Source organism: Styela clava, chromosome 4 (assembly GCF_964204865.1).
Source record: "Styela clava chromosome 4, kaStyClav1.hap1.2, whole genome shotgun sequence".
NCBI lineage: Eukaryota > Metazoa > Chordata > Ascidiacea > Stolidobranchia > Styelidae > Styela > Styela clava.
Genome location: NC_135253.1, coordinates 1,510,227 through 1,564,470, shown reverse-complemented (window position 1 = coordinate 1,564,470; position 54,244 = coordinate 1,510,227). Strand labels below are relative to the sequence as shown.

The following is a 54,244-nucleotide window of genomic DNA, read 5'->3' as shown; positions in this document are numbered from 1 at the left end:
TAAAATAAGACCTAAGACACTTTTCTCACTCAGACAGATTTTCAAGCGTGGTCGTGAACTTTATCTCGTTTTCGCGTTCTTGAACTCTATTTTTCAGTTGTGTTTCGGAAACTTGAATCAGATATTTCAATGATCACTCTGTCTTCCTAGGAGTTGTAATTTAATTGCAGTAATAAAAATGGCGCACAACCTGATAACCCTGACTAGGTACACATACTATGTCAGGTTGTGCGCCATCTTGGTGCACATTCTACCCAAGCGCCTCTTTTAACGTAAAATTAGGTGTATTTCTATATGCATTTTAGCTAGGGTTACCATATTTTTGTGAAGCGGGACGCCTCCAAAGACAACGACCCCTTTACTGTGATTTTGTAACTTTACATTTTCCGATTTTACTACATAGGGTTACTTTTTAAATCATCCCGGCTGTCTTCATTAGCCATATTATCATCGAGAGTTCATGCGCAAATTCTCTGTCCAAATATCGGGTTCATTTCAAAAAATAGAAAGAAATTGACGTTAACGATACAAATAATCCGAATTTAAATTTTTTATGTACAGCAAAAAAAGAAAGAATAGTAACATAGCCTGGCGTTTTCAAGCATTGAGAATTTACTTCGCCAATCATGCTTTTCTGTAGAGTAGATAATACCTTCTTTAAAAGGACGTTGTTCAATGTTACATGTGGTACGTTCGCTAAAAATGTTAGCGGGAAACAACGAAACAAACAAAATAACGCATTCACTTTCAGCAAGTAGCCTAGCGCTGCGCTACATAGCAACAGCAATAACGAGAACTTGTTAATTGGTAATGTTCGTGTATTATGCTGGATGGCTGAACGCCAAAGCGGGACTTTTGGATGGCTGGTCGGGACGGCGGGACAAGACGCTAAAAACGGAACTGTCCCGCCTAAAGCGGGACGCATGGTAAGCCTAATTTTAGCGTTATAATTACAAATATAGGTTTTATTGTGATGTATGCCAAACGATTATGACATCACACACCTCAAAAGTAAAAGCTTCGGTTGCAGTTTTTTGAGCAAAAATTAAGCATGGCTACGTCTTCTCTTAGGCGACATTGTTTAAACAATTTAAATTTATTTTGCCATATTTGCAGAGAATATACATTGCAATCCAAGAGAAAGGGATCAGTAAATTTGTGAAGTGTGCTTATCTTGCCTACTTCAATGTAATGCTGGGTGATCAAGATAATATGAGCACCCTATATTGTATGCAAGCAATGTGTTGAGCATCTTCCACAGTGGACAATAAAGGATAGAAAGTCACTCTACTTTGGTATTCTAATGGTCTCGAAAAAATATTTTGATGACTGCTACTTCTGTGCAGTAAACACGAAGCTAATCAATAGGAAGAACGTGAGATCGTTAGTTTATCCAAATGCCGAGTCTGCAATTAGGCCAATTTCACAATGCAATGAAATTCCTTTTCCGGTGTTTGAAGGCTTGCCCGAATTTAAATTGCCTGGCTCTGAAGAAGACCAAACCTCCGTTTTGTCCACTGATAGTAGTGGATGCGCTGTTTCAGACGTCGGTTTTTCTTCTTCTTCACTGCCATAGTCTTTTTTCTCGTGGATAACTTAATGATCTGACTAGAGATTTCAATTTTTCCAAAGAATCTCCTGAAATTCTAGCTCCAAGACTCTCATAACCTTCTATAGAAAACGCCTTATTGAATTCTTGTCATATTTCACTCAAGAAAAATACATAGTATATTGCAACGGCGTTGCCGGTTTGATGCGGCAGCTTGGTGTCCAACATTGGAGCCTTTTCATAAACAGTTCCAAAAAAGGTTGTGAAGTGTGTTTTCGTTACAATTCTGGCTCCTCCTTGGGTTGAGCGTTCCAAAATTGTGTTTCCCCCTCTTCACATAAAACTTGGCAGTTTGTGAATGCTTTTGAGAAAGATGTTGACTGTTTCAAATATATTTGCAGGAAATTTCCAGGTCTAACAGCAGAAAAATTCAAAGCTGGAATTTTTGATGGGCCCCAGATTCGAAAGTTAATGAATGACGCAACTTTCCGTAATTTTATGAATTCATGGACGGCGTTTACAAATGTAGCAAAAAAATCTGGGAAAATCAAAGGCGCCAAACTACAAAGAGCTTGTTGAAAAACTACTCACAAGTCTCCGTCAACTTGGTGCAAATATAAGCATCAAGCTACATATTTTGCACAGCCATCTTGCATGTTTTACAGAAAATCTAGATGATGTGAATGACCGGGCAAGGGGAGCCCTTCCATCAAGATATAAGCGGCATGGAAGTTCGCTATCAAGGTCGTTGTGATGCCACCATGCTTGCAGACAACTATTGGTCTATCAAGCGCGATGATGCCGGGGCCTCCCATTCTAGAAAATCAGTAAAACGTCAATTTATAGCTGAAGACATCTATTAGTTAGCATTTATTACAACTTCCAGCTTTAATTGTGACTATTTTGGTGAGATTCCAGGAATATGTTCAATAAAATTACAGAAAAATGTTGTTTCCTTAAATTTGCCTATCTTTATTGTATACCTGATAATTTCAGAATCGAATCGAATAATTTTTTCGAATCGAATCGAATCTCGAATACTTGAGAGATATAAAATTGTATGTAACTTTCTTATTGTATTTATATTAGGTCCCCCAGACACATAAATTACCGAAAACATAGAATACATCACTCAGGCAGATTGCTGAGCGTTCACACACAATAAAAAACACGTTTTCATTAATGCCTTACTACAGGAAAGAGTCATATTTCAGAATTGCGTTGACAAAGTATGGCTTCAATAAAAAAAATTGGGAAATTCACCTCGAACATTGGCGGAAAGTAAAAAAACAAGATGGCGGCGATTCGAAATTTTGCTCTGAACCCATTCGAATAATTTCATATTCGATTCGAATATTCGATTCGAAATGCCCAGCCCTAATTGTATAGCTATCGGCATCCTGCAGAGAGAGATATACCATAGAAGAAAAACAGTACATTTCTGGAATCAGCGCTCTCAAATTTGCTAAAAACGGTTAAAACATCTTAGGCACCACTAAAAAAAAAAATTTGTCGGCCAGTGTAATCAATTGCGATGTCTTATGGTATAACGACCCCATTTTGGGTAAGAATTCTCACGCCTACATCTATTTAATGCTACAGAAACATACAAATACCCTTGAATGATTTCACCGCGGTGACTCGCAACTCTCTTATTAAAAAAGTATTGAGTATTCCATTTTTCACCTTTTCGGGAGTAATAACAAGTTTGCGAAGAATTTAGAAGATATTGTAGATTGACTACGCTAGGTGTCGGAAATGAGCCGCATTAAGCTTTCAGTTTCATTATTGTATATACCGTGTTTCCCCGGAAATAAGACCTACCCTGAAAATAAGACCTAGCCCGAATTTTGAAAATTATTTTAATATAAGACACCCCCTTAAAATAAGACCTAGGCATTGGCGCGAATAATTTTTTTTTTTGACTTAGTCGATAGCAAGGAATCTTTCCCACACGTTTTAAATGATTAATCTAAAACGTGTCATTTTTAAGTAAATGGATATCGGTTTTCATATTTTGTATATTTGAAAATCTCCCAATTATCTATTTTGTAATTTTGATTTTGATATATGAATATAAATGACATCCTCCGAAAATAAGACCTATTGTTATTTTTCGAAAGAAAATTAAAATAAGACCCAGTCTTATTTCGGGGAAACACGGTTTAAATATATGTAAAGTTAGTTGTTGTATCTTGTCACGTACAATGGTTTGCAAATAAATGGTACGATTTTAAACACCACCAGCATCAAATGACTTCTCTGAGGTTATGGTGTAACTCGAACTCGGCGATTTAATAGTGTTGATAACGATGAAATGTTGCAAGATCGTTTTCGTGCAACACAATTTAATTAATGTATATATTTGAGACATTAGGACAGCGTTTCCCAACCTTTTTTGGTCGCGGACTATTTTCTCACTGGCGAAAACCTTTACGGGCTCAACGTGAGTTTTTTGCAACCGTACTCTGTGTGAAGAAGTAATAAAACCAAACACAATAGAATTTTTCCAAATTTCAAAATTGGTTAAAAGGGCCGACTTCTTTAGTGTATAAATGGCCTTTTCTGTCGCACAATATTCAATCCTTGATAACGCAAATATTCAAAATGTTTTCCTATTTTAATTTAATTGTGTTCATGGTCACTCGCGGTTGCGTTGACTTATGACAAGATGAAAGCATTACTTCTTTTAAATGCCACGGCAATCTGCGAACATAATAAAGTGAGAATATAATGCCCGGTTATATTTAGTTTTGATTTAAATTATTTGCGATCTTGCGAATTTGTTTTCGCCGTTAGAAAAATCCTATACTATCCGCTATAAATTTCTAGAAAGTACAACTTGATTTAGTACTTATTAAAAATATAATTAGTATATTATTAAATAAAAATTAATTTAATTGTGATCATTTTACTCTGGGATTAGTATTTTTGTGAATTCGACAAATATGAGCTGTTCCTACAACAATAAAGCCAGGAGTCGGCAACATATTGTCGCTCGCAGGCCAAAATTAAAGGTTGCAAGTCATTGGTGGGCCGCGCCGCATATTTTTAGAAATTTAATATGCGTATAGCCAATGAATCACATTTTTTCATACAGATCAGAAGTTGAATTTTAAGCAGCGCCCGAAGACTGACCATTTGAATATTGAACCAATTGAACTCAGCGTTCAACTTTTCTGCGTTTTGTTGCCGTTGAATGCCTAATTATAATTGAATTATAGGCTCATTCAACGTGTAATTGTGATTTACATACTTGTTAGGTTATGATATAATTTAGTCTAAACGTGCCACAAAGTAAATTCTGTCACGTAAAGTCGTAAAGAATATAATCGCAAAAAACAGCTGTTTTGTCACTATAATTCAGAGAAACGTCGCGGGCCTGATTATATTGCTCCGCTGGCCGTAGGTTGCAGACCCTGCAGTAAAGCAAAGAATTCTGAGGGAAATGCCCTGATACGAATACTACATTAGCACCCGAAATTTTTCAATTTGCAACATGTCTAAAAAGCGTTTTAAAAAACTTATGGTGTTTTCAGTTTTATTTTCAGTATTTTGTATTGCCGTTTTTCAATTTAGAAAATTTAGGTTGCCACCATTGCCACCTACCAGAAAAGTAATTTCTCGAACAACAACGACTAAATCCAATCGCTTGGTTAAACGACGCGCATGTGACTTGTCGCGTCACTTGTTACCAAATTTTCGAATATTAAATTGCTATTCCAATCTTTGAACATTCGAATATATGCCAAGCCCTACTCATTCAGTATCCAGAAATCATTGACTCGATTAATGTTATATGAATGAAATAGATTTTTATGTTTTATGTAAATTCTAACGTAAATCGTTTTGCGACCCGCAGTGAATTTCTGGCTCGTTGCGGACTCATTTGAGACCGCGGACTCGGGTTGGGAAACACTGCATTAGGAATATAAGTGATTACATGGTTTTGTACGGCATTCAACTTCGATTCAGACATTTCACTTTTAAAAAAAATGATGATTGTTTCGAGTGTCATAATTTGGATGAATATGTGCAGGAATTTTATCATTGTATGATGAGAAGGCTAGACAATAAAATTAAAATACCGCACTGAACTATATTTTATTTCAATCATTAATGGACTAGGTGCTAGGGTATACTCGGCTGTCCGTTCAGATTCTACAAATCATATCCGGGCAATATTGAAGCAGTGATGCTGAACGTCCAGACTTGTGATTCAGATTTGAATACGACGCTACACTGATCCGTTAAAATGAGAATAAAACATCCTAGGTGTTTCTCAAGACGAATAATTTTTTATTGTACCAAAATATTTTAAGTAGTGTATGATATTTATGGCAAAAACTATTGCTTGGACTAGTTCTAGTGCATAATTGCAGGATGTTTACATCACTGAACTGCTAATTGGCGTTTTAGTTGCGCTATAGAGAACTATTCTTTTTTTTTTGCAAATCATCAAACAGCTGCTTTAACAATGTCTAGCAATTACTTTGAACTGATCTATGCTTCTCAGGATCATTTTAAATTGGTATTTTCCAATGACCGTCCATAATTACGTATATTGATAACTAGCCTACCTTATTTATAGAAACGTAACGAAGTTAATAAAAAGAAATAGAAAGACTCCCAAATAAAAACTTAAAATTAAGCAAGTGGATAGATGATACATCCTGTGCAATAGTTTCATCTGAGTAGTTTTTTATTATATTTGTTGTTTTTCTAGTTCAATGCCCCTATTTATATTTGTGAATTATTGTTAAACCTGCGTGCAATGTTGTTGCTGTGTGGCCAATTATTTGAATACTCGGCTTGGTTTCGAAAATAAACAAAAAAACTAATAAAGAATTGTTTTCGAAGTTTTACACTGATTTAAAATCTTACCGTGTATGTTATGTTTGCATTTTCCCAAAAGTTCAATTCACAAAAAGTTCGAAAAATTACCAGATATTACACTAATTTTTCAATAAAAACCAATTCTTGAGTACAAATGAAATGCAAATTCCTCGGTGGATTAAATTCTTTTTATCAGTGCTTTTGCTCTTTTTTCCATCCGTCAATAACAGATCCTGGTTTTCATCCAGATTATGCGTCACGTGCTTTCTTTAAAGGTCAAGGTGTCGAAGGTTAATATGATATCCAATGCTCAGACTTTCTCTTGTGGAGTAAACCTTCAATCACTCCGCTAATTTATTGTCAATGTAACGATCAGTAAAGTTACTTCTCATTCAGTTCCATAATTGTAGGTTACTGCTACACCAGTGCTCAGTGTAAACAATAGGATTACTGATGATAGTATTCGTGGCGAGCGGTTTTCCTCGTTTATTACCGCTATGCCCAGCTAGTGCCGGCACAGCCTGGTACCTCCACCTAGTATTTAGTTAGTCTAATTACAATCCTCGAGACTTTGAAATCACTCTTTTGTGGCTAATTTATAGGTAACATGAGGCCTCGCGGTTCTGCATGCTACTAAAATCAAGGATACAATTAATCGGAAGTATATTATTTTAATTATGGGAAAACTGCGATTTATAGTACATTTCATTTGTGAAAAAAGGTGGAATCATAGTATTAACGAATATTTAGCCTACTAACAATGAACTAATAACTATATGTTCTAGTTGCCGGATACCTGATCTCCTAAATTGTCATATTATGTTTATCTTACAGATGTATAATAATTGTGAACGTTTAGAATTTTTTATTTCATGCGATAAATTACATTTGTTTTGTTAGACAATACGAAAACCGAAAAGCCCAGCCGACCATATCTTTACGCTTTGTCCATTTTTACTATTTCACCACCTTTTTTTCTTTGACTCGTTTAAAATAATGACTGCATTTTTGCTCGCGGATTTCTTACTTATGGACAAAAACTTTACAAAACAACTAAAGCAGTGGTCTCCCAAACTGTGGGTCGCGACCCCCGATGGGGTTGCGTGAAGATTTTCCGGGGTCGCCTTATTTCTTCCAAACATGCACACACAATGACTAGGATTTGAAAGTTGAAAAATCAAATTTGTACTGGTCGGCAGGTACCGTAAAAGTGCCTAACTTCGGATTTTTCTGCAATAACTCGAGCATTTATTGTCCAAACGGCGCCAAAATTGCTCGGTATAACTTTCATGCGGTACCTTTCCAGCTGGTCGGCAGGTATTATTCCGGTATTAGTAAATATAATTGAGTGACAATGGTACGAGCGCCAATAATATTTTCCTTTTTATACCTTTTTTGATCATGTTACATCCCAATTGTGTTTTGTCCACACCGCCTCCACACAAAGGTGAACTTTTTCGTATTGCAATATTACGAATTTAGACGTTTCATACAAAATTACGAAGCGTTTCGAGCAGTCAAACACAAAACCACAATTCCTAGCATAATAAAAGCTCTTAAAAGATGTGATTTCGTATACGCTTTTTCCTACTTTACATTCATGCTCTGTTTTATTTTCGAACAATCTGTAAGATGTTAATATAGAACTAACAATAATATAGACGCTGTTGGAATATACTAAATAAGATTTTGAATTAATTGACATTTAGAAACAATCTTACTATTTCCGAATAGCGTACGCGTCCTTACAATCTACTACGTTTTATCAAGCACATCTATGTTTCCTCAAAGAACCATTATAATTACAATCTAAGAGATTATTACACCGCGGTTTTCATACGATTCCATGTGTTACCAAATCTTCTGAGGTTTCCCCATTTTTCCGGCGCGTTGCCGGACTTGTTCATATATTTTTTGGGCCATTGTTCACCGTCAACGTCTACGTGCAGTCGATATACAGGTACATTGTGATTAAACTTGTATATTAATTTTTTGAAGTTGCTGAACGTTTCTAGTTGTGGAGTCGCGAGTATCTGTAGGCTTTGATTTTAGGAAAATTGGGTTCGCCAAAAAAAAGTTTGGGAACCACTGAACTAATGCATCATCCTAAAACTTACGTTGCCCGTCTCACAATTCTATAAACCGTACTCCCCAACGAAGAATATGCCAGTTGCAGGACATTCGAACCGTTTATAGCGCCTTTTTTGTGTGGTTTTTGTGCGTTGGCATCGAAGTCACACTCAAATATTATGCTTGGTGCTGTTGTGCGCTAAAATTTAAATTGATCTTAAACAATGTCAGTCTTTCAGAGTCAAATATCTCTATCTTTGACTGCTTGCTATTTTGGTCTGTCAATCCCACCAGCTCAATTACCGCAATTGAAAACTAACAACATAATACTTGAATGAGAAGTTCTGGGTTTTATATCTTTCGCCTGGTTACACGCAGTAACCAACGAAATGGTCGGAAATTTTACAATCAAATATCAACAAATTTATTTTGTATATTTATCGCGTGTTAATGAAATATGTTCAAAAAATGTTTGAAAATGTTTTGCTAATGGAATGTGTTATCTTGAAAACGGTCCTTGTGTGCGAGATCGTTAGAGCTGAGCTACTGTTTTGGCAGTTCTGTTTTTTTGCTGACCTCGAGACATGCTAGTAGAGTGAATCATTCGTGCAACGCGTAGCAAGAAATTTATTACACACTGTTTCGATGATTGGTGAATCAAATCCAAGCAAAGACAAAATTGGCCATATTTTAAAATCTGAATTTCATCATTAAATTAAAACTTGGCTTGTTTTGCGAACTCACAGACCTGGAATGGCTTGTTTTGCCAAGGAAACAAGTTAATGGAATGACTGCAGACAAGTAAATGGTGCTTTAGTTCTAGTTACGTTCATGCGACCGTACGGGGAGCGAATATTCTCCCGTCATAAATTGTATTCAAATCGTTACTTAGTTGGTCACTTAACAAGAGCATAAAAGTGTTTTCTGAATTTGACCGGTCGAGATCACTAAATTTTGCGATATTTTCTTATTTATTTCAATAGTAATTTTATGTCTTACTTCAAATGCTTAAATAAATATTTTTTTATTAGCTTGCCTGTGTTTCGAAATACCGGCATAAAAAATTTGGCGCTTGACGGTTTGTTTCAGAGACACATAAAATAAAAGACGTAATTTTGTAATTATATCCAGTTCTTGTATATTTTAACATTAAAGTCAATTATATGAGCGAAACTCGCGTCATAAATTCTCATAATGAGTGAAATTATTTTTCGAATAACATTCATATTCCCATCTTACTACCATCATTTATCAGGAGGCATTACAACGCTATCGTTCATAAATTTGTTTATCGCACGAATACTTACCCAAACAAACTTTACTATGGCAATCGCGTCACAGCCAACATGCAAATTCAATTATTATTATTATTGTGCAACACGCCATTACATTTGAAGTCCTGTGTTTCCCATGATAGAGGGACATTCAATTGGCATAGTAGAAGAACAGTGTGTATAGCCAAGTGTATATAGTGGGTTGGTCGTCCCACTCTAGCGACCTGTGGTTTGGGTATTTTGCTCACGCTTTATTGTGTTTATATAAGCAATCATAGCCTTAGTCCCAAAGACGCATCGGGAAGTTCTCAAGAGCCATATATTTTTCCGTTTCCGTTACTTAAAGGGAGAATGTAGCCGTACCCTCTGCATTGTTTGCATTAATTACTCATCAGCTCATGCTTCGCCAAAATAGCACATACTTGAATTACAGACCAGGTGAGCATGTTCCCTGGTTGCGATTCGCCCTTGGGGCACGAATCACCTTTGTCCTTATATAAACTTTCTTCTCTACTTGAAGTTATTATTTAGCTTACTAAGATAAACTTTAAGCTGTAATCTGGTTTTCATCACCCGTCGATTACCGCGGTGTTTGCGTAGTGGAAAAGTCGTTTATGATAAGCCTTTGGAATGTTACCAACTTCCGCGCGAGAAAAATTGATAAGGCTTACACCCCACGAAGCGCTGCGGGTATGAAAATGATGTAATGATTATTCCCCGTTGATATGTTAAAAGTTTTCTAATGTAATAAATATTTGTCAATTTATTGAATATTGGATTTCGGATTTTTCTGAATGACTACAGTTTAATGTCTCGATAAAAGTTCCTTTTTTTAGGTCGCGCCCTCACGTTTCTCAATCACCTATGCCTCAAGTACTAACAAATATAAGATTGGGATTTGTCTGATGATGTCGCGTTCAATAAAAATCCACATTTTCTCAACAGGAATAAGCAAATACTCAATTATTTGTATTTCACCTCGCGATGAATGCTTCAAATATTTTGAGCAGCAAAACTTACACTCAACTTGAGCATTAAATAAAGTTGAGAAAAGCACGCTCACACATATTATAGAGCATAGACATATTATATCATTTGATGTAAGTCGAATTATAACCGATGCTCTTGACCAATATATTTTTGCTCAAATGACTGTAATATACAGGGTCACAGTATTTTATTTTAAAAATAATTCGTAATATGAATAAATTTGAATATTTCTGATACAAGAATGAAATAATGTTAAAATGAAAATAATCATAAATGTAAAATAACGAAATGAATGAAACATTTAATGAACAATAAAACAAGCTTGAAACAATTGGAACCAATGAAATTATAATTATAACAAATATAATATATATGTCACACTACATTACTTCGAGATGATATCATATTTTAGTGAACTCGTATTAGCTAATAAAAAAATTATTGAAATTTGATAGGTCGACAAATTGATTCATTTTGCTTACATCGGTGGTACACCAAATACCATTATTCGACGTATATTCCAGTAATATGATTTGACGTGGAATTTTGCCAAGTTAACCAAAATTCAAATTGTGATTGGCCAATTATGTATGGTGCTTAATTGGTCCGGTAATCTATCGCCCACATTTGATATAACATGAATCAATGATTCACAACTTGATTAATCGAAGTCGAATAAAACATGATTTTGGTCAGCATCAATTAGGAATGAAAACGTGACACAATTTTAGTCTTGTTACGTCTACCTTCAGATGAATTGCAGACAATTACACTTTAATAATGTTTAATAGCAAGAGCATGAAAGATATTGGATATTTGGTCCGACCAATGATGATAGAAGTGGCGCGTATATCGGTGTCGTCTAATATACTGCAGTGATGAATCAGAAACTGCGGTTCAGATAGAATTGCATTTGAGAAAATGATGATATTTAACATCCAATCTGTGAAAATAAAATAAAAACTTTAGCTTACTTTTATTGAGTTATAAATGACACATAATCGAGCTATAAATCGCACAGAGGTTGCGGGGTTTCATGACATGTAATTACGAGATATAAAACGACATCAAGACGATCGGAGGTATTCAACTTAGTAAAAGTAGTCGTGATTTGTGAAATCTGTAATAGGCCGTGAAAGTGAGGCAATAAAACACGTATATATATTCATTATACCTTATAACGACGTCCGAACTGTGGTAGCTGTTTTCATATTGGCCGTTCATATTTCTTATCATGCGTTCATGTCATTTAATAGTGATGAATCATAATCTTGATATCTTGTTTGCTTGGATTATGTTTTCTTGATGCCTTATTTAGACATTTATAAATCATGTGATGTTATTTTCATTACTGAAGCAAATATCGTACGTTCTTCTGAATCATATGAGATTTTTGGGTCGTCTTTCCTCGATTGTCTTTTTGCTGAAACTTCTGAATTCCTGTAAATTAAAATTTAAAAATATTTATTTTTCATTGTTTCTGATAAAGCATTCAATTGGAATATGAATCAATTCTTAAAATAAAGAGGATTTAGCTCGCTTAATACATAAAAAAAACGGAAAAGTGCCTACCTCAATTTCAGCTAATACGCGGGGACTGATTTCAGCGGGTTTCTGTTTTTCTTCAGCTATGCTGCAAAGGCTGCCGCTGCTTGCAACGCTGACTGTGCTCATAGATCGAAATGATCTTGCGTTGGACGGAGAATTTTGTCTGCTGTTATTGGAATCGTCTAGGTCTGTGAAGTTGTCTTGCATAGATATATCAAGAGAAGAACAATATCCATGGTCTTCCGACTGCGTTGATGAAGAAACTGAAGGTGTTTTGCAGCGCACTTCATTAACCGTATTCGTGCTGACGGTAAACGATTCTCTTGAAATTGACAGTTTTTTAAGGGCAATTTGTTCCCTTAAAATACATTTTTGTTGAGCTAAAATGTCTCCCAACAATTTAGCTTTTGCTCTCGAGACCGTATCGGTGTCCGTTTTAGCCCTTTGATATTTGGGAACAATCTGTTTCAACGTTGATGGTTGTAAAAGAGATGTTGACCGTTTAAGTACAGCAGAGCTTCGTTTTCCAATCAAAATGTCCCCTTTCAGTGCCATAATCCATTCATTTTGCTCTTTCTGATTGTCGCCTTTAAATTCATAACTTTCATGTTCAGGTCGCTCCAAGGCAACGGTAGGTGAAGATTGCAAATTTAATCCTGAAAATCTTGACATGACGTAGTAACCGCCAAGTGCAATGACGTCATCGGCGAAATCGGAATTGGGAGTTGAATAGCAATAAAGACATGAGTCTTGAAGAATGCACCAATATCTGTTTGAAAAATTATAAAACAAAATCTAATTTCAAGTTTGACATACTGCAACAGGCTTAACTACAAATGCTCTGATTGAGTCTATAATTAAATACTTGATAAATACATGAGTGAGAAAACAACAAAAAATTCCGATGGGGATGATTCAAGTAGAAAATTTGTTTACCAAAAGCTAATTAAGTATCGGCATAGTGTGTAACTGTTATTTGTCACGACCCAGCTATGTCGTCCGATCACACAAATAACTGAATCATTGACGCGAAAAATGAACAACACGAATCGACCCCGTTCACACATACGTGTTTGCGTCTGTCGTAAACACTTGCGGTACATTTAACGTCATTACGCACGTTTTACGTATGCTATGGACATTGTAGTTTATATATTTTTGCTCCATAAAACTATTTTCAGCTTATTACCTTATCCACGAATTTCTTTTTTCGTCCTTTTTTGAAAGATATCCACGATGAGCGGCTGAGTTCATCTTGGACATAGGGGTTTCTGAGCCGTCTAGAACTGGACTCTTTCTTCCACCGCTAATAGGATTGAACGTGGAAAGTCTGTTGCCACATGCGGATTTTCCTATAATACAAAATATTGTTGAATATATTGAAATGAAAACATCATATAACACATTTTTTTTCGTATGCTTACCCAAAAATGATACGCTTTTACTCCTGTGAAGTGAGGCCTTTTTACGATCGGCTGAACCACCTTTACTGGCATCCCTTTTTCTGAGAGAAATTTTTCTGAATTTTCTGGACATTCTTTCAACTCTCGTTTCTATAAAAATAAAATTATTATTTAAAACACATCCACGTTTATTGAATATACTTGGACAAGCAAGGAATGATTATAAATCTAACATGAAAACCCCGGCCATATTTACTTCATACTTGATTTGAGTTAATATTAATATTATTTTCAAATTTCGATTTAGCATTCAATTATTTCTGGTATTTCCGATAATAAAATTGTATGGTTCGTCAATAATGGGAGTTAATATATAGAGCTATACAGGAAGTCTCACAACGGAATTTTTACGCTATGTGCTTCGTTTTCGAACAAATTTATGAAATTTCACACAAAATTATGCGTTACTGTATAATTATAAACAGCTAGTTTCATGTTAAGAATAGGAATAATACCAGGGTTTGTAAAAAGTTCGGAAGTGACGTTGCTGGTAAATTGTTCAAATCGTATTTTCTATCCATTTTTGTTTTAGAATAATATTTAATTAACTGTGTTTAGGCAATAAATATATTATAAGACTATAATTTTTGAATTTATATTAGGATTTTTATAGATTTCAAGGCAATTATGCTTTTGGCGATGTATATATATATACATGTACACATGTACCTTTATGGCTTGTTACAAATGCTTGATTATTTGATCCAACCATCCCTTCGCTGGTTACTGCGTTATTGTTTGTGTCAGATGCGGAATCATGTACTTGTTCTTGAGTCTGTTTAAATTTAAAATAGAATAGTTATTCATACAAAATCGCACGAAACTGCTGAAAATAACCTATTTCATTTTTAACGGAAACGCTGGAGATAATTTACAAGTCAGTAATGAGAAAATTGCACTATTTTCTTGTTTGTCTTCAATGAAGTCAGGTGCACAAAAGATATATATAACCAGTAATTAAAAGTTTGCATCCGATTTTCTCAAAGCAAGGGTGTAATTTTGGTGAACAAAATTATTAACGGGAAGTACAAAATTAGACCTTCGTGTTGTCGAAATAAATAGGAATTATGCACCTTCTTAATTTTATAATTCATCATTTACATGCAAAATTTAGAGAAAATAAAAGACTTCGATTGAACTTTGAGCGCTATTTTATGCCCAAAATAAGACACTCATATCGTGATATCAAAGCGTTAAAATTCAAAACATCGCATTTTCCCACCGGTCCATACCAAACATACTTGGATATTTTGCCAAGGGAATAGTTATCGTTATTTCGAAACGATTTTCTATCTAAATTCAAAGTGACTAGACTTACGTTGGTAGCAACCTTGGTCCCTTGGGTTTTCAATATAGACGCTACTTCCTTGGGACGAACGAACATGCTGCGTCTTTTGACTACGGGTTTGAAATCTGTAAATATATTATATTTTACAGTTTAGGAATCAGAAATGCTGAAATTGTCAATTTAATTACAATATTTTATTTCGTTATTGAAAGTTTGAAACCATAGGTATTTTTCATTTCAGTCAAAAAATAAGACTTCTGTTCCAATGTCAGAATGTCCAAAACTAAGTCCACGTACCTTTAGAACTATCAACCGGTACTTTTCCGAAGGTTTCGATGAAGCTTTCGTAGGATAATTGTCGAGCTGTTTCGTAAGATCGCATGTCTTAGCCAGTAAATAAATCCAGTTGTTGTCGGAGTTTTTTTATACGTCAACAAGCGTACTTTTTTTTTCAGTTAAATAATTGTGCTTTGCGTAAATGAAACTAACTAAATCACCTGTGAAAACAATAAAATTAGGTTAGAAACTGTCATCACTTTACTTCTGTCTGTGCGCCAATAATGTCCAACTCTACTTTAATAGCTAGCAGATCGAACGACTTCACATCGCGGCCTGACGCTTCAACTGATGAGTACGATTCAGCACCTCGTGCAAATATACGAGATGGCGCTTTTTTCGCGAACGAAAAAATGGAGGCGTAAGCGTCGTCCGATGTCGCTATCGAAAGTTTGTTTATCTCCCGCGTTTCGCGGTTGGGTCATTATCAATATAAAAATATTGTATCCTTGGTTCTCCCGCATAGATTGCAACTGTCTTCCCTTCTATTGTGTTTGCTTTGTGATAATTCACGCAGCGTTGTAGAGATTGAACATTTTAATAGCCGCTTTCCAATGGTGTTTGATAATGTATATCGCATAACATGATATCAAAGCAAAGTGCTTTGAAAAAACGGAAGAGAAACACAAAGCAACTAAACTGATATGATAATATTCTTTTGTTACATGACTTACAGTATTAAAAATATTCGCTATCGCATCAAACCACTTTGACTTCCAAGGCTACATATTTTTGTGTACCGTATTCACCATACAATTGTTAAATACAAACAATAATGAGAAAGTGAATAAAATGACAAAATAGCATTTTGTGTAAAACACTTTCAATGATACAACTAATTCAGTGAATATATGTATATTATAATAATATAACACAGACAGTTATTAACGCAACTCCAACCGTTCCTATTGCCAAGACGCAACGTAACAGAAAATTTGATTTCCTCAGTTTTGTAACGATTCTTTATAAAATCAAACACGAAAAAGAAAACAAATCTGTAACTGTAATAAATATCGAATAATCATGCAGTGTAACTTTTATGCAGAATCGCATACTCGCACTATACTAGGGAGTAAATCGAGAACAGTGTACATCTCGATAGTACGTCGCTCCTGGGTGTTATTTACACATTCACGTAAGAAGTAGATTGCAACCCCTAAATATTCTTTCACAGATAACCCCATTCTTATATTATTAATATTAGTTGACACAAAAGAATAAATAGAAATACCACTTAACAAGCTTCTGGCGCAACTAATTATAGAAAGACGTAGCAGGCTCACCAACTTAAGAAGAGATGATAAAAACATCTGGACAATGTCGAAATTTTGGATGAATCGCTTTCATGATTCCAGTCACTTGCATCTTAAGCGACAGCAAAATTCTGTTTGTGTGCACGCCAATATAATATGACTTTTTAAATGATCCAATGCGTAATTGTAAAATGACCATCCTTTGCTGATAATTAGATGTTCAGAGGAAGTAGTGAACCCGGTTATCCAAACCTAAATTAAAATAGCCTTTTCCCCCAAACACTTCATTTATGGTTTGTTGAAGAAGTTGTTGTTTGTAATTTATGTGGCACTATCGGATGCAAAGTGTTTTTGTTTGTTTGTTTTTTTGTTATAGAAATAGGGTTAGGCATTACGAAACGTTGCTTCGAATGATTCAAAATTTCTACTATCTCGATTCGATTACGAAACTCCAGTACTTCGAAAATACCCAGACCATCCATAATGGACCGATAGCATAGAAATGAATTTTAGACAGCGACAAAAGTTTGAGGGGTTAGATCTGTGGCAAAATTATTAATATTGATTCATAGAACAGTACAGTACATAGTACATAAATGCTAAACTTGACATATATTTTGATACATATATATACTAATTATTTACTCTATGTTACTGTCTCCAAACACTGAATCCTTTAATTCCAACGCGAATGACTATTACACGAACCGAGTTGAACCTGAAAGCGAAATTTCATAACAATATTAACTATAAATATATATTATTTAAGTTCAGTAAACACCTAATTTAATCATCAATCGTCGAATTAATGGAAGGTTACTCATATATCGCGTTTATTCAGATCGGTTGGCGTGGGTCTTATCTATCATAATTTGCAGGTATTGCATTGAGTATTTTTCTTGCAGATTGACTGTTCGTGGTATTATATGTACAATTTTCTTTAAAAATCATGTCCATGTCCTCCCAAATCATGGCCCATAATATATTAAGATATGTTGCAATTTAACAATGACTAGTCTTAGACGTTCTCAACGTACAACTTTTTCAAGTTCAACTTGTAACTATGAAAAAGTTTTTCGACCGTAAAATCTGTGCATACAGATAATTTTCATCCCAGACTTTATATTAATGAACGCCTACAGTGGAAGCATATTGTCACAAATTAATATTACTGGTTGCACTTTTCTGATAATGTCAGTCTTTATTATCCCAGTTCTCTGGAACGCGCTTATTATCATTGTATCATTAAACCTCATTATCAAATAATTGATACTTAAATATACTAATAACATCTGATGTTCGCTTTGCTAAGATTTAATATTGAATTCATTAACCATATACATTTAAAGAAATGCACATATATTGGGTTTCACATATATATACTATCTCTGCCATGGCCTTGCTCGGATTCGGAGAGAAAGTGTGGAATAAAACTCGCGCGAAAAGTTGAATAAACATTTGGATCACCGATTATTTTGGTTGTGCCGATGTAACTTTTTAGGAACTTCAATAATTTTCCCAATACCAGCAGGCGGAGTGTAGGGCTATATAATAACGAGAAGATTTCCTCTTTTGGCCACTAAACAAAGCATTTGAAAAACTACGACGCAGAATTTTGGCGGGACTACATTGAGTATAAACAGCCCACTGAGATGAATAATTAGCCGGTTTGCCAGTCATCAGGGTAGACTGTCGACTGCGGCCTAAATCAGACGGACACAGCAGCCATGTTGAGTTCTAATGGCGAAAAAAGTAAGTATAACTGCTTATATCAAACTGCTGCAATTTACGCTGAACGAAATCTGCACGAGAGTTTGTTGTCTACCAGGCTGGAGTTTTACTTAAAACAATAGTGCGCAAAACGCGACTATTATAATTCTATGTCCGGTTACTCTTACTGCATGTACAAAATTCTTTATAATGGAATCGAAACGTGTGAATATTACTTGAACACTCCATATTTAGAAAACAGCAACATTTTTCCAATTCGCCCAAATGTGTTTTTGCCAAATCATTTAAATTTTGTAGGATTCTGAACCAGATGAATACGGCCTCTATATAATATTTGAAAGTGTGCTCAGACCAAAGTTATAAGCTTCAGTGGGAACAGTCCCACAGCCAAAGCACCAGACTTGACTTGACTTTGTATTTTACACCCCTTTTTACAGACTTTGCTTCGGTAAAAATATTATTTATTTTAATGGATTATACTAGTGGAAATTCTCATAATTTAATATTGGCGTCTGGATATAACTGATATAAATATAATATATATACGATATGTTACAATCGAAGTAATTCGTAAAAGACAAATGGTTTAAATGAAATACGTTGAAATTTGACTATCTCCATACAGCTTGTTTTTTCTATGGAGCATTAGGAAAACGAACGCGCAATGATAATAGCACTGGGCCTAAATTATACTGGTCTGTCAGGTTTATAGAGCTATGAAATAAACGCCATGCTTACAATTTCATTTATAGTGTGATAAATTAAAAAGGTTGTGCCGAAATTGAAAGATGTCGTTGATGTAAGAAATTAAATATTAAACATTTAGATTTGCATCAATTTAAACGCAAACGCGATTATTGTATTTCGGTTTAATTACATTGTACTTTTCGAAAGCGCTCTCGCGATCTACCAAACAAGATACCGCTATCACAGACCAAAATTACATAATTCGATTTAGTGACATGATCCCCAGTGAATTCTATTTGAGTTTGAGTTTGTTTTCCATGGCCATTCCAAATAGACAAGAAACTACAACCTGTCGAGTTACGCGGAAAATTGTGACTAAACTCGATGAAGATTCCGGACTTTCAACACTGTGTACAGCGTGTATAGTCATAAAAAAAGAAAAAAAGTCAATAATTTGCCTGGCCTGGTTGTATGCAGTGGTGGGATTCAGCCGGTTCGCACCGGTTCTATAGAACCGTCTCACGAAATTTTATGAGATCAGCGAACCGGTAAGTATTACTGTCAATGTTCTGTTTGTAACTAGGGATGGCGGAATCGAGTCCGGATTCGATTACAGAATCGATTCTTCGCGGAATCGACTAGAATCGATTCCGATGCACCGGAATCGATTCTCGAGTTTGAAACTTGGATTGCAAACAATGTGTAACGTTTTGTGGCAATTTCTTCACATATATATATATATATATATATATATAAACTGCTTCACTGCCATGTTGAGTTGCTACGACACCGCAAACTTCACTTTATATAATATACATATTATAAATATCGCTAGTAGGCTTTAACGTTTATTTATTTTAAAAATCTCTGTGGGTTCTGAGGGATTCGTTTTTTTTGTGCTGTTTTGTCTCCTGTGGCAGATTGGATACCCATACTCAATGTTCCCTCTAATTTCTTGTAGTATGTGTGCGCAGAACTTTTAGTATGTGCGCACTTTTTTGGAAATGGCTAATATTTGTGCAAAAACCAATGAAGAAATTTTGGCGTTCTAACCGGGTAATGGGTGGGCCAACAACAAACTTTCTCAACCTGCCAACCGAGAAAATTGTTACATTACATCGAAATACGTCTGTGCGCAGTAAATCTATGCGTGTGCGCAGCCTCTGAAAGCTGTGTGCGCGCGCACACGCGCACACCTTAGAGGGAACACTGCCCATACTACTTAGTTTCGGCCTTCTTGTCCGTCCAGAATTTGAACATCGCTGTCTTGCTTGATTTCATATGGTATTGCTTGGGTGGGTATATTTTTTCGGTAATATGTCGAGGAATCGAGATTCGGAATCGAGATTCGGAATCGAGAATCGGAATCGAAAATTTAGGAATCGGATAAGAATCGAATACTTGTAAGTACTCATACTTGGCATCCTTATTTGTAACAGAACCGGCTGAAAAATATGACTTTTGTGAATCTCACCAAAATTTGAATCTCACCACTGATTGTATGTATCACTGTAAAAAGTGGTGTTTGTTTTCTGCAACATTAGAGCATGCATTGCAACGACATTGTCATTCCATTGGTAGGAAAACTCATACCATAATAGACTACAGTAATGTAAAGATAGTTTACACCTGATTTATGTATATATCAGTTTTTAAAATATGGGATTCCTTACAACGAGAGAGAAAAAATGATCTCAAAATCTATAATATTGTGTAAAACGACCACCGTAGTTCGTTTTGCCCATTTGTAAAGACTAGGAATGTGATGGTTACATCATGATTTCTCCAAATGCGAAAGTTTTTTATATTTATTTATGAAAAGAGGTAAATTAACTTAATTTTAAATATTTGTGTTTTCTATATGAAAAAGTTCATAATTTATCATCGTTTAAACGGTTTTCATACTGATGCTATTAGTCATAATTATTCAATTAAATTATATAAAAATTATCATAACTAATTAGGTATTTTCTCGAAACAAAATCGATTGGGTTATTTCTCGTTGAAATATTGGCCAATGCCCGAAGTGGTTACCTTATATTGAGATTCGAAGCGAGGCTAAGTATCACTTCGTATTAATTACCGTACTCAGTCAGTACTGGCTTCCGTGGTTCCCCAAGCTATTTTGTTCAGCAAACCAACGAACGAGACCTTGTTTTGTCAAAATGCGGGAACCTGAGTGATTGTCCAATTGGTTGCAAATGCATAGAGTAGCATATAAATTAATTTAATATTGGGTCAAAATAAGCTTAGTTGGAACATTTTGGTTTGCAAAGTCCTTGATAAAATATAAAATAGCATACAAAAGAAGTCAATCACACTATGTAACTAACCCATGGGGCATCACGTTTCTTCTATAATTTATACGCATATACGCTTAACAATAAGAACAATGAGCTAATATTTCAAAATGAGGTATATTTATTAGTAATAAGAATATAAAATGTAATAATATTTCATGCATTATAAATTAACTTATACCAATTAACTATCATCAAATTTCACGAAGCTAATTTGTTTTTTATAAACCACATAATCATCAGACTTAGTATAATTCTCTTTCCATCCAATTAAATTTGGGTATGAAATAGTGGTTTTATTGATGAGAATCAAATGAAATATCTAATACGTTGAAGTGGCCGAACATACGCATCTGAAGCACGTTAATTCAATAATATTCATACTTGCCAGTCGTCCTAAGGTTCCAATATATATGTAATTTACATTGAGTGAACGTAATACAAATAGCATAATATACGGAATTGCGAGCGTCAATTGCGTACTCATATACTTTTCACTCTCCAAGTGTTTGTTACCCTTAGTAGAATTCGTAAAATATGACCTAACGGGAAGATTTTGAATTCCCAATAACCAATAGCATAATACTGTTACTAAAAATTGCATATTGCATTTTAGTCTTAATAATCGTAACAATCTTCTCCTATCTACCGTCATTGGAATTCACAGCAAATTAACCCACTGACAATTTGATTGTCGATACTGTATAATATATGTTAATAATTATTATGCGGGTTAATATAATAATCTTTTTATTTTATAATATTCTTTACATACTTTATGAGTTTGCAAACAATATTTGTCGCCCCCTTTTCTGATATGCATAATCATTTGCGTCATTCTCGGGAAGTCAACAAAAGCAAACACATTCGTAATCTTATTACGCCCGTGCGACTCATCGTTTAGTTTCCTATTCTAATATTCTCATGTTATGCCAGATGAACGTATGACGTATCAGGAACCAAAATTGAGTTACCAATTATTCAGCTATAGATAAAAAAAATATATATATATTGTTGAAGCAAGTATTGTATTGAAAAATATGGGAACTTTTAAAAAAATGATACAATGCGACATATTCCAAATAGTATGACCGACATTAAAATTACGCATATACTTTTTTGACGTAAAATAAATACAGAAAAGTTCCGATGACTATTATAATTTCCTTTTAATTTTAAACAATTATTTCAAATCGAGTTTTTTTGCCTGTTTTGCTCAAAATGGCTGTATAAAATGACTTTATTGTATTAAATAGATTAATACTGAAACAAGAAAAATTGGATGTAATAAGTTTCCTTTTGCCTCTAATTTGCAATAATTCATTGTCCTCTCCGAAACACCATAAATATCGATGACTTGCCCAAACACGCCAACTCAAACTGTAGTGCAATGCGTCCACAAACGTGGTTGACGGAGAAAGAAGCAACAGATAATCCATTACGAAACCACACCGCGACGGCAAGGAGTTCAGAAATCCTCTTGTACATTGCCACATCACTTATGGGATTCGAATAAAGGCCGAATAGTGGTATCAAACATCGAGGGTCTTGACAATCAATTTGAACGGTGTTTCGAAAATGTCGTGGGACACGTGTGACAAGCGGGACAAGTGAACAACTTGGAACAAGTGGGATACGACATTTGAGACACCCAATTTTGAACTATTATTTTAAATCGTTTTTGAAATGTGTGAAGGCTTGTTCCAGAATAAGGTCAATTTAAAACTTCAAAAAATTCTCTTTTACCCACTCTCTTTAACCTCGAAAAATAAAGTAAAGTATAATAATTTAAATTAACTGAACAGTTCCTACCGTAATAAAGACTTAATTTTATGAAAGAATATCGATATATAGCTATATATACTAATTAATCAAAGCAACAAAGAATGTAAGCATCATAATATATAATTTTTACTATGCCAGAACCAGAACTCACTAAACACGAGTATTGTGAACATCGGGTACTGGTGCCATGACGTTTTGAACTTCAGATTTGTACTTCAAGCAATTTGAAACTGTACTTGTTATGTCATAATAAATATTAGGATGTTGGAGTGAAGTGATTCGAGTCTGTCGACCTATACTTAGGCTGCATCAGATCTAAGTATATTCTCCATTATTGGACACGTCAGTGTACATAACGATCGTTTCAATATTATGTTGTTGTTCTTATTATTTTTCTCCTTCGTCATGATGAAATCGCCTTTCTCTTCGGATACTGGACCAATTGCTTTGAAATTTTCAGTGTTTAAAGATTGATTTTTTGGCAGAAGGCTATTACTTTTATTTAGTCCTAAATTTTTAATGAATCCTATGAGATCTAATATTTCATCCTAAATTTCGCTGTATCACTTTTTAATCATGAGAACACGGAGTTTATTCCGCCAAGCGTGACGACCGATTGCGTAAATTCTCGCTACTCAAAGCTCGGAAGTTTTTTGAGGTTCCCGGTACCGGCAATCAGGGGGCGTAGCCAGGGGGGGTCGGACCCCCCCCTCCTTTTGGAATGTGAAAAAAGTGACTTGCAACATGAACAATAAGCGCAGAAAGCTTAATGGCTCCGTAGCCGAGCTGCTATGAACCAGCTAATAAACATCGAAGCTAAATTTGGCTTTATTTGCATTATATAACATGGTAGTACAGTGCGAAAAGAATAGCAGGAAAGAAATGATACAATGTGAGCCAAAAATAATTCGCGATTTTACGCCGAGCTTTCCTGCGCATAAACGCCAGAATAACTTTTTCTGTTGGAACTTCAATTTCCCGATGCATCAGAAGCAGGGCTAAACCATTCAGCCGGGTTTCCATAGTGGTGTTCCGCAAATATGATTTCAAACCACGTAGCTGTGAAAACGATCTTTCGGCAGATGCAGTTGTGACCGGAAGTGTGGAAATAATTTGCAGTAATTTTCGAACGTTGGGATATGCTTCGACAGAAGCATGGTTTAGCGCATCCAAAGCGTTTTTTGGAAGATCGGCTGTGTCCACTTGCTCTTCCAGAGCCTTATTTCGGATTTCACCATCGCCCACGACTCCAACTCTTCTGAATATATTTTGAAGAAATTTGAATCTTGTAGAATATTGCATGGCTGCATCATCATGCGATACGGAATAAGGCCAAAACACTGTGTTGCTTTCCGAAAAGTAGATCCGAAACGATCTTCAAGTTCGGAGATTGTCTTGCTCAAGAAAGGTTTGAACACATCTTCGCGCATCTGACTCTCCAAATCCACGCTAGTCGAATTCAGAGATCTCACAACAAGCGGAATTTGGTGATCACTGGTCATTACGCTGATTTCGTTGAAAATTTCTTCTGTGCGTTATCCAACATGTGTTGTAAAACTGCCTTAACGTCGTTAAGCATTTGACAGCAGCCTATGATGTCGAGATCTTTTGACTGCAGGATAACTGACAGTCGATATGTAATGCCAAGTATACTGTCCAGTATACGTAAATGGCAGATGAAATCTGCGTTCATTATCCTGTATTTAAATTCATCTGCTTTATCAGCGGCATCTCTGTCTCTGCATTCTTCTATCTGGCCCAAAGAGTAAACAACGGCAGAATATAATTCGCAGAATACTGTAATTGACTCATGTCTTTCCACCCATCTGGTTTCGCAAAATGTTATCGAACGTGTGTGTCGACTTTGTGGAAGGAGTGCTATAATAGCATTCTTAAGAATTCCTGTGCGTTTGGGACTATTAGAGAAAAAATTAACGACGTCTCTTATACTCCGCACTGTTCGTTTCAACCCTTCGCCTCCACACGCGTGAGATAGCACCAGGTTCAACGAGTGCGAGCAGCAGTGAGTGTAACACGCTTTTGGGTAGGCTTGGTCAACGGCCTGTACTCCCCGAAAACAGCCTGACATGTTGGCGACGCCGTCATATCCCTGGCCTACGATGTTACGCAGCTCCAAGCCCCAGCTCGTAAGCGTCGACATCAGCAATTCTGCTAGAGCTTGGCCGGACAAATCGACGGCTTCGACGAATCCGAGAAAACCCTCTCGGAGGGTGCAGATACCGTGCTCATTCTGAACATATCTCGCACAGATGGAAAATTGCTCAATACGCCCGATATCACTCGTTTCATCAGCAAGCATGGCGAAATACTTGCTTTTATTGATCTTCTTAACGAGGGTCTCTCGGATCATTTCGCCGCACAGTGTGATGATCTTATTTTGAATCTGTGGGCTTGTGTACAAGGCATTTAGAGGGGCATTCTGAACATAATTCAACAAATCTTGATCGCCGGAAGAAATTCTAAATCGCAATAGCGCACGGAAATTTCCTTCGTTCATTTCGGTTTCAAAATTTGTCGGATTCGACAAAACTCCATGGTCTATGTGACCTCTTAAAGCTATATTTTGACGTCCACAGAATTTGACAACGTTAATTATTGATGCGAGTGCCCGTCTGTTTCCATCCGCTTGCTGAGCTCTTGCAGAGTTCATTTGTTCGACGACATTTCCGGTAGTGTGAGTATTACAAAAATTTTCGGCATGTAATTGTGCTGTGATATGGTAAGTTCTACTGGCGTGCTTCGATAAGTCCTCAAGTGCACTTTTCAAGTTTTGCATAGGCTCGTTAACAAGCTTCAACAATTTTGACCCTCCGCCTACATCAGGAGCAAAGATCAAGCACGATTTGCAAAAAGCGCCATCTTTGTCCGGGCTGTATGCCAGCCATTTGAATTTCTCCAGCCACGCTCGCTGAAAAGACAGATGAAAAGTCTTTCCACTGACCGTTCGGACATGCTTTGGAAAGACGAAATCTTTGCTTGGGACCCAATGGTTGGTCAAATAGTCGTACTTCATTTGATCATCGACATTTGATCCACGCATATAATCACCGATATCCAAGTGAAATTTCATCTTTTTCAACTTTGGTTCGCATTCGTTTGTTGAAGTGCGATTCACTTCTTTGGACATCGAATCGTATGTGAATGTTGAAAGAGCATCTTTCACTACGGGAGGAGGTGCCTGTCCTTGGTCATCGCTTCCCCCTGTTTTTTACTCATTTTCAGAAGACACCGCTGCGCGCTACGCTGCTCCTAACGTCAATCTGTCTTACTGATGCCGTACCGGTACTCACGAAACGCCGCTTGTGGTCTAACGTAGAAGAGACGTGATTGTGACCGAATAATGCGATTTATTCAGTTCGCATTTCCGTTTGTAGCACTTTTTCCTATCGAATCCTGACATATTCAGTCTAAATTTCTAAAAACATTCTTCTGTGTCATACACTGTACCTTTTCGTGGCTTGGAACGCTTTTTAGAGCATCAATTTACATGAAAACTCGCGTTTTCCGGCCTCCGTCCAGATAACCTGGCAATTTGAAATTTCAGAGGTCGGCAACCTATACTAATTTTCTAATCTACGCTCGAGAAGTATGCATCACTGCTCGATTTTTATAAAAATGTATCTTCCTAAGGAAACTCTCTATCAAAATTTGACAATCCATGCGAAAAAATCCACTTCGATGACTGGAAGTACACGTGTGTGCAACAATTATTTTCGAAAATTAACATTACAATGAACAAGAAGAGAGCTAGGATTGGTGATGCCCATTTAGAAAATGTTCCAATTTTGGCTTCATTCAGTATGCCGTCGAAAAGCTGTCAAGCGTGATGCAGCAACACGACAGGGTCACATTAAATGCCATTTGTAATTTTTTTCTTCTAATAAGACGACTGTGTTGAGTTCACGAATTCTCGCAGTCTTCGCGCGCTGTTCCGTTTCTTTCAAAAAAATATTTGCGGCCCGCCAAGACTTGCAACTCTTAATTTTGGCCCGCGAGCGACAAAAGGTTGCCGACCCCTGGCGTATCCGATGGTCGATTACGGCTTACCCCACTATCAAGTCCATGAATCTGAAACAAATAAATGGCTGAATAATTCTATGAACTGGTAACTGGACTGGAGGTCGTGGTACATCATGAGGAATCGAAGATGAATTTTACCGAAGATCGTTATGATGTATTTTGGTTGCAGGTCATCAGGCAAGTAGCCTACCCGGCGATTTTTGAGGATGTAGAACTCTGGATTCTTTCATTTCCGACCTCTTTTATGTTGGAGAAAGGGTTTTCAGCCGTGACACTATTGCTATCAAAACAATGAAATCGCCTTCCATCGTTAAATGGGGTGGTTTGAGATTATGCCAGGCGAAAATGTCACCAAATATTAAAAAATTCGCTAAAGACCACCAAGCTCATCCATCTTATTAAAAACACTATAAACTATGATTTGTCTTCTTGTTTATTTGGTCTGTGATATATTCGTTTATGACTTTACATTTTTTGTAGTGCCGAGGGGCGATGTAGTTGTATAAATTACTGTAGGGGGGCGATGGTACAAAAAAGTTTGAGATCCACTGTAGGGGTTCTTCTACCTGATGATTGCCATCCGCTCGATGTCAGCAATCGGCATATCACGGCGATGTTAACGTTCGTTTTTTGATGCCATATGTTTGTGTAGTATTATTGCTGTCCTGATGTGGTGTGAAACTATCGCGAATGCGTATGCAATCATTTGCAAATTTAATTGGCAATTTCAGATGCAATTTTCCAATATTCACACATGTAGAAATCAGTAAGTCAGCCATCACATCAATTTCTGCGTTGTAACAAATTATGTGTGTGAAAGACGATAATAGCTCTTATTTCAAGAAATGTCTTTGCTTTCGTGAGTTTTAGGTTTTACGTTCTGAGCGAACAAAGCTTTTTTCGCATTTAAAATATTGCTCTTTAGACATAAGTGGACCTATATATAAATCGTTTAGTTATTATGTTTTTGTTGTTAGCATTCTTTTTCTTGTTGCAGTGAAATATCGCTCTTCTCTATAACTATTGGATCAATTGCTCTGAAATTTGAAGATTGTCGTCGTCGCTATAGAAGGCTATTACGTACATCCCTAATTCCAACCAGCAGTGAACTAAAATTGATAATTTAGAGATAAGATATCTTATATGTACTAGCACCATATATATATATATACCTCAATCCAAAGTATTCCAAAGAGAAATTATCAATATTTCCAAATGACAAAGTGTTGCAATTCATCGTGCCAACAAAAGGAAGTATTATATTGAAGAACCTATTTTTAATGTGAATTGAACTCCATATTCGGACTATTGCAAACATTCGTATTCTACCTAAATACATTATATTATTATTACAATATATATATTTCATTTAGCTTCTACATTAGCGAGGATTCTTACAATTTATAATGATTTTGTATAGCTGTGGAACCAATGTCTATTGACTTATCAAAAGCTAGTGTGATGAACCTAATACAGAAAGAAAGAAACTTGTATACTAGGCTTTTATTAGCTCAAACGTCAACTGAGAGTCTTAAAACAGCACAAACCAAAGAATGACTTTCAAATCAAAACACCATGCTATTAAAGGACGAACAGTATAGGTCAGCAGGGTCAAATGTCGTGGCTGTATTAGACGTTGCTAGATTTTAAGACATAAATCACCACATCTAGCTATTCAAAGGATTATTTTTTATTAAAACACCGTAGTATCTGGGCAGCCCCGAACTAGAGCAGATAATTATGAACTCAAAGTACTCTGATTTGTGCTTGATATCTTTGAGTCTTACCAGCAAATCTTCCACGATGGATCGATATTTATAGTGTGGAAACAAAATTGAATTTGAAAATATGTACATAGGCTAGGGTAGATATATATATAACTTCAAGGATTGAAATACAATAAAATGGTAAGCCACACAAAACATTGGTAATAATACATCGATACATACACATAGGACGTAATTAAGAAACCGACCCAGAGTCGGCAACGCGCAAGAGGACATTTATTAGTTCATGGTCTTACTTCGGTAATTCTGGCAAAGGTTCAAACTTTTGTTCAAATAGGATTTGAACTGATTGCCTCTATAACCAATAACGAGAACCGGACAATAACTAAAATATTCATCAGCCATATCGTTTCCCTTCATAAACTTAAACATATGTGGATTAAACCTTATTGAGAGATTTTTTATTTTACACCTCGCAGCAGATGGAATGGAAAGACGTACCGTATTTCCTATTTTTTTTTTCAACAATCACAGATGAATCAGCCTATTGTCATCATTTCAATTGTGGACGATTTAACAAAATTCTCCCCACTTTTCTGGGAAGATGTTGCGAAGATATTTTGACAACATTGTTAGCATATTATGGTATTATACAGAAATCTTCGCCATCCCGTGGCGATAAAAACATAAGAGCCACTAAGTTTTAAACTAATGTTTTGCTGCAAAGCAAAAACGCATAGATTTTCTTCTGAAAATGTAGAAAAGTTTCAAGCAATTGTGAATTAAATATTACCCCAGATCCCCTTTGCTTACACAATGAAATGCTTCTTCATTTCTTATAATCGCGAAAACCATATTAATATTATAATACAGCAATTCTGTCACTTTTCAGTTAATAGAGCGCAAACTTTGTTTAGTGTAAACAGTGGAAAAAATATGCTTTGCTTAAGATTGTTTAGAATCATGGTACATAATTACGATCGTTATTACCTACATCAATTCATAGTTTATTTACACAACACAGAAAAAGATTTTCTTGCCTCGACTGTCAAACAGAAAATGTCCATGAAATATAATAAATCTTAAGATTATATGACCTTGTTCGAGTAAAGTGAATGGTTATGGGTATTAGGCGTATTTTTCATTGAATGCTTGATATACCTTTCATAATGTACGGAGTCACTGTAATAATTTACATATAACCCGACAGATATAGCGGTGGAGGTCCAGCTATGCTTTTTCAAGAAATCAAATGTCAGAAAATCTAATCAATTGTTTTGATTTCACAATCATATTATGTTGAATCGGGATTATGTTAATCAGTACGTGCAACCAGCGCATGCTAAATATCTTTATTTGTTGTCATTTTAGCATAACAATGCTGTGGTATACTAACCTATTTTATACCACTACTCATTTTTCATTAATTCATATTTCTGTGATTTAATGACTTTTATATTCTGCATGAATTGACTAATTGTAATATTGTACCATTGGGACTATATATTTCTGCGATTATGCGTTTTCACCTTTCCATCCATTACCTAGATCTGTAGATAAATTTTTAGCATTCATTTTTTTCTCCGCTTTCATTATTTCTTCCTGCACAAATTTGTCTCCGACATCCAATAACCATGTCTCAACACATTGCCGGTGCCGGTATCATGTTACAAATCAGTTACGTTGTTCAGCCGCAGTTGCTTTGTTTGGTAATGTCTAACTCTACAACACGAACGCAGTGTCATAGACAAACCAACTAGCTTATGGCATTCTACCCCTTGATAGCTGTTGGTATTATCTGTGCTGTTGTTGCCACGGTCATCTGCCAGTCGGCTCCGAGGCGTTTGCTCCTAGTGATACTGGAAATATCTTTTTTATCTGGTCTTTTGAACATATTCATATGCCACAGTCGACATTTTACTCTAGTATGATTTGATGAAAGACTTTTCATAGGTGTCGCTGCTCGATAACCAGTACTGGTTTATGGCATCTCCTTTCATCCCGAAATGCATTTTTACTTCATTTTGTGTAATATGTGTTTTACTGGTTATCATCACAACTCACGAATATCCAGAACAGGACTAATCCGCTTTAAATGCAATTAAACACAGAGTTCTATATATCACTAAAAAAAATCAATTTAGTATATTTGATAGCTTGAATTGTTGCCGTTGTCGTAGCGGGATGAAAAAAATACCTTAGTGGATAAAATATATGCTTCGTGTCTCTTCAAATACATCCAAATGTTCACACGGCATCCCATAACATGTCTTATATATGTATATATATGTGACATTCAGCGAAACATAACGTAAATTAGGATCAATTAAAGTTTAAAAATCTTTTTTATCAAGTTGCACAGATATACCGTTCAATAACATTCAATTTAAAAAATTTCTAGATGGACATTATTTAATCCAGCAAATACGGAGGCTCCATCTGAACATCTCACCAGCCGTTCAGTCCAGCTGTATTTTGCACGAGAATAAAAGGCAATATGCTTTTTTTTTAAATCAGAAAAACCAAGAATCAATATTTCATGAAACCCTATAAATGAAGCTTACCCAGCCATTAATTACCACAAGTGAGCAATATCATCTCTTGCAAAAGACATCAACCAGAAAAGATGGCGACAACTTTGATCCAAGTTTTGGCAGTCTCGGTAGCGGCTCTGATGATGGCGCCATCGACAATGGGTAAATAGGAGCATTTCCTATAAAATCAAAATAGGCTAAGAATATTTAATTTAATGATGCTGATTATTAGTAAAACTTATTCAAGTCCTCAATGTATAATAAACTTGATATTGGTAAGAGATAAACATTTAACGTTTTCAACTGTTTGATTGAGCAACATAATAGAATTAACGACAAGACTACATCCTGTGTGCGTAAGTGTTGGAACAAATAATGATTTATTCATAGATATTGTATATAGGTATAAAAACTTAAATTGCAATCCCCATGGCATTTTTGAAATCTTTTTATTACTATAAATGTCTCATTATGTATGCAAACTGTATTCTTTGATAGTGTTTATTATCTCATTCAAATTTTTATGAATGCGTACTTACAGGACAATCTAACTGTAAATTGAACGGCCTCGGAGATTGCTTCATGTGGCAAGAGATTACTGATTGTATAAATGGGTACTTCGCTCCGGGTAATCCAAACGCTGCTTGCAATACCGTTGGTGCAAGATGTTGCCAATCATATGACGGCGTAGGTGAGCTGAATTAAAAACAAAATTTTAATGGAACCATACATAACGTAGTTTAATTAGGTTTAAATGGGTGAAATAAACATGCACTATGTGATTATACAATCGCTAAGCATATCAGAATTGGGATCATAAAGATGACTCGGTTGCTACAAATATGATTAATTGATCTTGATATAAAATCAAAATCACTATACCAGAGGCCTGTCAAGTTTTCACATATACGGTACACACATTCTTTATTATACTCAAATCAACATTAAAACAAACTCATAAATCGTTTGAAATTAGATTACCAACGAGAAATGACAGAACGACAGAGTGATGCCGATGGATTGTGTACTGCTGCCAACGGGAATTGCCGTCATTTTTCGAACTACTGTGCCGGAAACTACAACGGCAATGCCGCACATTGTGCTGGTTATCCAGCACGCCAATGTTGTGTGTAAGGTAAGGGGATGGTTAGAGTTATTTCGCTAGTCCAGTTCAAAACAGGACTGTTAAATCGAGAAAAAATTCAGCATTGATTTAGGGTTGGAAAGTATTATTGCTCCGACTCTGGGTTATGAAATATTTGACTTCGACGAAAATAATGTTCCAATACCCTTTTTAATAGACTGGCACGAACAATGTCATAATTTTCGAGCTTTTGTATAAATATTGATTTCTTCTATCACCATTTGAAGTCTATAATCCCCACTTCCTGGAAATCTGATTATTTAACTCCAACTCTGTGCTTTTGACAAAAATATATTATGTTTTTTTTTTTCAGAACACATTATTTTTAACGGAAAAAGAAATCTATGTATTCGGAAATATTGTAATCAGAAAATGTTTTGTTTCTAAATTTATTATATATTATCATAATCTTCATGTGTAGTTGTACATGTTATTATCATATGTTGTAATTTATTTTTTGACAAAATAGAATATATTTACTCAGAGATTATATAGCGATCAAAAAGCATGTTTGGGATTTGGATATTTATTGAGAGTATGTTTATTCATTCCGATGTAAAATAAATATTCATGTATTGAAAGAGGTTTTTGTGTCAGTCTGCGCAATAGCTTGCGAGTGTACAATACCTTAAGCAATTGGTTTGGCAAATACCCCATTTCGAAGAATTGTTGTAAATTACGCATGAGGTTGCGCTGAAACCATGCCCTTTGAGAAATCGAGTAGCATTGGTCGACATGGATGGCCTACCTGACGTCGACTGTATACAATTAACATCTTCGTAATATCTCGCCATCGACAATATAGTACTAACTTAATAAGATAAGTTACCTGAGGCCAATGAGCATATATACAATGAGTGGAAACTTGCAAAGATTTGCTCATTTTGGTATTGTTCCCTGCATTTTTACGTCGTCCAGTTAAATGGTTCGTTGCATATTAAGAAAACGCATTCTTCAGCCGAGTCGGGTGCGAAATTGGCCGTATTGAGGTCTGTAATTCTTCAATACATATTTGGTTTTGGGTTTCGAAGTATGGTACGCTGAAAGCGTACAACTCTGAGCATATGCTTATTGGGAATGCATATCTATTAGGCAGAAAACGTCTACAGAACAGAATATGAACCAGTCGCCGAGAGGGGTGCGGTTATTTATGTATTTATTCATTGATATAACATGGGATTTACATATTTATCCATGGGAGAGGAAAGCCGAGAAGAATGCCTAAATATACCACGGCCTCTCACAATCATAGCTCTGTCTTCCATATGAATCACATGGCTCTGCGAGCTATTCGTTTACTTAATAAAAAATACTGATTTTAACTATAAATTACTCTGGGATATCTTGCCTTTGAAAACAAAAGCCAGAAATTGGAAGAAAATCAGGGAATGAAATGTGTGTATTATGTAATGAAGAACCTGAGTTTGTTTCACATATTTTCATGTATTGTAAATTACAAAAAATATTTATGAAGAATTTGTTTTAGATATATTAAAATTGATTAGAATACATTCTGTTATCAATATGATTCTTGCATATCATTTTATTTTAACGATCCTTTATATAGTCTGATACTGTTGATTTCGATGCAATTATACTTTTGTTATCAATAGTGAGAAATATTTCAGGACTGCTATTAACTATGTGAGCTATTTTTTCTGCAATGCAAAGTACATCTTGCGTCTGCTATTTACTATGTGAATTAATTTTTCTGTAATGTAAAGTATTTCCATAACTGCTTTTACTATGTGGGCTGTTTTTTCGGTACTCTTGTAGTATGTGTACCAGGTTAGGTTACAATTCTCCTTATTTTTGTTCTATTAAAAGTTCGGGAATTGTCTGTGTTACACAAGTGAATATCCCCTACCGATAGAATTTAGTCCATTTACACAACTTGATATAAAATAGGCGAACAAAATTAGTTACCTTCATATTGGTACACATACTTCTGGAGCACCATTTTTTTGTAATGTAAAATATTTAATATGTGAACTAATTTTTTTGGAATGCAAAATATTTTCTACAGCTTCTGTATTTTTTATATGTCACTTTTCATTTCATCGATAATACACATGGTCTGGCACATTGTTCATTCTTTGTGGAGATTTTGGTAAATTTACAGATGGAATAAGACCGACATTCAGCTTTTTTCTGTTTTACCACTGTAATTCAAATTGAAGTATGTAAACCCAGTTGGTAGACACCGGAACCATGTGTACCAGGTTAGGGTCTACTACATACAAACATTCCCAAACTTTTCAAGCCGCACCCCCTTTTTAGAATTTGTAAAGTCTTGCGCCCCACCTCAAAATAGTTTGCTAACAATAATAAGCTGCAAATAACAGCAGTAACAGTAAGGCATAAGTACGTTTTATTGGAAAACAGTTGAAAATACATGGATGGAACGAAATAAATGACAAGTTTTGATATGCAAATATTTACAAGTTTTGATATGTATAAAATTAGCCAAGTCCAGAAGACAGTATTTTAAACTAATAGAGAGAGAGAGTTTATTTCGTTCGTCAAACCATGAACATATATAAATTATAATAAAAAAAAACAGATGCTCAGGTGTTTGACTGGGAGACAACGTTACAACATTTGGGGTCATTTAACAGGTTCGGTGTTAAATTCTTCAATAGCTCCCATATACCGTATTCACTATATACATTATTCACAAGAATTTTTGATTTGGAAAGTACTAAATAATCATGTTTTGTCCTAAGATCATCATTTATCCAGCTGATAAGTTGACATGTATTGCATATCAACTGCATAAAAATGGGTTAGCAAGGATACCTATTATTTGGAAAATTTGTCTACTAAAAATGAATGTGATAGGACATGGGTTTTTTATGAGCAAAGATGAGGAAAATTCTATTATTATAGCACTTTAATTATAAACATTTGATAATAGTAATAAAATCATGAGTATATTTCTTTATACACTATAATTTGAACACATCAAAATACTTGATTATGACTGGCAAGTGATTTGGAGGATAGTGACAAACAATAATACATGATCAGGATTTGACCCTTCTCCAGCAGATATATATATGAAATAAAGTGCTCATGTACCCCTCTATATTCGGCTACAGAGCACGTATCATAGAATGAATTTTAAGGCGAAATATTGATAATATACTGAAATAGCAATGATAAACAATAGGTTATTTTTAAATAAGTATTACCGGTACTTAAAAATAAATAAAGTGCTCATATACGGTTATAGATATTTGGATACAGAGCAGGTATCATAGAATAAAATTCAAGGCAAAAAACTGATTAAATACCAGAATAGCAAGTATAATAAACATTAAGATACTTTTAAATGAAGTATTAATAAAAAATAAATAATGTGGTCATGTACATATTTATTTGGATACAGAGAAAGTGTCATAGAATTTAGGGCGAAATATGGATGCAAGTATGATAAACAATTTGATATTTTGTTAAAAGGTGTTACTAACAAATAAAATAATAGATTATGGAGTTCCAGCAAGTGTGCTCATAACAAATAAAAAGATAGCAATTCATTTACCACAGTGAATTAAATTCATTACACATTACTACTTGCTATAACACGGCGGGCACATGATACTCATCGTGTTTTAAACTTTTTTAAAGGTTTTGCTCGCTCTCCAGAACTCTCCATTTTTTATTTGTTTGTATTGTCAGATTGTGGACTTTTCAAAATAAACTATCTCTATCTATATCAATGAATACAATATCCCAGGTCACCACTTGGCTGGTTCATATTCTGTTCTGTAGTTAAGTTTTCTGCCTAATAGATGGTATGTATTCCCAATAAGCATTACAGTATGCTCATTCGTTCACTCAATGGGTGATTTTAATTACGGTTAATATAAAAAATTATATATAATATAAATAAGTTCATATTCCATTTTGCATCCATAATTCAGTATTTATTTTGTTCAATTCCAGTAGTAATCCATACCATAATTAGGTTATTTTAATAAATGCATTGATATAAAACAATAAAAATGAAATTAGTAAATATAAAATACATATCATAAACATATAATTTTCTTTTTGAAATAACGCTTTACATAAATTTTTCAATTCCCTCTCAAATGGGTTTTTTATTCTATAATTCTCTATATTTTTCTACATATTATGGCCATTTTTATCTGCTTTTTGAGAAAGGCAAAATGGGGTGTTTTATTTTCGAATATAATAGAATTTCTCATGGTCAAAATTTTATATCTCACTATTGATTACAAAAGTATAATTGCATCCAAATCAACAGTATCTATATGACTATATAAAGGATCGTTGAAATTAAATAATATGCAAGAATCATATTGATAACAAAATGTATTCTAATCAATTTTAATATATCTAAAACTAAATCTTCATAAATATTTTTTGTAAAGTTACAATACATGAAAATATGTGAAACAAACTCAGGTTCTCCATTACATAATACACACATTTCATTCTCTGCTATTCTTCCAATTTCTGGCTTTTGTTTTCAATGGCAAGATATCCCAGAGAAATAGTTAAAATCAGTATTTTTAATAAGTAAACGAATAGCTCGCAGAGCCATGTGATTCATATGGAGCACAGAGCTATGATTGAGAGAGGCCGTGGTTTGCCATATGTTTAGGCATTCTTCTCGGCTTTCCTCTCCCATTGGATAAATATGTAAATCCCATGCGCGGCGATGTGGCTCAACGGGCTAAGCGTTAGGAATACGCTCGCCACCGCACCTCTAATTACTCTGCATGGGTCCGCAGGTTCGAATCCCATGCAGGGATGGTTATGTGCAAGAGGATTGCTGGACTCCTCGCCGCCATTGGGTGATTCACGTAACCGCTGGTCGGTTACGGCTTCCTCCACCACCAAGTCCATGCATCCGAAAACAAAGAATATAACTAATCCCATACCCGACTTGGAATGGTACCGTAACCGGACGAGAGGCCGTGGTTCGCCATATGGATAAGTCATCTTATCGGCTTTCCTTTCCCCCGGGATAAATATGTAAATCCTTATCCTTATCCTCATTATCCTAATAAATACATAAATAACCGCACCCCACTGGGCGACTGGTTCATATTCTGTACTGTAGCTACGTTTTCTGTCTAATAGATATGCATTCCCAATAAGCATATGCTCATAGTTGTATGCTTCCAGCGTACCATACTTCGAAACCCAAAACCAAATATGTATTGAAGAATTAAAGACCTCAATACGGCCAATTTCGCACCCGACTCGGCTGAAGCAAGGGATTTTGGCAGCGAGCAATGCGTTTTCTTAATATGCAACGAACCATTTAGCCGGACGACGTAAAAAATGCAGGGAACAATACCAAAATGAGCAAATCTTTGCAATATGCTCATTGCTGAGGCACAGAGCCATACTACTTTAGGATTGGCACTATAACCGGCCAATAAATCTGGGTGGTCACCAAGCATCGGCGACAATTTCCTGATTAACTTTTTAACGTAAATACTGATAGGATTCGTCGTATTTTGTGTTGACTAGTTGTGTTAAAAAGCTATATTGAAAAATTTTGACAATATGGTCCCACAGAGGTTCTCTGTAATATGTGAGGGAAATAATTGCAACTTCACGAAGTTATCAGCTTACAAATGTCTAACAGGATTGCGCATACAAAATAAAAATCCATCACATTCGATAGGCTGGGCTTCGTGGGTGCAGTTTGAATAGTATCGTCACAAAAACTGCTAAATGTTCAAATTTAGGCATGTGCTGGTTTATTATCGGTTGAACGCAAATTGCTGCCAGGCATGTTGTTCACCAAATGAGATGCCACTACCATTAGTAATTACAAGCAGGAATACGTCTAGAATTTTAGAGACTTTCGTGCAGTCTAGTGAACGAAGCCAGCTATATTTTACGGGCGAGAACATCGACTGCTTGCTTTAGTGAGTTTTATGTTAGGTTGAGATCTCATGGCAAGCCGGCCAACTGAAACTGATTGCCTCATTTTAGGTTATCTTCTAATGGCAGTTACGCTGGATAACGCTCAGCACTCTGTATGTGGGTCGTTGCGTTTACATATCCAGGTTAAGACCGCCTTCGTATGTATTGGCTTGCGGGGTGCCCTGATTAAACAAGCTAGCTATCGTCTATAGATGAGAACAACGACCACTTATTTTTTCGGGGTTATGGTGGGATCTAATGACATACCGTCCTATTGCAGTATGCTCCCCAGCTTTTCATTTTAGGAGGTGTTTCCAAATTTAGTGGGTGGTAGCTATCCTGCTATTTAAGATAAAAACTATTTCTGACTTATACAAATGTGTATCTGACTGACCATCTGCATCAGTATATACGCCACGTTGTGGATATCCAGATGCCATTATATTCAAGTTTTATATTCAATATTTATATTATATTCAAATTTTAGGGAGGATGTTCATCCCCTCTAGGGGGTTTAGGAAAATTACTAAGCCCTATTAAAATTAGATAACTGTGGCATATGAACAAGCACAGCACCTGCTTAAATTGTCCTACGTTAGAATATTACCCAAAGCAAAGCAGGGCTTTACAAAACGGGACCTTTTATAGAAGAGCATGGGGCCACAAATGTTGAGAGACACAGATCGTGAAAGTTTGCGAACCACTGGAAAGAGGGTAGCGATGGGATCTTCTAAAAGAGTGGTTCTCAACCTTTCATGACCGTGGCCCCCTTCCGGAGGCTTATTGCACTCGTGGCCCCCCTTGTCCATCATTCTAAAAAAATTGACGTGTTAGATTGTAATATGTATTTACGACCTTTTATAGAATGCAAAAACAAACCACGGACAGAAAAGTCAAAGCTTTTTAGTAAACAATCATTGGGAATCGTGCGCTTGGGACTGTCTAACTAGGTTCCTTATATTGGGCAACGTCTTTGGTTTAGCCAGACGATTGTCATTGTCAACATCAGTGCGGTTCCTAGATTTTGCTTTGTTGGTAACAAGATTAGAAAAAATAGAATCGCACAGATAGGTTGTGGCAAATTGAACTAGCAATGAAGAAGCATTCTTACAAGTAGTAGGTGAGAATGGCGAAGGGATAACCAGAAACTCGAAAAGTCTTCTTTGCTTGATTTCAAAGCAAACTTGTTAGCATACATCGGTAGCCATGTCCTCAATAAAGCCAAAGTAACTGTCGTTCCATTTTCGTATTTTGGGGATTGGGAATTCGCATATAGGCTTCTGCAGTTATAATATGATATTGACAGCTATCTCGCATGCTAGCGAAACTGCCCGTCTGCAGGATGCAGGATAGACGGCCTACTAACAAACTAGGTAGTCTGGTTAGTTGGTTCAAAATTCCATTATGATTAAACAATTCACACCCACAAGAAAGTGAATACACCTTGTAACTGAGGTAATAAAACTGAGGTGAACGGCCCCCGGTTGAGAACCACTGTTCTAGGACAAGCAATCAATTTTAAACAAAGTAACAATTAGATTCATAATTATTTTGCGGAGGCGATTAGGTTTTTAAATATATATTTATGCATAGTTTTGAAATAAGTCTCTCTACCTAATATTGAAAATAATATTTTATTCTACAATTGTTGTTTATAAGTTTTATTCGGTTTTCGTTTCATGAATTGCTTGTTATGTCCTATCAATTTATTATACCGACGTATCGTTACTTTGGCGATGATGCGAGAGAACAGAGCGACGAAATGGCGTATATGTAAATTTTAAACAGAAGAATATAATAGGATTCTCATATATATTTATCCCTGGGGAGAGGAAAATCGAGGAAGCGACAAAATTTAATAAAACGCCTCTCCCGGTCGCACCTGAAAAATGAAATTGTTCGTGGGCAGAGAAATTAATAAAACGCCTCTCCCGATCGCACATGGAAAATGAAATTATTCGTGGGCAAAGGCACCGCCGGACAATCAAGTACCCTTCTAACACCCGATTTGAAAACGGTAGGTAAACATATCACTGCGCAACGAAACATTTTATTTTTAGTAACCTTCAGTAACCATTGTTTACGCACGAAGGAAAAATGACGCAGAATGAGCTTTGTGAGTCGGCAAAGAAACTGCACCGACTGGTCGCTGGTGAACCACTTCTCTGTTCTAGGACAGCATAGCGCTTGACGCCTCTGCGATTAGTAATATCTACATTGCGCTTTGTTGCTGAAGGGATGAAAGTAAGATAAGGGCCGACCGGTATTGTCATCTTTCAAAGTAATGAACGACTTGTAGCGAGTGTATCAGAAACAATGACATAAGAAAAATTTGGTTCCAAATGCTACAGCAGATAATTGAAACGAAACACATGCTTTGTCAGACTGTGGAAGACGGAAGTGAGTAGATGAAAGTGTTCTGATGACAAAAGCGATGTATGTAAAAGAGGTTTTTATAAAATAAAACAATTTTGCAATAAGCAATATTCATCAATAACAGTAATTCATCATAAAGAACACATACATATTGCATTATTACTCTGATTATATTTCAAGAATTCTCCTTTTTTGTAATGTTTGCCAATTTTTTCTTTTTTAATGCTAATTCTCTTTCGTTCTCTCGGATAGTGTCAATTGATTTTAAAAAGTATTTGAACAGTGGCTTTGCTTTCTTTTACCAATTTTACATTTATATAAATAGAATCGCCCTGCAAGCAGGACACAATTACAAACCTGGTCAATCAAAAAAATTTCTACAACAGCCTACTATTAAACGCATGTTATTTCACACCAGGGTGTAAATGTAAGACACCACGCCGTGGTTGAAAGTTCTCTCCAATTTTATTTAAGTTGGTTCAGATAACGCAGACTGTCCAGATGCGAGCTCTCAGTCGGATCAAATTAATATTCTTAGTTAAGAAACAACCGTGATAAATTAGGTTGCAAGCAAAAATTGAAATGTATTTAGAGAACTTTAATGGGAGGCATTAGTGTTGACTTGTTCACGCAATAGCACCTGGTTTTTTCAGTTCCTCTTGCTCCATCGTGCAAACCAGTGGTTATCAGGAACAAAATCCAACAAAGAAAGGCTTAAGTAACGCAAATAGGCTTTATTCGACTAGAAAATGCCACAAGCTCCCACGAAAACAGTGTTGATTTAAAATGGAGCCAAGTGTCAAAAATGAGCAAAATAGTCCAGCGCATCGTAAAATTACAGCGGTGATTTCAATTTCCGGTGATATTACCATTTCATTCCAAAATATTAGTAGAGGCGTGCTTAAAATGATATACCGATTACTGACCCACCGACCGGACAAAATACAACTACTGCATTAGGCAAAATGTACTAATTTGTTTTATTTCTACTGCCAATAATAATAATAAGCATAATAGCAGTGGGCTGACGAAAATCCCGCTTGAATTAATACATAAATAAAAACCAGTTCAAAATCCAACAACTCCGATCAGAATGTAATGTCTGATCATACGAAACGATTGAAGCAACTCACTTATATAAAACAGTTGATGGTACGTACCATTTGTTGAGTAATAATATTAAAAAAGTACCTAGGAATGAATGTACATTAAAAAATACCCCCGCTTAACTCATTTGGTCTCTCGACATACAAATAAAATGGATAGCTAACGTAAAAGCCAATAGAAGAAAGCATTTACAGATTTACAAGACACAAAGCCAGAATGCTTATAAAAAAAACAGCTAAAATGCTTAAAAAAACTTAATTTCACACAGAGTTTACACACTTGGAAACTGAAATACACACACCTGACCCTACCCGCATGTCATCAGAAGCAATGAAGTAACAAATACATGGTATCGCTAACAAAGGAAATTGATGTAAACACAACAGTTTATCAAATTGCGCAGCACCTGGTTACAATTGCAGAAAGCATAAAGTACAAGATTAGAATTCCCAAATATGCTGCACAAAAGTTTACTATAAAATTCATGGCGTTTGCAAATGAAAATAAAATATGTTTCTGTATGTGTGTATATATATATATATCACACTAAAACCATGTTCATCATTCAATTTAATTCAGATTCGGTGAATTACCAAACCAATGATGTATGGATTATGCATGAGATGTTAAATAATTATTGTCCCACAATGACATTAAGTGTTACTCCTCTTCTAACCAACTGCACTCATTGCATTTCCACACACAATATTACTATTTCTTATTCAGAGTCTGATCCATCATTGTACATGTTTGCCAATTTCTTAAACCTTGGACCCCAATTATTGAGGTAATCATAGTCCACCGATCCATCTGTTGTGGCAGTGTTGATAGAAGATAGAGACCCAGCATCCGAACCTGCACCTTCATAGTCAAATACAAGCAATGAATCGAATGGTGGTGCACTTGGATCAGTATCTGCCTGATCTTTAGCATCTCCGATGTAGTCGCCGATATCATCCGGAACACCTCGAGGTTGTCTAGGTGCTTGCTGCAGAGGTTTTTCTATCCTGACTGGCTGATTTGGGTCTTCAAGTAGTGGCGCTCGAAGAGCAGTTAGATCATATGCATCTTGATCTTCCTCCCCACCTTCTTCCTGATATACTTGAACGTTTTCCCTCACATCATCTTCATCATCAAAAAACGGTTCCTTCAAAACCATTGCTGCTTGTCTGCGCTTGTATGCAACCAGTGCAAAAATCAAAATAATTATTAGAAGAAGAATAGCAATAATAGCGATGATTATTGCGACAGGGAATGCGGCAGCAGCTGCTCCAGCACACGATGGTCTCCCTTCAGAGTTACATGTGCAAATTGTAACAGTCACAGTCGCGCTTCCAGTTTGTGATGGAGAACCAGAGTCGGTAATGGTAAAAGGAAGCTGAACCACTTCCTGTGCTCCCTGAAGATTATAATCTGTAAAAAGAGCCACTATCTTACTTGTTGTTGATGAAACAGTTGCAAATTCCCAACGACTATCATCCACAGTTGAATCAAACAAAAATGTAAATGGTGGTCCATTAACAGTAGAGTCCGGATCCTGGGCTGGAATTTCGAGGACAGTACTGTTTTGAGGTTCTTCACATATTATTACATTCTGATCAGCTGCAGAAAGTGTAATTTCAGGAGGATTATCGTTTATATCGCTAATATGGACAGCAACTTCACCATTTCTACTTTTTGGTGTTCCGTGGTCATAGTTGTCAGTTGCAACCACAATCAATGTATACACACCATTCTTAACCACTGAAGCTTCTCTATCAATTACACCAATACGACTAACTTGCCCATCTTCACTGTTAATCTGGAACCATCCTTGAGGATCATTAACAGAATAAGAAACAGTTTGGTTTCTATTGAAGTCATAGTCCTCAGCAGTAACTTGTATGACTGGTTGAGCCTCTTCGTTTGGCAGACCCGCTTCTTCTGCCACATTTGCCACATACGGAGTGTTAATGAAAACTGGAGGCTCATTCTCATCAATAACTTTTACTATGATTTTAGCAGTATCCACATAAACACCACTGTTATCAGCATCTTCATTATATGCTTGAATGGTGAGTTCATACTGAGTTGATCCACTTTCGAAATCCAAAGGCTTCGCTAGCTGCAGCTCACCTCTGCTCTTTGCATCATCAGCTGGAAACGATACAATCTTGAAAGTGTCACCAATGTTACCATTGATGAATCGAAAAGAAGTTTTCTTGTTTACTCCCTGATCGGCATCTTCAGCATATATATTATATAAGGCAGTATCTACCTGTGATAATTCTGAAAATGATCTATCAGAAGGATCTGGACTGAAAACAGGAGCATTGTCATTTGAATCCTGCACATTAACAGTAACAGTTGAAGTGGTTCTTAGGTTCGATGGCTGTTCCGAATCTCCCCCATCTCTTGCTACAACTTGAAAAAACACTTGTTGGGTTGTTTCATAGTCCAAACCACCAATTACAGAGACGGCACCACTAACTGCATCAATACTGAACCGTGACGAACTTGATGGAGGAATATCTGACCCATCAACAATCGAATATCTAACCTCAGCATTGAATGTTTTCACTTTTTCATCAGCATCAGTTGCTTGTACAGTCATAAAGCTGCCAGACGACACATCGTTGCTTTCTGGTACTGATCCAATTAAAGAAGACTCCTTAAATAGCGGAACATTATCGTTTATATCCAAAACGACAATATGTATTTCCAAAGGATCTTCGACACTGTTTCCCGACGAATCGTAAGCACTTAGAGTCAAAGTGTAGTTGTTTTGAGTTTCTCTGTCCAACTCCATTAGTTGCCTGATCATTCCTGTACTTGAAATCATGTCAAATTTCCCCGAGGTCACTCCAGCCCCAGTAAGTCCATATGTACTCACGGAGGAACTGCTAGAATCCACTTGACCAAGATTTTCCGGAAGATTTCTCTTAGGTCCCTCATTAACATTGATAGGTGGATATGTCCATTTTGAAAACACTACATTAGATGTGCACAACACCAGTGTGATGATGCATAGATATTCAAGATGATACATTATGAATCACAATGATGAGATTTAAGGCTTGGCTGAATATCTTATACGCAATTAGTATTGATATATCATTTATTATATCAAAAACTTCTAGGAAAGAGAGCTTTTGTCAGTACATATACGATATACCAAAAAATTCACATAGATATAGTTGAAAAACATGAGTCAGAATATGCATACACAAATTTATGTATAGCTGTAACAAAATAAGGGGAATTAACTGAATAATCAGTTGAACAGTCTTCACCCAAAGTCAATTAGTACCGGTACCCCACTACTTAGGCTCTAACAAGTTTGTGTCCATATTTATTATTTGCTTTCATTAAGCTTTTGTTGTACCAGAGCTTAACTGCATGTTCAATTTGGATATCGTATTTTTTTGGGGTTTTTGTGGCCAACTCTGATTACCAATAACTCTGAATTTTCAAGATCAAGGATTACCCGTACACAAGTGTGTCTGTTATATACATTTCCAATTCGGAGGGTAATACAGGAAGTGATCAAAATCAGAAAAGATGTCAATGTTTAAAATATTTTAATATTAGAGTAATACTTATACATAATCCTCTATCGGTTCAGTAGATTTAATTAATTTGTGCTTAATTATCAATATACCGAAAATGGTAGGCACATATACGATAATTTCATACGACAAATACGCAATACGTATTTTATTCAATTACAAATAGACTGTTGTTTATCTTAAAATAAGACGAAAGCTATTTAGTACCGGTAATCAATTCTGGTTGACTAAGATCTTAATATTTGGTCATACATATATAATCTTGAGCTTATGGAATAAAATTACTTGAAATAACTTAAGACTGTAAGATTATATATCTAGTTTGAACTTATCAACTACAGAACTTTTATGGAATATAATAATTTCAGATATTTTTGGCTGGACGTTTTATCTGATTCAATCCGGCAATCACTTCTTCAAAACGGCTTGTTCGATTTTACGGTACCTCTTCTATGATTAATACGGTAAGTATTGCTGTACTAAATGAAGGTTTTTCAGTGCTCTCTATTTTATGGAATAAATTAATAGTCTCTGCCACTTACATTCCTTAGTTGATGTCTTAAAACTGTAATAGGAAACACGGTTCCTATGGCTGTATGGCACATTATCAAAATAATAAAGCATACAGAATAATATAACATGATCTGATCATTCTCTTACCGATAATCTTAATACATCGGTCGACACCACAAACTTATGAAGACATGAGGGAAGTATGGAAGTCGTCCATTCCTATACAAATAGCCAGCAAACACCGCCCAGGTACGCATATAGAAGGGTCGAAAAGTACACAACAGTCGCGTCAGCCATCAAATTGTAAAATGACGCCGTCGGCTTTTTTCTTTTCGTTCGTCTCGCCAATCAACGCTCCGTATTTTTGTTTGAGAAAGTCGGCGACGAGATTACGTCGTCAATAGCCTCGCCCACTCAGTTCTTTTCTCCTTCTTTTGGGAAGTCCATTTAAGGAAAATGTAACTTACGACGACGAGTCATCGACATAAACGACGCCCGAGGCTTGAAGAGTATTCATGTAAATTATTCGTCATTGAGTGGCACAATAGAGAAGACCAGTGGCCGCCTGTTAACATCTGCTAACGAAGCCACTCGTTCCTTACTCGATGAACAAACGACAAAGTACAATCCATATGCCGTTTAAGCCGCTAAGGTATATTTGCTATATCAAAATCTTACTCAGAGAAAGAGTTTATTGGACACGTAGTGGACATAACGATCGTTTCAATATTATGTTGTTGTTGTTGTTCTTGTTCTTGTTCTTGTTCTTTGACACGTTTTTAAAAAGTCGCTTTTCTCTTTGATTACTGGACTAATTGCTTTGAAATTTTCACTGGTTGAAGATGAAATTTTTCTCCAGAAGGCTATTACTTTTATTTATTTCAAATATTTCTGTTAGCTCTGTAAGATTTGTTTTTGTTTGCTATGACGTCACTAAACGTTCTGCGGGTATCGGACGCCATTTTGTGTCCAACGGACCATCATGCAATTTCAATTCATGCTGTCACAAGACAGGAGTTCTGGTACCGTAACACAGCGCGGTGACACTGAACTAACTCGTAGTTGTCAAAAGCTTGAAAATCCATACAAATATGAGAAATAAAAAGATGAAACTTGGCAGGTGGGTAGAGTTGTGTTTCTTTTAACCATATTTGAAAGTTTCTCGTTCCTACATTTGAAGGAGGGGGAATAGGGGGTGTGCATTTCGGATACGTCGATAATATCTTTGTCAACCAATTTACGGCCACCGTGTTTTCGTCTGTTTGATTGCTGTGATGTGGTGCTTTGTTTATAATTTAACGAGTTTTGTTCGAAATAACCGTGTTCTTGAAATATAAGACAGTCAGAAATGCAATTAGAAGCCCAATGTTTTCACGCTGTCACAAGACCAACAATTGTCAACCAATTTGCGACCACCGTGTTTTGTCTGTTTGATTGCTGTATGGATGCGTATGCGATAGTCTCGACGCAGCATAAACGATGATCAAGGCTTGAAATCCGTGGTCGCACACTGATCGTTCGGTCGCAAATACGTCTTTCGAGTGCCGTACTTTGGGGATTTGTATAGCTTCAACCCTTTGTCGTAGAAAGTTAATACGAGGTTTAGCGTGTAGAATAAATGCCGCCAATGCACCCACGGTGAAAAAATTAACAGGTTAGATATATTGGTTTTTGTTTTATAGCGGTTTGAATGAAATTGTCCGCAGACTGGCTACACCACCCTAGGCCTGGTGAGTTGTCCGTGTAGTCGAATTGTCCATCAGCCCTAAACGGCTATGACAGTCACTGTACTAAAAATTGTACCCCGATTCGGCTGGTGTTAAGTTGACGCATGTTATTTAGTAACGTTTTTATCTGAAATGTTTGACTGTGGTTCGGTACCTGATCCGATAATACGGTACATAATTGACTCATATCACGAGATATTTCAACTGATGTTTCAATTGTCACAGGACCTAAAATATCTATGACAGTCCCTGTACCGTCACGGTGCCCCGATAAAGGTACTGGTAAGTCACCGACGGTATGTTAGTCGTTGGTCACCGCATATGATTTTTGGGGAATTGTTCTGCGTGTCCATATATTTGAGCATTGCTCTCTTGTTTCATTTTGTCACGTCCAGCGTATCGATATAGTCGTCTCTGCGACGCCAAGAAATAACTTGTGGCATGCGTATTTTTTGTATGTTCTTGATATTTTTCATTTATCCCTACGACCACTGAGTTTTTACAATTCGCTTCAAGATAACTGTTACCCATTCTGTCGAGTTGTGTTACAAAGTGTCACTGTTGTTTTTTGGAATTCCTATCTGTGCTTTCGTTCGAAATTTGATCCAGTTTCCCAGGAAATAGTACCAGTTTCTGCGGTATAACAGTTTCCCTATTTAATATTCTGGGATATTAAATATATATATAAATGTCGAATATATATATATCCTGAATCTTGTTCAACTAGATATCTCTAGATATTCAATGCTCCCGTAAATCCCAAATGTTATTGGTTAAATGGTCAAACACACCATTAACCGCACCAAGAAAGGAGCGAATGGTTTTGCTCATTGCTGCAATCAGTGCGAATTAAATCGCTAATGCACGCTGTTTTAGAAGAATTTGTTTCAGTTTCAAACACATATATATACGCTCATTATTAAATCAATGTTTCTGATATTAGATATAAATAGAATTTTATTGTTTTCTACGTTGAAATGAGCATTGTACTTATCCTATTCAAATCAGAATCTTGAAACGGAAATCTTGTCGCGCACCGGTATCAGACGAGCGTCAAATTTTATAAAAATATCGGCGGACAAGCGTGGCGAAATATTAATGTGGATTAAATTAAAACAGCCAAAATTATGGGTGAAATGTCGGACTTAGAAAACATTTGAAAAAAAAACAAGAGAGCTATGCTCAAATATATGGACACGTTTATCGATTCCAAGAAATGCACCAACATTTAAAGACATCAGTTATAACAGTGACTGCAAGTTCCGCTTTTACGAGACAGTTACGAGTTATTTCAGTGTCACCGAGCTATGTTACGGTACCGGAACTGTCCTATCTTTAGAAGTTCCTGTCTTGTGACAGCGTGAATTGAAATTGCAAGATGATCCGACTCACAACTGTGATAACACCAACGATCCGAGTCACTACTGTGATATAACACCAAGTACGGCACTATTCGCCATTCCTCAAATCTTAGCAAAGCCAGGATTTCCTACAGGGGTGGTGACTCCTCCATGGGCCGAGGCCACGGCCCATCTAATTGAGCCACATTCAATTATTTTATCAAAATTTTCAATTTTTACCAAATTGTCAATATTCGATCAAAAAAAAAAACGCGGGATGTCACCAAATCATTTTCTTCGATAAGCCTTTATAGAAAAATAGAGCAACATACCAAGCTACAGAAAAGGATACTCCTGTAGTATGTGTACCAGGTTAGGGATAGAACAAAATTTTGTTCAGATTTTTCACATTATAGTTCTGTTATGAGTTCGGGGACTGTCTGTGTTAGCCAAGCCCTGGCACACGGGCCGTAGAGGAGTCACCCCTCCCAACCAGGATTTCGTTACGAACCACCGACGTCCGATGGCACGTGATCAAAAGAACACGAAGAAGAGTGCCAGCATATGCGTCGCAGAACGTTCGGTGACGTCATAGCAAATAAAAACAAATCTCATGAACTAACAGAAATATTCGAAATAAATAAAAGTATTAGCCTTCTGGACCAATTGCTTTGTAATTTTTAGAAGAGAGAGAGAGAGAATTTATTATTTCGTCAACCAGAAAACACATAATATTAAATATAATAATAACATAATAAGTGAAACAAAAGTTTTCGGTATGACTGGGAGGTAACGATACGACCAGTTACGGTCATCTGAGTCAGTTACCACCCAATACAACACATGAATAAATACATAAATTGACACAGGTTCTTTTTTTTAACTCTCACTTTATAGAGAACTATTTACACTATTTACAAAACGAGGATAAATTTTGGATTCATCTAATCAGGGTTGGGAATTTATTGTGAAAAATGACACATTTATAACAGTAACATAATGTGGTTTTTGTTTTAAGTTAATTTAATGGTAGAAAAAGAGGAGTGCATTTCCAAAATAGATACTTAATTCTAAATGAGCCTATATATGAGAATTAATTAGTACATCATATTAACACTATGAAAAAATAAAAAAAATAATACTACAATAGTACATAAATAGACATATGCAAATTTAAGCAGATATGATTTATTAAAGACAAAGATGAGACAGTTACAATAGTCCAAAAACCATTTCAAATCTTACAAAAATTCATAGTCTACCCCAAACGAAAACTTTGGTAGTAGTAGTATAAAAAAATGGTTAAATTTATTAAGATATCGCATATCGATAAATTTTAATCACACTCACAGTTAAATAAATAATCTATAACAACCGCTTAACAGTAATTGACAATGTAATTATATTGAGGAGCATCACATGAATTTAAAAAGTCACTTAGCGGAGCAGTTTGGGGTTACTAGGGTAGTATAACACCAGACCTAATGTTGTGCATAGATAGGATAGCAGAAAATGAATGCAAATGTTTGCAGAATGATAAATGATAATGCATGAGATATATATAAAACAGTGGATTAATTTGGTTACTCCCAAACGTAAACTTTGGTGGTAGGGGTATCAAAAAATTGCCAAATTTAATAATTTATTGCAATATCGATAAATGTGATTAAATAAACCATAACAACCACATAATGGTAATTGAAACAGTAATTATATAATATCAAACCTATTGTTGAGCATAGGTGGGATATCAGAAAATGATTAGAATTGTTTGCAGAATAATAAATGACAGGAATGAAATATACATAAAACGATGGATTAATTTGGCAGGATAGACCAAGAATAATACATACAAGTACACTATAATCTAATTGTAGGGCCAAAAGAGGCCAGTTTCCAGCCATTGTAGCATGAACCGCAATTAAGGAGTGGAGGAATATATTAGAATGTAGCAAGTGAGTTTTATGATTAGAGAATAAGAAATTTATATAACAATTATATTAATGCAATTAAACAAGTTATGAATATCAATTTTAGACAAACCATGAATTCTTGAATCGTCAAAAGTAAACTGGTTGTTATAATGAAATGGTATTGTGATTCACATTCAACAGTGCATGCTTTTTTAACTATAACATATGAGATTTAATATGAAATTCACAATATGAAATTCTGATTACACTACACATCTAATTATTAAAATGAATTAGAAATACTGGATTGTATAATGAAATTCATTTAGGTTCTCACCTTCAGATTTACCCAGTTAGCCCAGGTCATTGACTACTGAAAAGCATAATAACCACATATTTAAAATTTGCACATGTATGTGTACATCTCAGGAATGTCTAAGCCACTATGTAAATATATATGATGCCGTACATGAAGAGCATGTAGCAAGTATTGATAAATCTTGAACCTTGGTTTGGAAAGAAGAATAGAGTGAATAAATAACACAAAATGCTACAAAAATGTATCCTACATAATTCCAAGATCTAGCTAGGTTTCAAAACATATTGACTTGCAATTTGTTAGCCATATAGTTGGACTATACAATGACACATACAGGGTGGCCCAGAAGTAGGTATACAGTTATTAAATTAATAACTATGAACTATCAGGCACTAGTCATATGTGTAAATCCACTAAACCAATACATGGAGAACAAGTTAAAATAAGCATATTATACACATGTCCACATCAGTATCCCATTGAAATTGGAGGACTTAAACTTTGCATTTAATATTTGGATATGATGTATTTCATGAACTCAAATTTAAATTTTTTGTACGAGAATGTTTTTAGAATGTCTGGGATATCATTCCAAATTTTAGGGCCTATGAATTTGATAGAATTTTGAGCAAATTTTGAATTTGTTCGTGAAATAAAAAATGCTCCCTTAGAAGCGGAACGAGTACCATAAGAATGCACAGAACTACAATCACTAAAATACAAGTCAAAGGCCTCTGGCAACATACTATGCCTGAATTGAAACATTAATTTAGCAATTTCATAGATATAAACATCATTTAATTTTAGGAGGTTCATACGCTTGTAAATGGGGCTCATACTATGATGCAAAGGAGTATTGGTCATAACCCGAAGAGCTCTATTTTGTAATACAGTTATAGCATTAAGTCTAGTTTTATCAGCGGAACCCCATGCCACAATTCCATACTGTAAGTGCGAATAAAAGAGAGAAAAGTAAACAGTTCGCATGATTTTTTTAGGAATCAAATTTTTTATCCTTGTCATTATTCCTACAGACCTAGATAGTTTCAATTTCAGGGAGTTGATGTGTCGGTCCCATTTGAGCTTGTTATCTATGAATATTCCAAGGTATTTGACTGCGTCATGCACGTTTAGTCTAACACCACTTAGAGTAAAATCAGGACAATGTGGATACTTGATATTTTTATTATAGGGATGATTTATTAGTAGTACCTGTGTTTTCTCAGGATTTATAGTTAACTTATTAGATTTCATCCATTTAGAAATATTTTGTAAGTTTATTTTGACTAGATTGGACAAATCAAAGATACTGGAAGATATTGACGTTATGCTTGTGTCATCAGCGAAAAGTTTGAATATTCCTGAACTACAATTAACTACATCATTTATATAAACAAGAAAAAGGGTTGGGCCGAGAACTGAGCCCTGGGGCACGCCAACAGAAACAAGTTCATGAGGTGATTCATTGGCAGAGACAGTGACAAATTGATTTCGACCGTGCAGGTAACTAGAAAATATTTTACTCACAGTACCGCGGATCCCATAATGTTTCAATTTGCTTATAAGTATTTTGTGATCAACTGTGTCAAACGCCTTTTTTAAATCCAAAAATATACTACAGCCAACCAAACCCTCATCAACGATTTCATAATATTTACTAATTATATCTAAAATTGCATGTGTAGTCGAGTGATGATTTCGAAAGCCAAATTGATCGCTATTAATAATAGAGTGTTTATTAAGGAAATTTTGGAGGCGACTAAGCATCAACTTTTCAAAAACAATAGAGAAGCATGAAAGTATAGAGATGGGTCGATAATTGGATACATTATTTTTTTTCCAGATTTATAAACGGGAACAACTCTGGCAACCTTAAGATGATCTGGAAATATACCCAAAGAAACAGAGTAGTTGAAGAGTTTGCAGAGAACTGGACTAATTGTACTGCACAAAAGTTTCAGGAGATAAGCTGGAATATGGTCATACCCGGTTGCTTTGTTAGTTTTTAAAGAATTGATTATATTTACTACTTCATTCAATGAAGCATCTTCCATAAACATAGACAATTTGTTTGGAGCGCTCATGAATTTTAGATGCTCATTATTGCTCACATCCTGAAAAGCCAAAGACAACGTTTGCCCAATCTGTGAAAAATACCTATTGAACATTCTTGATATTATGCCACTGTCATGAACTACCTCCCCTGAATGCTGATCAATTAGTTTTTGAGGAACGTTATTGCTTGATTTAGAATTTATTAAGGAATTTATTGTGCTCCAAGTCTTTTTTGGATCATTTATATCATTTTCAAAGCGCTTTGCAAAATATATCTCCTTAGCTTTCTTTTTCAAGTGGCACAATTTGTTGGCGTATTTCTTATAGTGCAGTTTTTGTTCAGATGATCCGTTAATAAAATGAGTCTTATGCAATTTGTCTCTGACTTTAGTCGAACGCATAATGCCACTTGTTATCCAAGGTTTTTTCTCTAGATTACGTTCTTTTCTAGTAAGTTTTCTTAATGGTGCATGCTTATCACACACGTTTAGGACTTTAGAAATAAAATCGTTAAAACATGAATTGAAATTATCAGCATTAACATTAGAAAATGGATTAGAGTTAAAAAGATTTTGGGCGTCTTGAATAAAGTTAACATCAACAAAGTTTCTCATGTCACGTTTCATTTTTTGGTGAGAGTGGGAAGATGCATGACTAAGTTGAATCTGACAAAAAATAGGGTAATGGTCTGTCATGCAATTTTGCCAAACAATAGAGGAAACACATTTTTCAGATATATTGCAATAAATATGATCTATTAAAGTAGCGGTTGAACTGGTTACTCGAGTCGGTTGGGTTATAACTGGAATTGTGGCGTGAGACATCAACATTTCAAGAAAACTTCTTGTAAATGTTGAGGAGCTCAACAAGTTAATAT

At 35.6% G+C, this 54,244-nt stretch overlaps 4 protein-coding genes and 1 long non-coding RNA gene across 5 annotated transcripts; 2 read left to right on the top strand and 3 right to left on the bottom strand.

The window, feature by feature from the left end:
- Positions 1-10,671: 10,671 nt before the first annotated feature.
- Positions 10,672-15,570, bottom strand: LOC120326944 (uncharacterized). The gene is made up of 8 exons (XM_039393298.2): positions 15,316-15,570; positions 15,049-15,143; positions 14,400-14,505; positions 13,692-13,820; positions 13,457-13,619; positions 12,292-13,036; positions 11,894-12,159; positions 10,672-11,662 (listed from the first exon to the last, which is right to left on the bottom strand). The coding sequence occupies exons 1-7, from the start codon at positions 15,398-15,400 to the stop codon at positions 12,100-12,102; spliced, it is 1,383 nt and encodes a 460-aa protein (XP_039249232.2). The 5' UTR covers positions 15,401-15,570; the 3' UTR covers positions 10,672-11,662; positions 11,894-12,099.
- Positions 15,571-24,611: 9,041 nt separating this feature from the next.
- On the bottom strand, positions 24,612-26,258 carry LOC120325775 (zinc finger MYM-type protein 1-like). Its single transcript, XM_039391935.2, has one exon. It carries the CDS (start codon positions 26,256-26,258, stop codon positions 24,612-24,614), a length of 1,647 nt encoding a protein of 548 aa, XP_039247869.2.
- Positions 26,259-31,484: 5,226 nt separating this feature from the next.
- Positions 31,485-33,064, top strand: LOC120327265 (uncharacterized). Its single transcript, XM_039393722.1, has 4 exons — positions 31,485-31,574; positions 31,954-32,103; positions 32,389-32,547; positions 32,870-33,064. Exons 1-3 carry the CDS (start codon positions 31,505-31,507, stop codon positions 32,544-32,546), a joined length of 378 nt encoding a protein of 125 aa, XP_039249656.1. The 5' UTR covers positions 31,485-31,504; the 3' UTR covers position 32,547; positions 32,870-33,064.
- An 8,737-nt stretch (positions 33,065-41,801) lies between these two features.
- LOC120325629 (cadherin-2-like) lies at positions 41,802-45,094 on the bottom strand. Its single transcript, XM_039391695.2, has one exon. It carries the CDS (start codon positions 44,978-44,980, stop codon positions 42,671-42,673), a length of 2,310 nt encoding a protein of 769 aa, XP_039247629.2. The 5' UTR covers positions 44,981-45,094; the 3' UTR covers positions 41,802-42,670.
- A 7,509-nt stretch (positions 45,095-52,603) lies between these two features.
- On the top strand, positions 52,604-53,972 carry LOC144422175 (uncharacterized). Its single transcript, XR_013475175.1, has 2 exons — positions 52,604-52,815; positions 53,156-53,972. It is a non-coding gene; the product is annotated as an uncharacterized LOC144422175 (long non-coding RNA).
- The last annotated feature ends 272 nt before the right edge of the window (positions 53,973-54,244 follow it).

What these genes read in the sequence shown, in the direction of transcription:
- LOC120326944 (XM_039393298.2), bottom strand. Translation starts at nt 15,400, where the DNA reads ATGCGATCTTACGAAACAGCTCGACAATTATCCTACGAAAGCTTCATC. An exon ending in AAAAGAAATTCGTGGATAAG is followed by an intron (nt 13,037 to 13,456) that starts GTAATAAGCTGA and finishes TTTTTCAAACAG; the next exon opens with ATATTGGTGCATTCTTCAAG. An exon ending in GCGTATTAGCTGAAATTGAG is followed by an intron (nt 12,160 to 12,291) that starts GTAGGCACTTTT and finishes TTTAATTTACAG; the next exon opens with GAATTCAGAAGTTTCAGCAA.
- LOC120325775 (XM_039391935.2), bottom strand. Translation starts at nt 26,258, where the DNA reads ATGTCCAAAGAAGTGAATCGCACTTCAACAAACGAATGCGAACCAAAG.
- LOC120327265 (XM_039393722.1), top strand. Translation starts at nt 31,505, where the DNA reads ATGGCGACAACTTTGATCCAAGTTTTGGCAGTCTCGGTAGCGGCTCTG. An exon ending in GATGGCGCCATCGACAATGG is followed by an intron (nt 31,575 to 31,953) that starts GTAAATAGGAGC and finishes GCGTACTTACAG; the next exon opens with GACAATCTAACTGTAAATTG. An exon ending in CCAATCATATGACGGCGTAG is followed by an intron (nt 32,104 to 32,388) that starts GTGAGCTGAATT and finishes GTTTGAAATTAG; the next exon opens with ATTACCAACGAGAAATGACA.
- LOC120325629 (XM_039391695.2), bottom strand. Translation starts at nt 44,980, where the DNA reads ATGTATCATCTTGAATATCTATGCATCATCACACTGGTGTTGTGCACA.